We start from the raw sequence: 72063 nt of genomic DNA on the forward strand, positions 1-72063 counted from the left end.
TGAACTTGACATGCTTTAACTGCAGAATTAGAACAAACCGCATTGTGGAGAGAATCATTGTGGATCGTTGTTCACTCTGGATCTGTAAGTACATGTGATGTGTCCCTGGAGTCCTCCCTCCTCTCCTCTCCTGGCTCTGACGCAGCACTATGAGCAAGGCCTTGCTTTCCTCATGTTCTGCCTGCATCCCATCTCAGGGTGCAGGGTTTACTCCATAATGTTATGTTAACTCTGAGTAAGATCCTCTCTATTGGCAACCTGTCCACAGGGCCGGAAGAGAGATGGTCTCATCAGCACTCAGACCATGAGGAGCCGAGAGAGATAATGACAGATGGAGGGGTACAAGGCTAAGGATCAGAGAAGTTTGAGCTTCTAGTCTGGTGCATGTAAGCCCTTCTGAGTGAGACCTGTCCTGCAAAGCACCTGCAGGAGCATGCTTCACTCCACACTCAGTACATCAAGAGAAATCGCACAAAATAATCTATTTTGCCATACAACTAACTCTAATTAGTAGGCAGACATTCTGATACTCATCTTTTTAAAGTAATATCTTAAAATGCAGATAACAAGGTAACCCCCTCTAAGGTCCCACTCTCACCTTTGAGGTGTGTGACTGCCCTCCTCTTGCTCAGTGCCACATAGCAATGCTGAAGTCTAGAGACACACTGAGTGAAATCAACGTGTGTCCTGGCTTTGACTCAGGTGACTCTGCCGCCTTTTACGTCACCTACACACTCAAAAGTTCAATTTCCAGAAACGTGCTCCCCTTCTTTCTTGCGTATTGGACTGAGCTTGTTACAGTCTTGCCAAGTGTAAGGCACAGAGAGCATCAAGGCAAGCAAATTTATTTCATGAAATTAGAATTCCCCCAAATTCAGCAAGGCCTAATTTACAGGAAAGCTTACAGCAATCGAGTGGGGGAGGGAAGAAGGCACTTGTCAGCTTGTTGACATGGCTTGCTAAGCTGAGGATAGACACACACATCCTTTGCCATGCCACCCGGCCCAGCGGCCTCTTAAGCTGTTTGTACTGCAACCTCATTGGCCGGCCAGGCTGCTGCATTTTAGTGTAGACCATAGGAGCAAGTCTCCCAGGAAGCGGTGCATCAGATCAAATTGGATTGTGGACAATCTGATTGCGTGTCCTTTCGTGCCAGGGGATCTCCTGAGCCAACCCTGCAGGTCTGAGGAGGGAGGATGAGACCAGGGAGGGTCACGTTAGACAGTGGGAGTGCTGCTCCATAAAAACACAGAGGTTGGTATTTATTGTCATGAATATCTGGCACAGCCACAAAGTCTTAAAATCAGATTTGAACCCAAACCAAACCACACTGTTAACCCTAATCTTAAATTAAGACCAAAAGTACATTTTTGTTTTCATACATTTTTACAATACAGACAACTTTGACTTAACAGCTGGCCCATCTAGTGGAAATCACTCAGTTCTGCCTCCAGGACAAAATMTATGACAATAAACGTCAACCTGCTAAAAACACAGCCTGCCTGGAAGGACTGCTGCACTGAAACAATTGCATTCATAATGTACCACCACTGTCTGCATTGTCCTTACAGGGCCTTTCTATTGCATTGACGATGTTCAAACAAGTACACTAGAAATGGTTAGTTAGATTGTCAAGTCTTGAGTGTGATGTTCAGACAAAACAGTCTATGTAAAACGTGGCATTAAACATCCCAATCCTTGGACAGGGAGGGGGAGACCAGACCCAGGCATGATCTGAGGAGCAGGGTAGTCAGCCAGACTTTGAGCTTTCATCTATCTACAGTCGCCATGCAATTAGCAGGTTAAAGGCATGCCAGGTTTATTCATCCCAACACGCATGTCATGCAGCCACAACCATCCCTGCCTGCCTGTCTACCACTACAACACATACAGGTTGGGGCCCCCTTCAGGATAGGGGTGGCAATGACTACAGAGGGAGGCCATGCATAAACGGAGAAAGACTGACAGCAAGGGAGGAATAAAGGACTGAACTACAAAACAGAGGCGGCAAGCAAGGATAATCAAGATACTATGGTAGAGATGATCAGGACAACAAACAAGAGAAAACACTGATGTGTCATACTATCTGAAACAGAGGCAATGAGAGGAAAAAAACTAAGCATGGGATGCAGATGCAATAAAGTGGAATACATTTGTGAAGAACACCATCTAGTGGACAAAGTAGGTTTGCAGTTAGGACCCGGTCCAAACTCCTCTCGTGATCAAAAAAGTTCAGGCAGTGATATTGAATCATTTCACTGAGCAGCATTGATTACTATCACATATAGTCCTAGTCAAGTCATGAAATGCATAGGACAAGAGAAACAATGAAATTGCAACCGTTAACATTCCTTAGGCATATTTTGGATCAATACCCTGTGTAATTACTTTGTACCAGGCATGAAAGAACACACCACTTTAATTTCTGTTTTGTCATGTCTTACATACCATATCTAAGATAGGAGTAAGTAAACATGTTCTAAAATTAAGTGCTGTGAAATGACATGAGTGGCAGTGCTCAGTCAGTGGGTTGATGTCACTTCCTGGGAACTCTTTAAATGAAGGCACATGGGAGCACACACACTGCCACATACAAACACATTAAATAGAGCAATTAGTAGGACATGCTATATGTGGAGTTAAACTCTGGCACACAATAAAGACCATGAACACAGAGTACAACAACTGTATTATTCAAGTAGCAAAGAAAATGCAGTACAAGAAAATATTTGCTTTAGAAGTTATCCTGAAAGTGATTTTTTTAATAGCTATTTTTGGATTGGGTTGAGTAGTAAGAGATCATACTACATGTATACTAGATTACATCATTTCTCAAGATCTATACCAGCATTTCTCTTACAGATAGAAATACATTGTACAAGTCATAAAAAAGCATTAGCATTTCTTCTTTCTTTAACCTGCATTTGATAACATGAGTTGTAATGTAATTTGATGATAGGTTTCTAGCATGTATGCTTTTTCAAATAGAAAAATAGAGGAATACAGTWTGAGACTTTCACAAAGATAAATTCTGTCTTTTGATTGGGTGATGGTGAGTCATTCAAATAACAAGCCCAAAGAGGAGCACTGTAAATGGTTAATGTTTTAATCAACATTGGCTCTATACTGTACATTCATGTAACACAAAATCCTTTGGAGGGACCTAAGGTAACATGGAAGACAATATAAATATACCAAGTCTCAGGTGCCCCCTGACCAACACACAGGACAACAGAATATTTCATCCATCACACAAACCCAGATAAAGAAAATGTTCAGACTGAAATGAAATGCTTACGCACCTAAGAACAAGTCACCCTCTAGTTTAGTTTTTTTGGTCCATATCCTATTTCAGTGTAAAACAATCTATAATCTTAAAGGTTCATTTACAGGTTCACTTTCGTAAAAGTGGAGGTAAACTACAACTAGACAGGGTGACAGATTAAGTTTGTGGTCTGATGATAAGAAGCAATTGTAGTCTAAACTGCATTTGCTAAAACAGTATTTTCTAAAGGATAGGACTGATATTGAAAAGTCTTGCCATTTGTACTGAATTGATGTGTTCCACAAAGGCCAACAGAGTGCCATCTTCTCTCTCTAGTATAGCCAGAGAATGCAGTACCAAACCAATTATAATTGGTCCAAAACTCCACCCACAAGGATTATAGCATAGTAGGCCATGGAACACTGCAGAATATAAATATCAGAAACATTTTAGCTGTGTTTAATCAGTTGGGGAGAAAATGGCGGAGAAGAGGGTCGAACACGACAAGAAAATGGTGTTTGAGTAAGATTCCCTGAGCATTGATTATTTTCTTGCTAACTACAGTACGTATATCTACATAGTTTATGGCAATGATTTCCCCAAGATCATAAATCATTCAAACCATTTCAATTTATACACATCTAGCTAAATACATAGCTAAGTGATGCAGATACATACAGTCTAAACCAGCGTGAATATTATCAGGAAGTACTGGTATTCTCAATTTAAAAAAATGATGGTACTCAAAATAAAAAAACTTCTATCAACTCTTATAGGTCTCATTTACAGCAGGATCACATAAAGCCAGTGAATCATTGTGATACAGTCATGAGATTCCTTTCCTAAGCATCTACAAACAAGACAAGAATTAACTATTATCTTCAAATAAAATGTAAATCATTTATTCTCTACATAACAAAAACAAATGATTTTAGTAAAACTGAGCTGCAATGGGGGTGTAGTGTCCTCAGAGGCATGGAAGAGACAGTCACCGGCAAAAACACATGGTAAAATATGAAAATAGCAAGCAGAGTGAAATTCGGGAATAAATCCTCAATTTAAGATCAAACTTCTCTTCTGTTAGCAACAAAGATGTAGAAGCCACAAACAGAAGAAGAAAATTCATAGTGTATCAAATACTGTACTATAAAGTTGTATGAGAAACAGTACATAAATGATTTACTGAGTAAATAGGTGTATGCATGCTAAAGGAGGAAACCCTAGCCACATGGCTACTGTTACACTGATGGTCCCAATTCTGATTCAAACCAGTGCTCTCTTGTTACACTGGAAACAGTATCACCTACATAGGTCATCTCTGGGAAGATACCATAGACCAACAGGAAGAATTAGCCTATCTGGACCTTAAAATTGGACCTCAAGGCAGACTATTTTTGGAGAGATTATAATATCAGATTGAGAATATGGTTGCATTGGGGTAAGAATAAAATATAACAATATTTTGTTCCACACACACAAACTCACATGGGGTCAGAAATMGACTTGAATGGTACCGAGCTATACTGAACAAAAATATATCACGCAACATGTAAAGTGTTGGTCCCATGTTTCATGAGCTGAAATAAAAGATCCCAGACATATTCCACACGTACAAAAAGCTTATTTCTCTAAAATGTTGTACACAAATTTGTTTACATCCCTGTTAGTGAGCATTTTGCKAATATAAGGTGTGGCATATCAAGAAGCTGATTAAACAGCAAGATCATTACACCTTGTGCTGGGGACAATAAAAGGCCACTTTAAAATTTGCAGTTTTGTTAAGCAACACAATGCCACAGCTGTCTCTCAAGTTTTGAGGGAGCGTGTAATTGGCATGCTGACTGCAGGAATGTCCAACAGAGTTGTTGCCAMWGAATGTTCATTTCTCTACCATAAGCATCCACCAATGTTGTTTTAGAGAATTTGGCAGTACGTCCAACCGGCCTCACAACCGCAGACTACGTGTAACCAGGCCAACCCAGGACCTCCACATCCAGCTTCTTCACCTGCAAGATCGTCTGAGGGGATGTGTGGGGAGATGCTGAGGAGTATTTCTGTCTGTAATAAAGCCCTTGTGTGGGGAACAACTCATTCTCCCCAGTGGGTGGGCCTGGGTACTCAGTGGGTGGGCCTATGCCCTCCAAGGCCCASTCATGGCTGCACCCCTGCCCATGTGAAATCCATAGATCTGGGCCTAATTTATTTACTTCAACTGACTGATTTCCTGATATGAACTGTAACTCAGCAAAATCTCTGAAATTGTTGCGTTTATATTTTTGTTCAGTATAAATATGTTCAAATCCATTCATATGCAAGTAAAATGCACTAGACTCCTAAGTCGTATCGGAATTACAACTCCAGCTTTCACTGTATCACCCAGARATTATCAGGAATAATTCAAAATGAGTAATACTTTAAAATAAAATCATAACATTATTAATATTCACCATCAATAACAATATATATATTATATTAAAATGTAATTTAAATCATACAAAAAAGCATCTAACTAGCCAGTTTGTTGATTTCTGAAACAAGAAATCAAAAGACTGCCTTCAAATGCTACTCGGAATTGGGAAATACAATGTTTCGACTGGGAAATAAGCACTTGAACGACCCTCCCAATTTGGAATTCGTAGTGGGAAAGTCGGAGATGGAGATGATACCCAATTTAAGAGTTGTGACGTTTCATCACTGACCGATCACCTTTGATGCCGTCAAACTTATCAATGTGGATAATAGCTAAGCAAGCTAGCTAACTTTATCATTTGCAATATTAGCTAGCTCATTTTGCTAGCTAAAATCTCATTGGTTGAAGAATTGCTCTGACTTCCAAATCAGTCATGTTGGTCTTACGACTTAAAATTTCCCAGTCCTGAAGAGCATCTAAAGACAACAATATTCCATGGGAGTTCGGACGGTCTGGTTCAGGTCCAGAGGTGTAGTGTGAACCATGTTGTTCTTCCATTGTCACAGAAGAAACTATATGAGAAATCTATCAGAGAAATAGGTAAGATAAATGTTAGTTGAGGAAATCCAAAACATACAAATGTACAGTTTAAGGCATGTTTTTTGTGGGTGGTTACTGCTCTCTCACCATGACAACACTTCCTGCTGGGGCATCTCCTCTTCCTGAGGGCCTGGTCTCTTAAGTTGTCTGTCCTTCTCTGTACAGACACATGGTTCATACAAATAAGCATGTGGTCCACATTCATCTCCCCACTTACAATTGGACTAGGCCTAAATGAAACAATCGACCAATCAATGTCTCATAGCATTCAATGAAGTTTCTTCACTGGAATGATATTAAAACATCGATAAACGTACCACTCAGGTGTCCGGCATCTTCGTCATCCAAGAGGTTGGCAGTGGAGGCAGCATTACCCAGTCTGATAGAGAATGTTAAGAGGACTGGCAGTGGTTTAAACATAATACTAAGCCTGCGGGACCAGAGTCAAGGCCATGAGAGGACCTCCTAATTCAGCAAAGCCCTAATAAAGCCAAAATGGATACTAAATGGGACATTCCCTGGAATTCAAACCCACATACATCAGAAACAAAGGCAGATATTACAGCCACTCATCAACATACAGGGATGTCTCTCAGGGATAGTTAATTACATCTTTACAATGCAAGCGCATCTGTTCAGTTCAATTGAAGCTCAAGGTCACTTCTGGCAAGGACAAAAGAACCATTGGACAATGGAGGCCTGTCAGGGAGAGGAGGGAGAGGTGATGGGTGGGGTACGGGACCACTAGTGAAGTGGAAGGATACGAATTGTGTTTCAAGAGGGCTCTCCTTTTTGTTTTTCTTCTTCTGGTCTTTTCAGAGAAAGCTCTAGCGACTTCAAAAAGCTTCTTCCGTGTAGCTGTGGAGGATTACAGGATCAAATAGAAAGTGGAGAGAAAACAGACAATTGGTTAAGTGAATACAAATTTAACAGTTTGGGCTGAGTTTGTTTTAATTAATATGACTGATTGGATTTGAGAAAGCATATGTCCATCAACACATAATTATATATTTCAGAAAACATTTTATTCTTAATATCTTATTTGCAGTTTTAAAGAGCAGGAACGGTGGAGACTTTTACTACTGTATACCTTTCTGGAGCACCAACTTTAAGAGGGTAATGTCCTACAAATGTATGTTGATTTCTAATAATGACCTTGCTGTATATAGACACCATCCCTCATTTCCAGTTCCATGCACTGCTAGAACCATTTCATGCTAACTGGACATTCCCAACGTGGAAAGTTCTGATAACATTTGGAATTTGGGAGCGACACAGAGACACATACATTGAGAAAAATATTTAGTTATACCCCAGAGAGCAAGCCAGAGATTGGGAGTGTTCTTACATTTGCCCATGTGCTTGAGTTTGTCACGGAACAAGGCATCGTCTGTAACATTGGTGCAGGCCTCCCCAGAGCCTGAGGCACAATTATCTCCTAGAACACAAACAAGCAGCGTGAAATAGACCCCACAGAGACGCGCAAGAACAGAGAAAGACACACACATCAAGACATGATAAGACGCACACAGAGACATGTGCTTCTACATCTGCATTGCTTGCTGTTTGGGGTTTTAGGCTGGGTTTCTGTACAGCACCTTAAAACATTGGCTGATGTAAAAATTWAAAAATGGCTGATGTAAAAATWAAAAAAATTATACATTTGATTGAGTGATTGATTGATAAACAACGAGTGAGATGCACACCGAGTCACACTTCCTCTGTGTGCCTTTAAAATAAGGCATTTCACTGCAGGAGCCTACATGAAACCTGGACCTTTTCAGAGCGAGAGTACTAGGATGTAGCTGAATGCTATGGAGTGCAGATGAATGATATCTACCTGGAGTGGACATCCCCATGAAAGCTGTTGAATGATGGGACTTGGATGTCTTTGACTCATACTGCAGCCGATCTAAAACAGAGAGAGCCGATGTCTCAGCATCAATAGGGTTATGGGCATAGAGGCACGTAGCAGGACAACCTGCAAGCCTTCCTTCATGCATTACTAGTACAGAAGTGGTGAAAATTAAGAGAAAAGCACTGCCATGACAGAGACCCTTCTTCTAATGACTCTTCATACCTTGATTGGGATGAAAGCATAGTGATATCATCGCTTAGTACTGTATAAAACATTTGGAAACGTTGCAGAAAATAATCAGTGTGAGGATGTATTACTGAGTGTGTGCTTGGACGTGTGTGTGTACACACCTCTCTCAAGGGCGATGAGGAACTCGCGGTTGCGCTGCAGCTCCCTCATAAACTCCTCGTTCTGCAGGAAGAGGGCGATGCGCTCATCTCCCAAGTACTGCTTCAGCTTCCTCTCCTGCTCAGTCTCCATGCCAACCTGGCCTGCCCTGGCCCCCGTCCCCGGCTGAACTTGCTGCGTCATGGACGACAGGGATGAAGAGGAAGAGGGCTGGGTCAGACTACTCTGCGTTAGGCTGGTGTATGAGCGCTGCAGGGAGGGACCAGAGAGAACACTGTTAGACATGTCAAAGTCCTATGTGGAAATACTTCAGTTTTTTATAAAATTGCACCATGAATTGAAAATAATATCTAGTTTTTTGGGTGGTGTCTTCATTTTTGGAAGACTACCAGGGAACTGATTCTGTATAAATAGCTAAACTGTATTTTCCTTAGCGTGCAGCCCGTTGCAGAGGCTGGTAATTATCCAGCCAGTTGGCCATCAGAGCAGAGTGCCAGGCAGCCAGCAGTCTGTAAGTAATGGCAGTGTGGGTTAATGGTCCATTAGGGGCTGACCCATAAATCTACCTACTGGCAGACTATCCAGCTGCTGAGGCAGGATCCGCAGGAAGTCATCAGGGAGGTTGCCTAGTAACGGTGGGTTCCAGTTCCTGTAACTGCCAACCTGCCATTGACTGGCGGGAGGGGGTGGACAAGGAGGGGGCTGGCAGGGAGGAGTTTGACTGGCATCAAAGCTGGCAGATAGATGGCAAAGGATATTGTTAGTTCCATTGATGCTACGTTCTYTAACCGTAAATATCAATAATGTTGTGTTGGTCATCTTCAAAGGATCCATCTAACATAAACATAAACTGTTTCTCTTTCTTCTGAAAGGTTCTCTCCTTGGCACACATATACAACATTGTGTTCATATAACAAAACTATCACTAGTATTAGGTCTACAGATCTACCCAAGTTAGAGCACAGTTAAGAACATGTACCTCGCATGGATTTCATAGCTGCTGCACTAGCATTCATTAGACAGCAGGTGGAGCATTATGAACCTCTTAGCATTCAAAGCACTCACAGCATGAATCGCTGACCAGTCATATCATGTATTAGATATAGAGAAAGCACCAAAGTAGAATATGTATCTCAACACTCATGTAAAGTATGGTTTCAGAGAAAACGTATTCACTAATTCACATTATCCCAACCATCTATTATTCTCCTTTAAGTGAAATGAGGTCAGAGCCAGCCAGGTGGCCCTGAGACCTCCCCCTTCCCTCCCTCTCTTATCTTATCTTCTCTTCTCTTCACTTCATTTCACTTGCCTGGGAGGTGGTGAGGCTGTGGGCAGGACCTCGTCTGGGTACTTCCTGTCGTAGATGTGCATGTCATAGGAGGGCGGGGAGTAGACCGGCGGGGGCTCCTCGTCAGAGCTGTCTGGCTCCAACGTCCTCTCCCGGATCTACAAGGTCAGAGGTTAGAGGTCAGGGGAGACATTGAGAATGTTCTAAAGGACATGACAGCCCCTTCAGATGGCACATATGAACACTTCAAAGAGCAGATGAAATGAATAATGAATCTGTATTATAACTGCTCATTGGAAATGCAGCTCAGCCTTTATGCCCTTAATAAGAGGCAATGTGAGGGCTTTCATTGGGCTGTTTTACAAACCTCAAGCAGCAGGTTTTCATCCTGTATTTAATCAATGTAAATTAACTTCACTTTCCAAATAACAGCCTAGCATGCGAGGTAGAACACGCTCCACTATAAGTACTAAGATCAGCTCTTCATCATTTATTAAGATAAACATCTGCTCCTCTCCCTCAGGTCATTCAGAGTGATAGGGGGAAATAAACTAAACAAAGTTCAATAATATCCTGTGTGGAGCATGGTGTCATTGGTGGAATASAGCCAGAGTGGACTGAGGCTAATAAAAACACAAAATATGGTTGGAATTGAGAGACCTGCAGTAATTTAATCAAATACAAAGCGAACAGCTTGGKAGTCCAATAAGGCACTTGATACAACCTTGTTACTACTCAGAAAGAGTTGATGCATCAGTACAAAGGGAGGTCATGAATGTCCAAAGGAATGGCTTGTCTTGGCTGTTCACAGCAGTCAACACATATAGAGCATACAGTGTATAGCCTACCTCTGGGTATTGGCAAGCTTTTGAAAACCGCTTTAGACAGCCTATCAAAGCTTTCTGTCCACAATAGCAGTGTATAATCACAGTGACCTCCAGAGAAATGCATGTCATCCATTACAACCGCATATTAAAAGCAACATCAAATACTTTTCCCTCCCCAGGAGCAACCATCTGGTTTGAAGAGGCAAACAAATAAATACAATGAAATAAGGTGTATGAATGAATATGGGGTGAAAAAGTAGCTGACAACTTTGACATGCATTTCATGATAAGCTATAGTCTCAGACGGTCTTAGGTTGTGTTCACTTAGTTTAATCTGGGCTACCCACTAGTTTCTATACAAGTAGCCCCTAGACGTACCTCAGGAGGAAGGCTGTCCTCTGAGTCAGAGCTGTCGTTAGAGCCGTGTCCGTCTAGGCTCATCTGGAGCAGCTGGTCGATGGTGGAGTCCACGGCTCCGTGGTTGGCCCGCAGAACACACTCTATCACCTCCTGTTCCATGCTGGGGAACATGGTCCTGAAGTCCTCCATGGCCTGGTTGAACTCCAGACGCCGCACCGTGCGCCCACCCCCACGACTGTTGTTGAGTTCGCCTGYAACAGGGCTTTCCTCGTGCGGCGCCACGTCACCATGGTTACCACTGCTGTTGCTGTGACGGCGGAAGAGGCTGGTCATCATCCAGAGAGCCTCCAACCTCCGAACGGCGCCCCTCCTCCGCGCCGGCAACACCACCCGAGAAATGGTGGCTCCTGGTCCTTGGACGGTGGGCGCCCACCACCTGCCTCCCCTCCCCTGGCTTAACCCTGGCCTGCTGCTTCAACTGTGCCAGTCCACCTCAGGGCCCTCAGCGCTCGGCCCCGTTATCCCCTCATCATCACAACACCACAGACAGCCGGTCACGGTTCTTCCTCTGTTTTTGAGCCAGCTGCATCCAATGCTGTGAGGATGTGATGGCTGGTCTCCCCAGGCAGGCAGGCAGGCAGTGTGTTGAGGACACAGTGCTGCGTTCTCTCTGAGCAGAGGTGGGCTAGCAGTGCCCTAGGACTTCCAGCCCACGCATCCCTTCAGCACCTGCAGTGTTGGGAACAGGAAGAATGTCAGGAACAGCAGCCATGTTGTGGAGAAGCAGACAGACATCATGACTGAGCATCACAATGAGCAGCGGTGGAAATTAACATGTTCCTCTCGAGAAATAGCCGAGGTGTGTCAAAGGAGGCTATCGAAAGATAAGGCTATACATTTCTGGGACACACACACACACAAAATGCCGTTACAATTCAGCTTGGGGGCCGTCTCAATCAGGGTCGCTGTCTGATAACATTACTTCCCCGACAACGACACCCTGCACCAGCCCAGTCACCCTAGGTGTCCGCATTCCCACAGCAACGCTTGTGTCCCCAGGCACCAGAAAAGCGTCAGCCAGTGCCAGCAGAGGACAGAGCAGGGGCTAGAGGCATCACCCGCTGCCAACTGCACCATGACCCAGAGGGCCACCACATGCACCGCCTAAGCAGGTCACAAGAGCTGAATGAAAACACTCCACACCAGCACAGCCATGCAGAAGTTTTTCACACAGACGCAAAAGCAGTGACGCCCGCGCAGTGTGACTATGAAGTCAGCCTAGCCCAGCAGCACCTCATCACAGTCAGTCAACAGGCATTAGACAGTGTCAAATTTGGGCAAATCTTTAAGCATTCAACAAGGTCCGGAGGGCCGCACTATAAATTGGTTATATTTCCTTGCCTTCAAAATGTGCAAAAGAAAAATGGTCCTCTATCCATTGTTTTTGATGCTCCCGGACTGTGTAGCTATCATTTGGGTGATTATTAGCTAGCTGGACACAGTCAAAATATTGTATGAATGTAGGAGAGGCCATTTGAATGGAGCACACAGGATGAAATGGGGAAGTGTGACGCGAACCTGTGAATCACAGTGCCGCACCAAGGACACAGTGCTCTGCCCTGTCCTATGGTCTGGCTGCTAAGAGTTTCTGCAAAAACATACTTTCTAGATGTCATGGCACACCATATGATCTGACACAAACATACAATGCATTCAGAAAATATTCAGATCCCTTGACTTTTTCCACATTGTTAAGTTACAGCCTTATTCTAAAATGGAGGTTTCGACAACTTTATTGGAGTCCACCTGTGGTAAATTAATTTAATTGGACATGATTTGGAAAAGGCACACACCTGTCTATATAAGGTCCCACAGTTGACATGGCTTTGGTTTTTGCGCTGACATGCACTGAGGTCAAAGGAATTGTCTGTAGAGCTCAGAGACAGGATTGTGTCGAGGTACAGATCTGGGGAATTGTACCAAAATATTTCTGCAGCATTGAAGGTCCCCAAAAACACGGTGGCCTCCATCATTCTTAAATGGAAGAAGTCTGGAACCACCAAGACTCTTCTTAGAGCTGGCCGCCTGGCCAAACGGAGCAATCGGGGGAGAAGGGCCTTGGTCAGGTAGGTGACCAAGAACCCGATTGTCTCTGGTCTGATGAAACCAAGATTGAACTCTTTGACTTGAATGCCAAGCGTCACGTCTGGAGGAAACCTGGCACCATGCCTACAATGAAGCATCCTTTGGCCGCCATTCCTTCCAGTTCTCTGCTGCCAATGACTGGAATGAATTGCAAAAATGACTGAAGCTGGAGACTCATATCTCCCTCACTAACTTTAAGCATCAGCTGTCAGAGCAGCTTCCCGATCACTGTATCTGTACACAGCTCATCTGTAAATAGCACAGCCAACTACCTCATCCCCATACTGTTATTTATTTTTTTGACTGACAAGGCTCTAGAGTTCCTCTGTGGAGATGGGGGAAGCTTACAGGACAGCCCTCCATCAATCAGGTCTTTATGGTAGAGTGGGCAGACGGAAGACACTCCTCAGTAAAAGGCACATGACAGCCCGCTTGGAGTTTGCCAAAGGGCACCTAAAGGACTCTTAGACCATGAGAAACAAGATTCTCTGGTCTGATGAAACCAAGATTTAACTCTTTGGCCTGAATGCCAAGCATCYCGTCTGGAGGAAACCTGGCACCATCCCTACGGTGAAGCACGGTGGTGGAAGCATCATGTTGTGAGGATATTTTTCAGCGGAATGGACTGGAAGACTAGTCAAGATTGAAGGAAAGATGAACGGAGCAGAGAGATCCTTGATAAAAACCTGATCCCGAGCGCTCAGGACCTCAGGCTGGGGCGGAGGTTTACCTTCCAACAGGACAACGACCCTAAGCACAGAGCCAAGACAATGCAGGAGTGGCTTCGGGACTAGTCTCTGAATGTCCTTGAGTGAGCCTGGACCACTCAAAAATAGCTGTGCAGCGATGCTCCCCATCCAACCTGACAGAGCTTGAGAGGATCTGCAGAGAAGAATGGGAGAAACTCCCCAAATAAAGGTGTGCCAAGCTTGAAGCGTCATACCCAAGAAGACTTGAGACTGTAATCGCTGCCAAAAGGTGCTTCAACAAAGTACTGAGTTAAGGGTCTGAATACTTATGTAAATGGAATATCTGTTTTTTTATACATTTGCAAAAAAATATATATATACTTTTTGTTTTTCCATTATGCGGTGTGTAGGATTTCTTTTTTAATCCATTTTAGAATAAAGCTGTTAACGTAGCAAAATTTMGAAAAAGTCAAGGGGTCTGAATACAGATTGGCAGAAGCCATAGACCAAAGAGTCTGAACATACAAAAGACATAGCCTATCTTTACATTAACACTTACTCCTTAGCATAATTGATGCTATGCTAAACTGACTGAGAGGATTGACTTACAGCAACCAATCCACAAAGTAGAATCACTCGTCATGCTCTTCTTCCTGATACCTATCCTATCCTAGAGAGGTCTTATCAAACATCCTGCAGGCAGACACCAATTGAAGCCAGTGAGCTGTCTGGGGGAGAGCCCACGTTGTCATATCAATCATTGCCGAGCTGGCTGAATGATATTCCCCACACACTGATCCCTCACTTTTCACTATTCAACACTAATCTGTACCTAGCGCCCAGCTATATTTAGCACCACAATCCACCACAGCTCTTTGTCCTCATGTAGGCTGCATAGCTGGAGCTGCTTACCGATACGGGAGCCAGGGGAGGACTGCTTTGCCCTTYTGAATTACATAGAGCATAGGGCTTGCTTACGTCACCCATAACTAATGCCTGCTGGTCAGGCCCTGAGCTGATTACAGATACTGGGAGTAGGCAAAGGACAGTTTGATAAATCTCTGTGATGAAAGAGACAATGCACAACATATGGTGCTAGATACACACAAATATTATTATCTTTGGCGAGCTAGGCCTAGATGTTTTGGATTTAGCCAATCAATATGAAAAGAGGGGATCTCTTCCAGGAACCTCAATTCTCCTGACTAGGCTAAGGTATCATTGTAGGCAGCGAGGTTATCATATCATAAGACAATTACTACCTGGTATCACTATGTATGAAGTTATTTGCAGTATGGCATCCACTTCTGCAGTGAAAAGCTCGATAGAAGTATGACACTCCCCCTAACATTCTAATCATTGCCAACACAATTAAAATTCTGTCAGACCCCAGTTCCATGGCAATGGAAACGGAAAACAAACCTCCTGCCTGGTGCCGTAGGCAATGTCAATCTGATTTGTGCAAGTAGCCAGAGACAAATTCAAGACGCAGAACAGCTGTGAACATACTTGATGAAAACAACGGTCTTACCTTCATGCAAAGCAAAAAGGTAAATGCCATATACAGTGCATTCGGAAAGTATTCAGACGCCTTGACTTTTTCCACGCTTTGTTACGTTACAACCATATTCTAAAATTGACTAAATTGTTTTTTCTCTCCTCATCAATCTATACACAATACCCCATAATGACAAAGCAAAAACAGGTTTTTAGCAAATGTATAAAAAAAAATACTGAAAAAATAAATGTACATACAGTACCAGTCAAAAGTTTGGACACACCTACTCATTCCAATGTTGTTCTTTATTTTTACTATTATTCTACAGTGAAGACATCAAACCTATGCAATAACACACTCTCAAGCAGCTTCTTGAGGTAATCACCTTGAATGCATTGCAATTAGAAGGTGTGCCTTGTTAAAAGTTTAACAATCAGTTGTGTTGTGACAAGATAGGGGTGGTATACAGAAGATAGCCTTATTTGGTAAAAGACCAAATCCATATTATGGCAAGAACAGTTCAAATAAACAAAGAGAAATGACAGTCAATCATTACTTTAAGACATGAAGGTCAGTCAATACAGAAAATGTCACAAACTTGAAAGTATCTTCAAGTGCAGTCGCAAAAACCACCAAGCGCTTTAATGAAACTGGCTCTCATGAGGACCGCCACAGGAAAGGAAGACCCAGAGTTACCTCTGCTGCAGAGGATAAGTTCATTAGAGTTACCTGCACCTCAGAAATTGCAGCCCAAATAAATGCTTCACAGAGTTCAAGTAACAGACACATCTCAAAATCAACTGTTCAGAGGAGACTGCGTCAATCAGGCCTTCATGGTCAAATTGCTGCAAAGAAAACACTACTAAAGGACACCAAAAAATAAGAAGAGACTTGGGCCAAGAAACACGAGCAATGGACATTAGACCGGTGGAAATCTGTCCTTTGGTCTGATGAGTCCAAATTTGCGATTTTTGGTTCCAACCGCCATGTTTTTGTGAGACGCAGAGTAGGTGAATGGATGATCTCCGCATGTGTGGTTCCCACCGTGAAGCATGGAGGAGAAGGTGTAATGGAGCTTTGCTGGTGACACTGTCTGTGATTTCTTTAGAATTCAAGGCACACTTAACCAGCATGGCTACCACAGCATTCTGCAGTGATACACCATCCCATCTGGTTTGTGCTTAGTGGGACTATCATTTGTTTTTCAACAGGACAATGACCCAACACACCTTCAGGCTGTGTAAGGGCTATTTGACCAAGGAGAGTGATGGAGTGCTGCATCAGATGACCTGGCCTCTACAATCACACAACCTCAACCCAGTTGAGATGGTTTGGGATGAGTTGGACCACAGAGTGAACGAAAAGCAGCCAACAAGTGCTCAGCATATGTGGGAACAGCTTCAAGACTGTTGGAAAAGCATTCCAGGTGAAGCTGGTTGAGAGAATGCCAAGAGTGTGCAAAGCTGTCATCAAGGCAAAGGGTGGCTACTTTGAAGAATCTAAAATATTAAAAACACTTTTTTTGGTTACTACATGATTCCATGTGTGTTATTTCATTAGTTGTGATGTCTTCACTATAACAAATAAAGAAAACACCTTATATAGACAGGTGTGTGTCTTTCCAAATCATGCCCAATCAATTTAATTTACCACAGGACTCCAATCAAGTTGTCAAAACATCCATTTTAGAATAAGGCTGTAACTTAACAATGTGGAAAAAGTCAAGGGATCTGAATATTTTCCGAATGCATCGGATGATCAATGGAAACAGGCTGCACATGAGCTCAAATTCAAATCTCACAGCAAAGGGTCGGATTACTTACGTAAATAAGGTATTTCTGTTTTAAATGTTTTATACATTTGCCCCCCCAAAAATATGGCATATTGTTCTGAGATTGATGAGGAACAAAATAATTTAATCAATTTTAGAATAAGGCTGTAATGTAACAAAATGTGAAAAAAGTCAAAGGGTCTGAAAACTTTCCAAATGCACCGTATCAGGTATCATGAACTACATTCAGCTGCGGGCCAATTTTTCTTGAGCGGAGGCTTGGGGGGCCGGAACATAAACTACAAATAATTGTAGACCGCAAATTGACCGCAAGAAGCCCAAACAGATCAATTTGACTAAAACATAACAATTTCAAATCCCGCTTACATTTGTATACGATCACATACATCTCTCTATTATGCTTTGGAACAAAACAATTGCATATATTATTATATTATAGTAGAATGGGCCGATACTGTTGATGTTGTTGCCCTAAGCAGGTGCAGATAGTTGATGCTGCTACCCTTGGGATAGCTACTGTAGCATAAGACTTCCTCATTTTACACCCACAACTATGATGAAATAATATTAATCTGCAAAAAAATGTCATGCCCAAAAATTACAAAAGCCAATTATGATGAATTCAATCACTGTCATGAGTTAAAAGCTGATAATTTTATTTTTCAGATTCTCATTTTCCATGCTGACAACTTCCCATCATTCCTCAGAGACTTTTGGAACCTGATTAAGACGGGCCTGGAGAGCAGCGAAATCCCTGTCAGAGAAATACAGTGTGTAAAGCAACAGAATAATGGCCTAATAGCAGTGGATTGCCTAAGCCAAGCTAACATGGGACCAGGCTACTGCCCTCTTCATTCAAAAGTGCTAGCCTGCAGCACCAGAGGCTTCTCATCACTGGCCAAAATCACTGTGGTGTTCAGGTGAAATGGACTGTGTGCTGGAGGAATAAGAATCTCGCCATCCCCTGGAGCATTCTGAAATTAAGCCAATTTGAGCAGCTTCTAGAGCTGCACTGGCCCTTGATATGAGTAGCGGACTAGCGGTCATAAGTTCTCTTAGAATGATTATGTCCGCCTACACAAAGGACTGCATGTCTGTTTTCAGTTAACACAATACTGTAACCCTGAGTGAACACACAGTCTAACACTGAGGTGTAGGCTAGGCTAGAGCTCAGGCCTGGACCAAAATGTGATTACCCTGACATTGAATATGTCCCTGCCTTTTGTCTTTTTCCTCTAACTTAGGCCTAGAGACAGGAAAGAAAGCAACTGAGGCTCCAATAGGACATATTTTCGTAAATTAGCCTAACTCCAAAGACCTTGCACCAGTCTGCGGTGCCAGTGAGTGATAAAAGCACTTCACTTCCAATAAGATCTTATGATGAAAAAGCCCAATATTCATGATAGGTCCATATATTCTGGGCCTTCTGCCAAATGATAGAGAGCAGAAGTTCACTTCTCTCCCTGGAGAGGTTTAAAACACGCACACAGGAAATTCTTAGCTCTCCCATATTCAGGAAAACAATGGGGACAGCATTTTTGCCCTTGTAGTCACACTTTCCACAACAACAATCCTAAAGCTCTCCCCAGAGCACTTCTCAGTCGGGACCCCAGCCTCTCTGGCAGCCAAGCACAGGGAGGAGACTTCCTTCACTCTACAGTCCTACCAGACCCATTAGTGTCCTCTGTAATTATTGGGACAGTGACACATTTTTTGTTGTTCTGGCTTTGTACTCCAGCAATGATACAATGACTATGAGATTAAAGTGCAGATTGTCAACTTTAATTTGAGGGTATTTTCATCCATATCGGGTGAACCATTTAGAAATAACAGCAGTTTATGCACATAGTCCCCCCATTTTAGGGGACCAAAGGTATTGTGACAAATTCACTTGTGTGTATTGAAGTAGTCAAAAGTTTAGTATATCAAAAGTCCTATATTCCTAGCACGCAATGATTACATCAAGCTTGTGACTCTACAAACGTGTTGAATGCATTTGCTGTTTGTTTTGGTTGCATTCTAAATAATTTTTTATCATTTTGGAGTCACTTTTATTGTAGAATAAGAATAGAATATGTTTCTAAACACTTCTACATCAATGTGGATGATACCATGATTACATATACTCCTGAATACATAGTGAATAACGATGAGAGAGAAATGTACAGACGCACAAATATCATACCCCCAAGACATGCTAACCTCTCACCATTACAATAACTGGGGAGGTTATCATTTTTGGCAGGATATGATATTTGTGTGTCTAACTTTCTCACTCATCAATAAAAACATATGTTTTACAGTCAGCAAGCAAGAGCTAGCTGTAGTAGTAAATACAATGCACAAAATACCTGTACAAGCTGGGACTCCAAGAGCAAAAGATGAATTATTAGGAATAATACTGCAGTGAATAGCCTATAGGCCTACACAATGAATTTACACACACACACACACACACACACACACACACACACACACACACACACACACGTTCAAAAGTTTGGGGTCACTTAGAAATGACCTTGATTTTGAAAGAAAAGCACATTTTTTGTCCATTAAAATAACATCAAATTGATCAGAAATACTGTGTAGACATTGTTAATGTTGTAAGTGAAGAGGCGACTCCGGGATGCTGGCCTTCTAGGCAGAGTTGCAAAGAAAAAGCCATATCTCAGACTGGCCAATAAAAATAAAAGATTAAGATGGGCAAAAGAACACAGACATTGGACAAAGGAACACTGCCTAGAAGGCCAGCATCCTGGAGTCGCCTCTTCACTGTAGACGTTGATACTGGCGTTTTGCAGGTACTATTTAATGAAGCTGCCAGTTGAGGACTTGTGAGGCGTCTGTTTCTCAAACTCGACACTCAAATGTACTTGTCCTCTTGCTCAGTTGTGCATTGGGGCCTCCCACTCTTTCTATTCTGGTTAGAGCCAGTTTGCGCTGTTCTGTGAAGGGAGTAGTACACAGCATTGTACGAGATCTTCAGTTTCTTGGCAACTTCTCGCATGGAATAGCCTTCATTTCTCAGAACAAGAATAGACTGACGGGCCTCCCTGGTCTAGGGCACTGCATCGCAGTGCTAGCTGCGCCACCAGAGTCTCTGGGTTCGCGCCCAGGCTCTGTCGCAGCCGGACGCGACCGGGAGGTCCGTGGGGCGACGCACAATTGGCCTAGCGTCGTCCGGGTTAGGGAGGGTTTGGCCGGTAGGGATATCCTTGTCTCATCGCGCTCCAGCGACTCCTGTGGCGGGCTGGGCGCAGTGCGCGCTAACCAAGGGGGCCAGGTACACGGTGTTTCCTCCGACACATTGGTGCGGCTGGCTTCCGGGTTGGAGGCGCGCTGTGTTAAGAAGCAGTGGGGCTTGGTTGGGTTGTGCTTCGGAGGACGCGTGGCTTTCGACCTTCGTCTCTCCCGAGCCCGTACGGGAGTTGTAGCGATGAGACAAGATAGTAATTACTAGCGATTGGATACCACGAAAATTGGGGAGAAAATGGGATAAAACAAAAAGAAAATTAAATGTAAAAATTGAATAGACTGACAAGTTACAGAAAAAAGGTATTTGTTTCTGGCCATTTTCAGCCTGTAATCGAACCCACAAATGCTGATGCTCCAGATACTCAACTAATCTATAGCAGGCCAGTTTTATTGCTTCTGTAAATCAGAACAACAGTTTTCAGCTGTGCTAACATAATTGCAGAAGGGTTTTCTAATGATTTTAGCCTTTTAAAATGATAAACTTGGATTAGCTAACACAACGTGCCATTGGAACACAGGAGTGATGGTTGCTGATAAATGGGCCTCTGTACGCCTACGTAGATATTCTATTAAATTTTTTTATTTTTTAAAATCAGCCATTTCCAGCAACAATAGTCATTTACAACATTATCAATGTCTACAATGTTTTTCTGATCAATTTGATGTTATTTTAAAAAAGGACAAAAAAAGTGCTTTTCTTTCAAAAACAAGGACATTTCTAAGTGACCCCAAACTTTTGAACGTGTGTGTGTGTGTGTGTGTAAATTCATTGTGTAGGCCTATAGGCTATTCACTGCAGTATTATTCCTAATAATTCATCTTTTGCTCTTTGCTCCAAACTTTTGAACGGCAGTGTATATATAAAAAAGATAAATATGAAATGACAGGCAGCCAAGGATAAGCCAAGGATAAACATATTGCTTCAAAAAGGAGAACAACTCGTAGGCATACAGATAGCCGAGCCATCCACATGGACTGTGGTCTTCCCCATTCGGTAGCAACTCCTGCAACAACCGATTTCATCCATTCACTTTGTCCACATTGAAGAACCATCTCCTTTTGACTCCAAAATTCCATTGAACTTTTCTAATCTCTTCAGCGGACAGAGATTGTAAAGAAACCCTTACATTATTGTGAAAAGTTTTTTCATAAGTTAGTCTGTGTAATTCTGCGACGCCATGCTTGTTGGTGGTTTTAAGACAACTGGGAAAAGAGGTCAAGTCATGACTTCAGTGATCTTCAGGTCGGAAAAGTCTGAGCTCTATAAAGATGCCAGAGCTTCTGACTTTGAATTACTAGTTACTGTTCAAAATTATTTTCCCAGTCGGCCCAAATGTTATTCTGAGTTCCTAGTTGTCTTGAACACACTGAAGTCGAAGATTTACGAGTTCCCAGTTGTTTTGAACACTTACTTCATCACTACAAGCACTGTTTGATTCGCAAGATACTTGTTCTGGATACGCCATGCACAAAGACTGATCAAACAGCCAATGGATAGGAAAAGTGAAATGCCCACCCATCCGGGCAGAAGGGTTGTACACCATAGTTAGACATACGTAGACATACGTAAATTCCAAAATGCTAACAAACACTGACATTTAATATTTTACAAATAACATGATCCTCCCCTGGACAATTTTTTTTATACTAAACCCTCCCTCTGACTGAAATTGAAAAAGCCTGAACCTCCCCCATTTTCCTCCGGGTAACAATTGCGAAAATTTCAACCGCTCCCTTACATCAACATTTCAAGAATAAAGTTCTATATGAGTGCTAAAATGGCAGCCGTTCTAAAACCTGGCCTAACTCTCTCTATATACAGTGCATTCGGGAAGTGTTCAGACCCCTCAACTGTTCCCACATTGTTACGTTACAGCCTCATTCTAAAAATGATGAAATTGCTTTCACCCATCAATCTACACACAACACCCACAAAGCAAAAACAGGTTGAGAAATGTTTGCTAATTTATAAAATAAAATAAACTGAAATATCACATTTACATAAGTATTCAGACCCTTTACTAAGTACTTTGCTGAAGCACCTTTGGCAGCAATTACAGCATTGAGTCTTCTTGGGTATGACGCTACAAGCTTGATACACCTATCTTCTCCCAATCTTCTCTGCAGATCCTCTCAAATTCTGTCAGGTTGGATGGGGAGCATTGCTGCACAGCTATTTTCAGGCCTCTCCAGAGATGTTCGAACGGGTTCAAGTCCGGGCTCTGGCTGGGCCACTCAAGGACATTCAGAGACTTGTCCGGAAGCCACTCATGCATCGTCTTGCCTGTGTGCTTAGGGTCATTGTCCTGTTGGAAGGTGAACCCTCGCCCCAGACTGAGGTCCTAAGCGCTCAGGAGCAGGTTCTCTTTACTTTTCTCTGTTCATCTTTCACTCAATCCTGACCAGTCCCAGTCCCTGCCACTGAAAAACATCCCCACAGCATGATGCTGCACCGTAGGGATGGTCCCAGGGTTCCTCCAGCTGTGACGCTTAGCATTCAGGCCAAATAGCTCAATCTTGGTTTCATCAGACCAGAGAATCTTGTTTCTCTTGGTCAGCGTCCTTTAGGTGCATTTTGGCAAACTCCAAGCGGGCTGTAATGTGCCTTTTACTGAGGAGTGGCTTCCGTCTTGCCACTCTACCATAAAGGCCTTATTGCTGGAGTGCATCAGAGATGGTTTTCCTTCTGGAAGGTTCTCCCATCTCCACAGAGGAACTCTAGAGCTCTGGCAGAGTGACCATAGGATTCTTGGTCACCAAGGCCCTTCTCCCCCAATTGCTCAGTTTGACCAGGCGGCCAGCTCTAGGAAGAGTCTTGGTGGTTACAAACTTCTTCCATTTAAGAATGATGGAGGCCACTGTGTTCTTGATGATCTTCAATGCTGCAGAAATGTTTTGGTACCCTTCCCCAGATCTGTACCTCGACACAATCCTGTCTGAATACATTCCCCTATTCTCCACACATATGCCGACACAGTACACTACGTTTAAATTATGCCCTGATCTTGTACACTAACAAGGTACAGCCAGAACCGTACTGTAATATAGCTCCGGAGAAATTATAATTTGTAATCAATTAAATTCTATAATGCACAAAAATGCTTTACGATAATGCAATACAATAATATGGAAAAAAATAAATGACAAAAATCAGCTGACCAGAGATAACATGATAGGTGATGGTATGCACCTGACATTGAAATAGAATTGACCCCAGCGATGGACATCTGAGTCAGGAGACCCTTGGGGCCTGGTGGGCAAGTCAGCAGCACAAGATAAATGGCACTGTGATTGCTCGTGCCCGCGGTGCACCCAGCGGTGTGGCTAGTGAGGCACGCGACACCACTCACCAAAAGGTCGCCAACTTCATCTCTTAACACTCTTCAGGTGACAGTTAGCTGGTTGGTTATCTGCTAGCTAGCTAAGACGAGTTAATAAACAGAAATTGCAAGCAGAAATATGCAAACCTGTAAAAAAATATTCAGGACAGTTAACATGGAATAACTTAAGTATTTAAAACAAAAAACGACATTTGAAATGGTGTATGGTGCGCCATTGAAATGTAGCTAGTGAGCTAGCTTTAGCAAGCTACGTTAGCTTTGCTAGCTAGCATTTTTGATGTGTGAAATGTAAACTCCCAACCCTTACCAGGCAAAGAGCGGACGCCAGCATCTGCAGCTAGAAAAGGAAGTAGCTACCCCATTCCTACTATCGAAATTCAAAAACAATGATTTGTTTACCCAAGGGGCGATGGTAAACGTTGACGGAAAGTGTTTTCTCTGGGCGCAAGATGCAGTTGCGACGGAATACTGTGCTGTCTGACATCCAATGATGCTTTCTCCCACTTCTCCACGACGATCAAGCTATTGCACGGAAATTCAGTCGAGCATGGATAGCCTTGCTTGACAGTGGAGTTGGATAACCTGACCGCAGTCCTTCACTGTAGTTCCGAGTCAAGCGCGGCGCAGACACATGGAGCCAGAGAGCCGCCTAGTGGAGAAATATGGGAATCACAGAGGCCAAGGGGCAACAATGATACTTTCATCAGGTTTTTGTAAATAAGGATGATAAAGGAAAACAGCAATTATGTAGCCGTCATGCTATCATATACTTTTGTATTATTTATAATTCCCAAATGCTTTAATTTTTCATAAGCAAAATTGCAATAGCTGAATAACTGCTGTACTAAAGTTAATACATTTCTGCAAAATAATTGTATTCATTCATGAAAACAAGAGGCAACTCATGTGCAACAGTGGCCTCTGACTTAATCCTCTTTGAGAGGAGGGGGGACAAAAGGCTCCAAACAAAAAACACCTGCTTCTTACTAGCTTGCTTTTCCCTTGGGGTACTTACAATTCAGATCTAAACTGAGCCTCTAAGAATGGTCGTCACGCTTGACTTAAATTGTTTTTTCAGTTGGATCTCATAAATAATGTTGGCAGCAATAAAACACTGATTTCATCCTCTCATTTGGTCAGATGAGATAGCCTAATACTGCAACACTGGATAATGTTGGCCAACATTTAGGTACACTGAATTATTCTAATTAATATATATTTTCTTAATGAAAACACATATCTAATATTCATCTCCTTTATCTCTTCATAGATTTTACCATTTTAAATAGGGTGCATCATCCAGCCACCTTGAACTGTGTGTACACATCAGAAGAGGATCAGTTGAAAAGGAGGGGGAAATTGACATTTGACCTGAATAAACAGCACATCAATTGTCATTTATTCTGCAGCAAGCCATACAGACTGGAAAGGTAATTTCCGTGACATCAGCAAATCAATAGAGCATCTATGGGTTGGTTTCACGGACACGGATTAAGCCTAGTCTTGGAGTAGGTAGCGGTTTCCATGGTGAATCTCTGTTGACAAATATTTTTTTGTCTAGGACTAGGCTTAATCTGTGTCCGGGAAACCGGCCATTGGTGTCTCAATCGCTGAAAAAAAGGAAAGATTGTTTTTTGTGCCTAAAATCCAAAATGGCACAAAGCAATCTGACAAAAGATTAAACACTATTGCTGTCAATTAGGCTAAGTTTGAACATATGTACTACTGTGGGGTGAGACTAAAAGCTCTCTAATGAGTGGAACAGTTAGCGTCCCACTGCAGGCTGACTAATCAGGAAATGGCACACAGCCACCCAACCATCATGTTTTAGTCATTTTATTTAGACATCCCAAATAGAAGGCAAATAAAACATTGCGCATGTTTACGTAATTTGACAAACATACATTTTTAAAAATGTAGGAATGTTTTACCTTTCTGCTAATCAGAAAGTCTTCATATATACAAAATTACCGCTGTTAATGTTCTAATACAAAAGATTATCTTTCACATGTCTAGTATTAACTACCACATCCTCAGAACTAAAATTGTTTTGTACAAAGATATACATTCAACTGCCTTCACAGGTGTCCCAATCATTTCCAAATCATTTACATTTTTTTTGTTGAAAACGCTTAAACGTTCAATTCCAAATATTCACTGAGTTGCATCTCATAATTATATAAAATTTGGCAAGCAGAATAGGCAATTACAGTGCATCTACTCAATGCATAAGAAAACACTTATCATTGGACTTTCTTTGAAAAAACTCAGAGGGAAATACAACTCACATGCATCTTGTGTGTGTGTGTTCTTTCAGGACAGAGTATACTATACCTCACACAGCAAAAAAAACTTGCAACGGTGATATGGCATTCACCAAATAAAACTGTTAGAGAGAACATCCTTAGGTTTAGCTAAGTAAGAAGCCTTATCTAGTAATGGTAATCTATGGGTCTTAACAGCCATAATGTCAGAGATGTGCAGCCCAGGACATGCTGGCCTGACTTGCCTAAATCCTGGCCTTCCTTCGGCTGCAGCAACACTACAACATGATCTAGTAATTCATTATTTTCATACCCTTCTCAGAAATCATTAGTGTTTTGTTCTTCATACATCAGTCACCTCATCCATAAATCACCCTGACACAGGCGGAGACTGAAATGGATAATAAGATTATTAAAATGGACGGCTATGTTAACAAAAATAAGAGTTCTTGGATCCCTAGTCTTTGAAGGACTTATTTTTTCTTTTAACAAACAAAGATATATGGTGAGTTAAATATTACAAAGTAACATGGAAAAGACCAGGATTAAGTTAGACATGTATTCAATTAACCTCAAATAAAGTTGACTGGGCTACTCTCAGCGAGTTTCCTGAGCAAAAGGTCCAAACTTTTGGGGTCCTCAAAAACAAAATTATAAAAGGTTATAAAATATTTCTAACAAAACTAATCTCTCCCCAACATGATAATAATAGTTTAAGAAATAAACATTGGTGAACTTTAGGACCATTCCCTCAATGGTATTTGTAAGCCACTAGATGGCCCTGTTATTATGTAGGCCGGTTACCTAACACTCCAATTTGATCTTTGATAATACTGCTGTTTAGTTACACATGGGATATGCTTTCAGTGCAAGACTCGTTCCTTTCTCAGTTTGTATAAAACAATTGACATCAACTGATGACCAAATAAAAGAAACACACCTCTGCCATCCCTAATAAAGAGAAAAATAACTATCCTAATTTTACATATTTAACAGTCAACAGGGACAATGTCCAGATATCCACTTCAACAAAATACAGAATAAATTGTTGACAGTGATAATACATTAACATGACAACTGTACAAGTTAGTCAATGTACCTCAAGAGCATACATCCAATTTTGAAAAACAAAGTTACACAAATGTGAAAAAAAGAATAACCTTCCGTCCAAATGGAAGTCTTTGTCCCTTTTGTTGAACTCATCTCCTAAAAACATTAAATACGGATTAACAGGCTATAGATAAAACATAAGAAACACATTGTCTTTGCAAGATAACTTGTGGAACAATAAAACCAACAATTCATACTTATTGCATTAGTCCTTTTAAATGTAGAATTTTTTCCCCCCATTGCAAAGGTATGGGTGTTTACGTGAGGCTTGAGAGTCCCTCCCTCTTGTTAATCCTACCGTGACTGGAATGTTGACATCACTGTTTAACATTATCCGACTCACTACATCTAGGTTTGACGTCCTTCAGATAATAGACAAAACCCTATCTAACTTCTACACAACTGTTCTGGTTCTCTCTTCTGTGATGTAACATTGGTTGGGGTGGAGCCATGTGACAGGGTAGTTCTCTCCACTGCATGGCACAAGTAGGCTAAACGTTAATTTCCATGTCTGAGGAAAGGGCACAGGGTCAGGGGCCCGAGGGCTGGGGAAAGATGGTTAATTTTTCTCCTTATCTCGTTTTGTTTTTACCAGGGTGGGGACGAAGGCAGGACCTGGGACAGAAAAGACATACTCTCCATGGATCTCATGGCGATGTTGAGGGGCCCAGACATTGTCATGGACATGGGGGTGCTGATGGCCAGAGGGTGGGCGATATTCATGTGTGCCGTGGTAGGGATGTTGACCGAGGCGATGTTGACGGGCCCAGTGATGGTGACTGGGTGTTGGAGGCTGACGTTAACTGTATTGGTGGAAATGTTCATTTGCGTCGCTATTGTGACAGGGTTGTTGATGGAGTTGCCCCGGTTCATCGTGGTGGTGATGGGGGTGGAGGCTGTTACAGGTGTGGCTGAGGCAGAGTTGTGAATGTCATTACTATCTAGAGAACAGGGGATAGAGGATATAGTATTAAAGATGTTGTCCTTTCCCTCACTGCTAAACCAATCGAACAAATAGCTTTACACTGATAGTTATTGGTTATTCTCCGTCATTAAGCAGAGGGAGGAATGCTCTCCATACACTGCAAAAAAATTATCTCCACACTCAAATGTATGCAAAATAGTCCAGAGATTATTTTTGCAGTATATGCAGTCAGCATTCTTCTTCATCTTTACTGCTAATGCAGCACACTGACTGAACTATAATAACCTTTATATTAATAACCATTAACAATTTTAAATGCGGCAAATGCATGCTCTTCCAAATCAAATACCGAAGCAGGTAATCACGTATAGGCAAAACATTAACTTGGTCATTCTTGCTGTGCAAAGTATAATAAAAATTAGAACAGAAATCTACAAGACAACATTTCCAGGGATGCAATGATGATGCAATGTTTGGAAACGAAGTGGCACACTGGCATAAGTTTACCAACAGCCTAACGTCTTGTATTTATCCTTGCCTTTTACTTGTGTYTGTGATGTGATTGTGTATTCTTGGGAGGGGGTTAGATTCACACGATGCTATGTTATCATTACCTTTTCGTCCCCCTGAGGAGTTCCACTGCCAGTCCCCTATTCAGAAATACAGACACACAGGGGTTATAATGGACTGTCTGCAGGCCAGCCAAGGCTGCTCCGCTAGGACGCCTCTCAGTGCACTCTACAGGCCCCACTTCAGGTGGGTACACACTACCTGGCTTGCTAGTCCCCAGGGGGAGGAGGGAATGGGCCATACGCTTACTGTGGTGACAAACAATATCCTACTTGTAGTGAATGGGCCATACGCTTACTGTGGTGACAAACAATATCCTACTTGTAGTGTTCTCTGTGCTGTATGTGGCAGTGCTCATTCAGGTGGCAGCTAACGCAGAGTGAATACACAACACAGCAGTGAATCTTTCCTTTCAGTGGCCAGGGAAAGACCTTGTTGCATCTTCTGTCTATGTGTAACTGAAAGAGGAAACTTAGAACTGTTGATTAGGTGGCCTGAGCTAGGCTATACTTTGTTATTGACTACACCTCTGAGCAGTGATCCATGTGTAATATGTTATGATGCAGTGTTCTCTGGATGGGAAGAGATGAACAGGGTTGTACATGTTCCACAGGAGAATCACAAAAACACGTTGGCTAACGGCCTGAATCACCACAACTCCAATACAGCACTTTCACAAGTGGAAATTCACAGATGAATAAACAAAACAGGAAATACAGACAGTAATAGCACGAGGGCTGAGGAAGAAGCCAGTTATTGGGCTGAACTTGACCGCCATGTTATGTATTATACATTTATAGTATATTTAAACGGTTACAGTGCCAGTGATTTTTCTGAATTATTTACTGAGCAGTAATACAAAGTAAGAGTCAATACCACCAAATATATATCAATAACACTAATGAGAAAGACTAATGGAAGAGCAATACTCTTTGAAAAACCCTGCCCTCCCTCTTCTAATTATCTTGCAAGCTGCACAAATCAATTGAGTGGAGGAGCTGTAAGTTTGCTGTGGTTGGATCAGATATCATTGTCTATGTTCCACTTCCCTCTGCTCCAACACGAGCCAATTGCTGAAAGCGCTTTAAATTTAGAACATATTTCTGCCACAGGCCATTCACTTCTGTCAACGAGAATGCATGTCATCAGATTACATACCTCAAGCAGAAGACCCACAAAAAACAGCACAGCATATACATCTCCCCACTCAGACAAACATCCAATTCATGTTTAAAAACAGAATGGTACTCAAGGGAATTGGGGCAAAATGTAACCAGCGAAGAAGACATGGTAATGTCCATCATGGACAATGTACAGTGGGACTTTCCATGTCCTGTAGTGCTACTCTAACTACACAGAGAATGAAACCTGCCTAAGGATGAAGTCAGCACCAATCAATCAGATGATATTTTCACTGTCATGTGAGGTTTGCCCAGACACTGGCCTCTGGCACACTGTCTGGGTATGGAGTAAAAGACAACTTCTAGGAAAATGTCAGTTATGGATTGAGGAGTGTGAATGTTCAAAGTGTGTACAAAATAATTAAGTAAAATAACTTTTGAAGCCCTTTTAAGTAGTCATTTTAAAACAGTTTCTCACCTTTTTATTTTATTTATTAGGAATGTAAAACCTGAAAGGATTTTATTTGAGTTGGGAGGAGGGCAGTGGTTGGTGAGATAGGACTGACGTGACATACCTTTGTTACAGGAGTTAAAGTTGGTCTGGCCGTGTGTCTTTAGATGGCTGGTGATGTAGGCTGCGCTCAGCATCTTGCCGCAGATGTTGCAGGTGACCTTCCCTTCATGTCGGATCATGTGGGAGCGCAGTCTGTCTTTGGTGGCGAAGGCAGAAGTACAGGCCTGGGAGAGGACAGGAGGACAGGACAGGGTCAGAAGGTCAGGCCAGAGGCACACTACTATTCATAGGGCCACACAATTTCATGCTCCAGCTCGGTGCAGCCTGGACGGAACATGTCCAACTTTAAAGGCTTATAGATAGTCATAAATCTCTACTGGGGCCACAGGGTATACTGCAGTGTGGTGTTGTGGACAGACTGCCATTACAACACTATGACTAATGGGCTCATTTTAAAGACACTAGTCTAGCATAGGAAACTAACAATTACTGTCCGTGCCGACAGAAAGGAAAGTGCAAAGTGGGACAATTGATGCTAGACGACAGACATGCAGCTCAAGTTGTCAATAATGAACTGCTGACAAGTGGCCCTAATGAGGCCACACAGTACAGTTCTAGCTCTCTCTTACCGTTACTTGGCATTTGAATGGTCTTTCTGAGGAGTGGACATGCTTCACATGGCAGCTCAGGTGGTCTGGCCTGGAGGAGAGAAGATAAGAAAAGTTACAATCTTGCTGTAGAATATTAATGGACACACAACACACTGTACTTTTGACCTTTTCCAGTGAGACTCAAATGTTCACTCAGCCCACTCATCGCAGCACCCAGAAGTACCATTAGTTAGTTTGATTGAAAACCTGGACTACAGCAGACAGGCTGGGAGCTAAATCATTTCATCACCGATGATGGTGTGGAGAACTAACACAGGCAGCTAGGCCAAAGCAAAACACTCACACTGGTAGTGGTTTTGTTACAAAGGAGAGGAGTCAATTAGAATATTTTCAGGAGTGCTGTGAACTGGAATGGCTGTTCTCCTCTTGTTTCACTGTTAACTGAGGAGGACAGCAGCTTCCAGACAGACAGAGTGCCTGCAGAACTGCCAGTGACTCAGAGTTGCGTTATTCTGCCAGCCGGCCTCTCACTTTTCAGTGTCCCGATAAACCTCTGCGTCACTGTGTTGGAACCAAGCCGGACTCTGCCCTTAACTGCCGAGCTCTGAGATTATAGTTTGGACAGAGAGCATAATGTTTACATCAGTATGAGACGCTGGAATATTCACTCACACCAAACTTCTGCTGTTATTTGAACAACTAACAAGCTGTAAGAGCTCTTTGCTTCTTGGGTTTTCAATGGTTATTTGTAATTTTGCCATTACTCATGCCAATGAATTGCACATATGACTAATGATGCATAACTGGAAGTAGTGAGTGGATGTTGCTGTAAATGTTGAAAGAGGCCATCTTACAAGGCCACTGTTGGCTTTGCTTGGAAAGACAGGAATGCTCAGTCATTCCAGGTGGCTCAGACTTAAAACAAACAGGGCCCTGTAAGCAGCAACACTGGAGCAGAGTGGGAAAACTAGGTGCGAGTTAAAAGAAATCCCAGGCTGCTGCCTCCCAGGCCTGTTTTAATGGCATTCCCTGGGGAAGGGGAAGTGGTGACAAGCTGGCGGGAACCACAGCCTCACTCCTCTCCTTTGCCTGTCCTCGCAAGAGGGAACTCTCTGGGACACTGAAGTTGAACTGCTCTCTAAAAGCGCAACTGTTTAAACATGCTGGGGACCACAAAGGCACTGAGTCAAGATTATTCAACGCTCCTATAAATCCGTGAGCCTGAGGGCAGCTGCCAATGGGACATGTAGAATGTCACATTGAACAACAGATGGTCATACACTCCATCTCAGTGCTCGTCTAACACCACATAGAAATTGTAGACTAATAGCCATGTACTAACAGGATCAAAATTGGTTGATGTTTGAGTTCAAATGAGTTTGTAATAAATAGCAAGCACTTTTATTTGAAATATAAAACAGCTAGCCAGGGTTAGTGAAAGTGCATGGCTGGAGCCTACCTGGAGAAGCCTTTCCCACACACGGAGCAGACGTATGGCTTGTGGACTCCACCGTCGTGAGAGCGCACYTGGTAMGTCATGCGGTCCTTCCTCTTGAAGCGCTGRTGGCAGATGGGGCACTSGWAGGGCTTCTCYTCCGAYTGGGACAGCTTGTGACGGTTCAGYTGGTAGACGTCTCGGAAGGCCTTMCCACACATCTCACAYCCYTGGTTCTTCTTCACWGGCTTGGCAGGCTTRTTGGGCTGGCTCTGCTGSGGRARYTTGYTCATAGAGGCTGGAGACATGATYCTGGAGGCTGAYGACACYGAGGMGGTGGCCGTGGTMAGGATGCCTGCGATGGTMGAMATGTAGGAGGGCTGCCCACTYTTCTCCCTGGGCAGGSTYGAGATGAYYGGCACCATGGTGGGGGCRGTCTGYGCRGTCTTCTTGGGCCGSGACACCATCTTGARGCCCGTGTGGCAGGKRTCGTGGCGCCGCAGYTGGTAGCTGTCACGGAAGGCCTTGTTGCAGTAGCCGCAGATGAAGGGTGTCTTGCTCTTGTGCTCCTTCTTCACCACGGGCATGGGTCCCCTGCCGCCACCTGCCCCGCTGGCCACGTTGTCTTTGAGGAGCTCTGCGGCGCTGGCGGGGGGTTTCTGGTCCAGGGGGATGGGCATCACAGGCTTCTGGTCCACTGGCTCATTCACAGAGTTGAGCAGCGGCAGCAGGCTATTCTGGGCCACCTGATGCTGGTGGTGGAGGGCTTCATTGGCCTGCTGTAGAGACACAGCACAGCAAGTTTAAACACTGGTCAACAACATACAGTACATTCGGAAAGTAGTCAGACCCCTTGACTTGTTCCACATTTTGTTACATTACAACCTTACTCTAAAATGTATTATATTGTCCCCCCCTCATCAATCTACACACAATACACGATGACAGAGCAAAAACAGGTTGAGAAATGTTGAAAATGTATTAAAAATAAAACTGAAATATTACATTTACATAAGTACATAAGTACCCTTTACTAAAATACTTTGTTGAAGCACCTTTGGCAGCGATTACAGCATTGAGTCTTCTCGAGTATGACACTACAATCTTGGCACACCTGTATTTGGGGAGTTTATCCCATTCTTCTCTGCAGATCCTCTCAAGCTCTGTCAGGTTGGATGGGGAGCGTCGCAGCACAGCTATTTTCAGGTCTCTCCAGAGATGTTAGATCGAGTTCAAGTCCGGGCTCTGGCTGCGCCACTCAAGGACATTCAGAGACTTGTCCCGAAGCCACTCCTGCGCTGTATTGACTGTGTGCTTTGGGCTGTTGGAAGGGGAACCTTCGCCCCACTCCGAGGTCCTTAGCACTCCGAAGCAGGTTTTCGTCAAGGATCTCTTTGTACTTTGCTCCATTAATCTTTCCCTCAATCCTGACTAGTCTCCCAGTCCCTGCCGCTGAAGAACTTCCCCAAAGCATGATGCTGCCACCAGGTTTACTCCAGACGTGACGCTTGGCTTTCAGGCCAAAGAGTTCAATCTTGGTTTCATCAAACCAGAGAATCTTGTTTGTCATGGTCTAAGAGTCCTTTAGGTGCCTTTTGTCAAACTCCAAGCGGGCTGTCATGTGCCTTTTACTGAGTGGCTTACGTCTGGCCACTACCATAAAGGCCTGATTGATGGAGTGCTGCAGAGATGGTTGTCCTTCTGGAAGGTTCTTCCATCTCCACAGAGGAACTCTCAGAGCGACCATCAGCTTCTTGGTTACCTCCCTGACCAAGGCCCTTCTCCTCCGATTGCTCAGTTTGGCCGGGCGGCCAGCTCTAGGAAGAGTCTTGGTGGTTCCAAACATCTTCCATTTAAGAATGATGGAGGACACTGTGTTCTTGGCTGCAGGCTACAGACATTTTTTGGTACCTTTCCCCAGATCGATGTTTCGACACAATCTTTTCTCTGCGCTCTTCAGACAATTCCCTTGATTGGGCTGGGTTTTTGCTCTGACATGCACTGTCAACTGTGCGACAGGTAGCCTAGTGGTTGGAGCGCTGGGCCAGTAAACCGAAAGCTTGCTAGATCAAATCCCCGAGCTGACAAGGTAAAAATCTGTCGTTCTGCCCCTGAACAAGGCAGTTAACCCACTGTTCCTAGGCCGTCATTTTAAGAGTAGAACTACAGGTTGAAACTACCATGAGCCTTCCTCGCTCTGCCTGCTACAGGCTTGTTATAAGAGAGCGCACTGAAAGGTCAGGTTTTGTTTGTGTTACTCAACACAGCCAAATGTACCTCACATCCTTGTAGCTCTGCCTTTCTCCTTTATGTAACCCGGCACTTTTTGGAGATTAGCCTATGTCTTGACATTCCTCCTTTATATAACCGCTCTTGCAGTGAGAAAATAGTTTGGGAGGAAATTAATTTAGCATTAGGCTCTTTGTGTTGTTTTACTGGCTCAAACAGCCTACTGGGAATAGCCTAATCTGGGAGCCATTCACATGCAACAACTAGGCCTATTGAGAACAGCTTAATCTCACTGCCATTCACAGGCCACATTTTAAAATGCTCCGGTGCTGCTAGGAAGGCTTTGCTTTGATGACTTGTCTGCCTCAGCCTTAAGCATGAAACACACAGAGAATCTCACTGCCGATAGACTGCCGATGGTTACTTATCACAGTGGGAGGCCGTTCCTTCTCTTGACAAAACAAATGTGATATCTACTGCGTGCCGATCAGGTAGCGACGAACCTACCGATTCTACTTGCAGAATCGCAATGCTAATCAGTGCACGTCCGTACATCCACAAATGAGCCAGTCACACTTCATATGCAATGTAGGCTATGGGATGGTAGCTAGCTAAGTGCACAACATCAAATACTTCCTCCAAGATAGCTAACCACTGTAGCTAGCTAGTACTGACATTATAATTAAATCACAATGGATTAGCTAGTTTCCATGAAGCTGCTGCCTGTGTTAGTGCAGTGTCCTTAGCTAGCTAACTCGGAAGCTATGTTGTGCTAGTTAGCGAAGATGCTAAAGTTAGATAGCTAGCTAAACCATTGGTTTTGGGCGGGCACAGGCAGTATGGGATTATGGAGAGTGAATTAAATAGTTTCTTAATTTTGCTAGGTAGTTATCTAGTTGTGACCTTCCGGCTAGTATCAACAAGGGCTTTCGACAAAATAGCAACATCAGCGCAAATAGCTTGGAATCTAGACCATAAGCAATGCGCAGGGATATGCATTGCCAAACAACGCTACTACCACTTTCTGGTTTGGAATATTTTAACAAGGCTGACAAGTTCCAAGGTCTTTGCGGTATGAACATCAAATGTGAAATAAAAACATTTAAAAAACTGTCGACACTGTTCAGATGTGCTAAGTACTATACTGGCAGGCAAACGTTCGACAATCGTAGCGTTGTGTCTGAGCTTTTAGCCTAGTTACATGTGTTTACACAACACATGGAGATTTAACACTGGCTCTGTGCGGTGCCCTTTCTTAAGTGATTTCACAGCTCTTCCACTGAATTGACGCTGCAAAGAGTTGGAGTGAAAGCATGGCTGCATGCCGGTGTGATTGCGAGGCGAAAGCCACTGCGTCTGAAGCCACACCGAAATAGACAGTGAGTCATTCTGGGCGCATGCGTGGCAGAGTAGACCACGGGGGCCAGAACAGAGCAGTGAGCAGACTGAAAGTATATCAGCGGGGGTTCTAGTCAGCACTTCCGCCCCTCTGCTGAATGACTAATGACATGCGAGAGAGACAGCCGAACAACACAACAAAGACAACCGGAGGAAATGTACTGGAAGATCTGAAAACATTCAGCCAGATAATCATCACAATAAACCTTTAGTCTGAAACCACACTGACTGGGAAAATCACTTGCTAAAACCCCACTGCAAGAAGTTGCTAGGCTCTATTGACTTCCAAGTCCCATATAAAGATTCATCTTTGTGCCGAGCCACAAGTATTGACGTTTGGGGCATCTATTTGACGAATCACGCAAAAAATGCAGGGTCAATGACTGTGGGTGTTTTACAGGGACAAAAATAGGCCCTGGCTGTGTCATTAGTGAGGAGGCACACAAACAGCCTGCTGCTGCTGAGGAATCTAAATCTGCCATATATGAAAAATGATCCCGTCATGGTGGTGCTCATTCGTCATGTGTGCAAAAGTAGTCTGCCAAAATAGAGACAGGCTGGGAAGAATCCAGCTTAGTGCCCCCAGCAGCAGCCTGTGCATGAGCTTAGCTAAACTAAACACGGTGCTCCCCTGGTTAGCTAGTAACACAACATTACAATGGACTTCATTCCAAATGTGTCACTAAAACATGAACAAAAAAACATGAACAAAAAAAACGAAAGAATTAACAGAAATGCAGTGGTGTAAAGTACTTAAGTAAAAATACTTTAAACTACTACTTATGTCGTTTTTTGCAGTATCTGTACTTCACTATTTCACTTTACTACATTCCTAAAGAAAATTATGCACTTTTTACTCCATTCATTTTCCCTGACACCCAAAAGTACTCATTACATTTTGAATGCTTAGTAAGACAATAAAATGATCTAATTCACACACTGTTCAAAAGAACATCCCTGGTCATCCCCTCAGCCTCTTATCTGGTGGACTCACTAAACACATGCTTTGTTTGTAAATTAAGTCTGAGTTTTGGAGCGTGCCCATGGCTATCCATAAATGTTTTTAAAAAGTACCAAAAATTTGCCATCTGGTTTGCTTAATATTAAAAGGATTTATACTTTTTACTTTTGATACTTAAGTATATTTGAGCAATTACATTTACTTTTGATACTTAAGTATATTTAAAACCAAATACTTTTTGACTTTTACTCAAGTAGTATTTAACTAGGGTACTTTCACTTGAGCAATTTACTATTTTTAGGTTGAGTATACTTTTCCCCCACCACTGCAGAAATGTGTGCATTAGATACAGTCCACCCACTCTCTTCCTCAGCAGTGTGACTGCGTGGGCTCTGGGGCTGTGCAGGTTAAGCCCCGTCTCCGTAGCCACACGTCAGGAAACAGAGGAGAGCCACAGGATGCCTCCATGTCTAACCGCAGTGGTGAATCTCTGCCATATTACACTGAATACACTAAGTGAAACTTGCCATCCACATAAAGAACCAGATTCAGCCACCACCCAAAGCAGCCCAATTAGAGGAGCTGGCAGAGAGGGGAGAGGCCTTAATGTGCTGTTGCTAAATCAGTCAGTTTCAGTTTAAAGAGTACATGGTTGTGCTGCACAGCAGACAGAGCAGAGTTCCCCCGCTGTGGGAGAAGGTTAGTGACGTCAAAGCGGGAAGCTACCCGACTGACATTAATAAATAAATCACGCAGCGCTGGAATATGTTGTCTGCTTGTCTGCTCCTTGGCTTCAGCGCAGACTAAACAGTCCTCTAGATCAGGGATTAGCACTACACTTCAGGGAAGCACAGACACCACACCAGACAGACAGGGATGTATTTAGGAAAAGGATGTGACTGGGGATCCTCCGAATGTGGCAGCACTGTGTCTGCTTACAGACCCACAATGTCCTGGAAAAAATGTATAACGTTTATCATAATTTAACATGTTTATCTAGCTAAATATACTAGGTTATTATGAGAAATATGACACTCAGGTGATCTATCATTAAATTATGCAGAACGTAGGTCAATGTATTCTCATCTAGCGTAGTTCAAACAGTCATGTGATGGTAGCCAGTGTGACGTCTGCAGAGCTGATAGGCCTGGCTGGGTGGATTTAACATCCCGCTCTAGAACATAAATCGGCAGAATGGCACTAGGGCTGATGTGCACAAAGAGAGCCAAGCATGCCTGTTAAGGGTCATTATTGCTGTTCATTGGAGCTTCTTAAATTGGGGAGGAGGACCCCACAAATAGTGACCGTTATATTTAGTAGGTCTGGGAATTGCCAGGGACCTCGCGATACGATATTGTCACAATACTTAGGTGCCAATATGATTATGTATAGCGATTCTCGCTATCACAATTCAATTACTGACATTTAATTGCAATTTGATGTTCCAAACATATTGCTTATGCTATGTCTGCTGCAGAGAGAAGAGAAAGCATGAGAATATGAGTTGATCAGTCAATTAAATAAGTGCTGAAAACATGTTGGCTCACTATTTAAAAAGAAGATAGAGAATAAGCTTTGGGATGAAATATAACGTATTTTGGTGCCAACTTTTGTATTTATGAATTATTTTGCAAAAAAAATCAATCAACCCCCCCATCACTAACATGTAGGCTAGCCGACAACTTGATTGTCATTCATCAGCTTCAGAGCCCAGCTTGGGGGCTACTCAAATATCTTGACATCCGGAGAGAAAAAAACTGTATCCAGTAAAAACTGCTGCAAGGTCCTACAAAAATGTACATTCATATTGGTCAGGTCACACTGACCATTTCCATCTGAGACCAAAGGCAGGCATAATAGAGTAGGATGGAGAGGCAAAGTCTTCTCATCTGGGTCTTTCTGATGTGAACACTTTATTGAGTTAATAGAAACATGGCCATTTCATCAGATGAAAAATAACTGGAAACAAACACACACACATCCTCACATTGACCAACTGAAATGAAGAGGGACGCTGCAATTAAGACAACTGCGTTCTCTTCCGCAAGTACGAAAGGGAAAGGTCAAATACCTGACCCTTCCCTTTCACGTTCAGCCATCCATCGATCCACCCACCAGGGCTAGCCGAGAGGGAGGTTGGAAGAGGGGGAGGAGAAAATAAAAATAAATCCCACATTCTCCTCCTTATTTCATCTGCCCCATTGTGGAAGACAAATCCAGCCAGTGATGCACTCAGTGCTCAACAAGAGGTCTTTGTAAGCACATCTTCACCCATTTGGCGCCTCTATTCATGGGCCAGGGTCTGCATTTCTACACACACACACACACCTCAGCCCAGACGCGCTCTCAGACCCAGGAACTCAGGGAGAACGCCACCGCACCCTCCCACCCCTATTGTCTGCGCACCTGCTCACACTCACAACCATCCGGGATTAGTCATCAATATCATGATTTTCTATCCCTCTCTCGGTCTGTCTGAACAGGACCTACTGGCCGGGGGGGGGCTGTACACTGCAGACAGCAGCAGACACAGCCACTGCTGCTGCAGACAACCTGGCCCCAAGAAAGACGTGCAGGGCCTGCAGCGCATTCACGCTGCTCTGACCATTTTGATACAAATGTGCTCTGAAGGCTGGGGTCACTCCAACGCAAATAACATCAAAATGGAAGGCAGGGAGAATAAGCAACTCTGAAAAGACACTAACAACACTACTGATCGGTGACTGGCTTAGACTTTATTATGTAGCAAACAGTGATTCCTTTAATGGTTTATTGACTATTTGCTGTAAGAACAATTACATGTGAAATAGGAAATAACATTTTGAAAGTCTTTGTAGCATGGTTGTTCATTTCCTATGCAGCTTTTAGAAAAATAAACAATTTGTAGCCATCTGAAGAACATTGATGAATAACCTTAAATTGACTGCAAATGTATTGCCTTGCCACTGTTTTCAATGTCAGATTAGCTAACAAGTCTGTCCTAAAAACAGAAATGAACATCTTTATTTTTGGAACATTACATCCCTGCCTGGAGTTTTTCCCAGTAAGCTATCGCTGCTCAGGCAGTTCCAACATTCTACTGTGGGATAAGCTATAGGCATAACTGGAGGTATTTTACAGCTCTGGTACTTGCAGGACGTAGGTGGAGCAATAAAAAGACCCTAGACGTAGGCTAAACTAGACGAAATGAATACTTGTGGTAGCCTATTCAAGCATACTCCAGGGACAGATTGAGTCATATAGGAGAGGTTGTTGTGGCCATTCTCATTATCATGCTACCCTGCTGCCAACATCCTTGGGATCAATGAGTGAGTTAGGGCTCCAGAGGAGAGAGGCGTTTAGCGTGAGTCATACGGACGCAGAAGCCAGCGTCACACAGCCTTTCTGTCAGGAACAAGGCATCCAGTGACAGACGCACCTCTTATTATGCGCTGTTGCAGATGAGTAATGAAGGATTATGTGTACTTTAGCTCTCTCAGAGAGCACAATAGCCTTTGTCAAGCACCAATTTTTTTCATAAAAGGGGAATCAAAGTGAAAGTATTTTCCCCCCCTCTGCTCTTGAGTAGTGACAAGTGGTTGATCCCTCTGGCCCTGAGCTTCAACCGTTTGATTAAACAGTGGTTCATAGTCTGATGAGATGGGCTAAAAGAAATCTACACTGAGACAACAAAATAGTTCTCCTCCATAGGGGTGAAAGAATCTGATAGGATCAAGGATCAACGAATCATCAAGACAACTAAGATAATAATAATGTTAGGCTAAATAGACAGTATTTTGGTTTCCTGCACTGTCCGCAAGATGAGGGAAAAAATCCTTTAAAATCTCACTGAAGGTGAAAATGAGTCACATGAAATGACACAATGATTCATGGCAACTAGCAGTTGCATGGGAGAATTCTGCAAGAGGGCTGCATTTAACATCAACTTTCACCCCATTTGCCACTTCCTAACATCTACCGATCAATGAGGGACTGTTCACATTAGCATCATCACATCACACAACACCATACTACCCTCAGTAAAATTGCTGCACCGTGCTCAGTATTTGGAGACTGACTGCCACTTAGCCTCAACTTGGCCCTGCACACAAGCTCTAGGCCCACTCCAATTAGCCAGCAACAGCTGCACATTTCCAATACTTTTGGAAATAGAACAGAGTTAGCTGCACCAGGGACAATTACAGCAATCACTTCAAAGCAGAAAGCAAGACTAAAAAGGGCTTGCCCGTAGAATAAGAATTTTAAACACTCAAACAATCTGAGCTCCCATTCAAAAAAGAAATAATCTATTTTTCAAGATGGAGCCATGTACCACTGGGGGGGGGGCTGCTCCGATTTCAGACTGTTAAACTGATCCAGTCCTGCTGGGGGCCTAGGCATACTTTTACGAGTGAGGTCAACTCCATGGAATGTTTATAATATAATGTATAAAACGTGTGTAATACTAATATTATGACGAGGACTATTTCAATTCAGGTGTGAACCAGGTTGCCCAATTGAACACAACCATCATTATTTGAATTGCAACATTGTAGGCCCAGCTCTGAGTAGGCCAAACGGATTGAATCGTTTTGTGGTTGTGGAACTTGACACAAAAAGGACTAGCTATGATGACAATTTATTCCAACAGTCCCCAAGGATCCAAATCAGATAAAATACAAGAACCCAGCTAACGGATAAAATATCTTAGCTGCATGAGGTTACCTTGGCCTTAATTTGTTGAAAAACAAACACAATAATCATTCCACTACAACTGTAGGCTAGACCTTTGTTTACCTGCTTGAAAAAACGATTTAACGCTATTATTAATGGCCGGCCCAATAGGCTAGCATAAATGTGTCCAATTTTATAAACCAAATATGATACGTTGGTGCAGTGATGCTGTAACGCAAATCTGGAAAGAAACTTAGATTGAATGCAACCCAAAGACAAAAATAGTAACGTTAACTTAGCTATAACCAGCTGGCCATGTTGCATAATATAATGGTTAGTTAGCTAAAACTGAGATAGTTAAATGGATTGAAATATCCCTTTCGCAAACTGAAATAAATCACTGTTTATATTTTGTGTGCAAATTGAATTCCTTCTTTACTCGCGGTCATATAATATTAGCTAGTAGGTCTAACTTAGCTGGCTATTTTGAATCATTGAGTGGGAAGGAAAAACTTAAACGCTGACTGGCGAAAAAGCAACGAAGTAAACGTCAATCGGGAAAGTATTTCTCGCTTTCTAGTGAACCGAGATCCGATTATTTTAGGAAACTAGCTAACTGGCTAGCCATTGTTTATAAAGTAAAGTTATACCGTCAGACAGTAAAAAAAAAKCGGATCAACGGTTCCGGGCAACAACAAAAAAAAACAAGGCTGGCTGTGGCGTTCTTGGAGCTTGCGAATGATCGATCTATGAATAACGTTTGCTGGCTTTGATCTAACAAGCTAACCTACATAACATAAACAAAGCTTTACGTTAGTTAGATAACTAAGCCAACTAATTTGTGTTTTTTTCCATCACCATAGTAACACAGAAAAAGAGAGAAAATGAAATGTTTCCAAACGTCATGCCCAACCTCTCAGCTGGAAGCCTGGATTGATGTACCATTGTTTTGCTTGGATAGCTTTACTTAAAATTATACCTTTGAAAAACGTCAGACTGTGAATGTCTTTAGTTTCCTACAGTTATTCCATCAATGACCTTACTTTTCGGGTATCAAAGTTCACTTACCTGAAATAGAAATGTACTCCAGCTCGGTTCCATTGCAACACCTAAAAAAATCTGCAGGAAACCTACAAGAAACCTACAACAAAGCAGCCAAACATGGCAGCTGCTACAACTTCCTGTAACCCTTGGACTGTTCCACTTTGAAAGCATTTTAGGGCGGCAATAATTGAGTTTTCATAAGAAAGTATATCACTTATTTTCAGCACAACAAAGGTTTCAAATATCATTAATTTACATAACCTAAATATCCAACTTATATTAAGTAGAATATGAAATTGGGTGTTAATATTTCTGGTGTAGGCTACTAAATGTATCAAACACCCCTATGTCTGTGTTTCCCTGATTCTGCAGGGGGCATTCAATAAACAGCAGAGGTAATCAATGGCTCCGCAGATGGTATCATGTAGGAATACTTGGGAGCTGTTCTTCATAAATGTTGACTGATCGCTGAGGAACATTTTGACCTCTGAATCGCATTACCTTACACATAATACAAGCACCATGGTAATACTTTTTGCTTAAACTCGTAATCTCCGTGGAAAAACTACAATAGATAGCCCCAAGGTTCGCCAAAGTACGTCGTATGGTCTAACACAATACGTAATGGGAGAACTACGCCCTCTAGGGGTCTCGGCGCTTGAAGTACTAGTTTATCTCTAGGCTATTTAAAGAGTTTCGTTTCCTAATTAGGACAATCTTGTTCTCATTTGTTAGCGGATAGTCTACAGTTATACAACAGTCTGTATAGGCACTTAAATATTTTGTCTTTCCCATTCACCCACTGAATGGCACACATACAATTCATGTCTAAATTGTCTCCAGGCTTAAACATCCTTAATTAATATTTCAACAAGTGTATACACTGCTCAATAAAATAAAGGGAACACTTAAACAACACAATGTAACTCCAAGTCAATCACACTTCTGTGAAATCAAACTGTCCACTTAGGAAGCAACACTGATTGACAATAAATTTCACATGCTGTTGTGCAAATAAAATAGACAAAAGGTGGAAATTATAGGCAATTAACAAGACACCCCCAATAAAGGAGTGATTCTGCAGGTGGTGACCACAGACCACTTCTCAGTTCCTATGCTTCCTGGCTGATGTTTTGGTCACTTTACTCCATACATTGTATGTATGGAGTATGGTCCTTGATTATCTTCTTGGCCTTACTGTGACACCGGGTACTGTAGATGTCCTGGAGGGAAGGCAGTGTGCCCCCGCTGATGCGTTGAGCTTACCGAACCACCCTCTGGAGAGCCCTGCGGTTGTGGACAGTGCAGTTGCCGTACCAGGCGGTGATATAGCCCGACAGGATGCTCTCAATGGTGCATCTGTAGACGTTTGTGAGGATATTAGGGGCCAAGCCAAATTTATTCAGCCTCCTGAGGTTGAAGAGGTGCTGTTGAACCTTTTTCACCACAATGTCTGTGTGGATTTCAGGTTGTCATGCCGAGGAACTTTAAGCTTTTCACGTTCTCCACTGCGGCCCCCAATGATGTGGATGGGGGGGTGCTCCCTCTGCTGTCTCTTGAAGTCCACGATCAGCTCCTTTGCTGTTTTGAAGTTGAGGGAGAGGTTATTTTTCCGGCACCACTGCACCGGGGCATTCACCTCCTTCCTGTAGTCTGTCTCTTCGTTGTTGGTAATCATTCCTACCAATATTGTGTTGTCTGCAAACTTGATGATTGAGTTGGTGGGTGAACAGGGAGTACAGGAGGGGGCTGAGCATGCACCTGTGTTTGTGGGGCCCCCGTTTTAAGCATCAGCGTAGCGGAGGTGTTGTTGCCTACCTTCACCACCTGGGGTCGGCCCGTCAGGAAGTCCAGGACCCAGTTGGACAGGGAGGGGTTCAGACCCAGGGCCCTGAGCTTAGTGATGAGCTTGGAGGGCGCTATGGTGTTGAAAGCTGAGCTGTAGTCAATTAACAGCATTCTTACATAGGTATTCCTCTTGTCCAGATGGGATAGGGCAGTGCGATAGGAATTGCGTCGTCCGTGGATTTGTTGAGGCGGTATGCAAATTGTAGTGGGTTTAGGGTGTCCGGTAAGGTGGAGGTGATATGATCCTTAACTAGCCTCTCAAAGTACTTCAAGTTGACAGAATCGAGTGCTATGGGGCGATAGTCGATAGTCACATGCTCTGAGGACGCAGCTACGGATGCTGTCTTGGCCGGCAGCCTTGTGAGGGTCAACATGCTTAAATGTCTTATTCACACTGGCCACTGAGAACAAAATCTCACAGTCCCTGTGAGCGGCACTGTGTTTTCCTCGAAGCGGGCAAAGAAGGTGTTTAGCTTGTCTGGGAGCAAGGCGTCGGTGTCCACGACGTGGCTGGTCTCCCCTTTATAATCTATGATAGTCTGGAGTCCCTGCCACATACAGTTAATTCGGAAAGTATTCAGACCTCTTGACTTCTTCCACATTTTGTTACGTGATAGCCTTATTCTAAAATGGATTAAATAAAAAAATCTTCAGCAATCAACACACAATACCCCATAATGACAAAGCGAAAACAGGTTTTTAGAATTGTTTACAAATGTATTTAACATTTAAAACAGAAATACCTTATTTACGTAAGTATTCAGACCCTTTGCTATGAGACTAGAAATTGAGCTCAGGTGCATCCTGTTTCCATTGATCATCCTTGAGATGTTTCTACAACTTGATTGGAGTCCACCTGTGGAAAATTAAATTTGTTGGGCATGATTTGGAAAGGAACACACCTGTCTATATAAGGTCTCACAGTTGACAGTGCATGTCAGAGCAAAATCCAAGCCATGGGGTCGAAGGAATTTTCCCTAGAGCTCCGAGATATGATTGTATCGAGGCACAGATCTGGGGAAGGGTACCAAAAAACTTCTGCAACATTGAAGGTCACCAAGAACACAGTGGCTTCCATCATTCTTAAATGGAAGAAGTTTGGAACCCCCAAGACTCTTCTTAGAGCTGGCCACCTGGTCAAACTGAGCAATTGGGGGAGAAGGCCTTGGTCAGGGAGGTGACCAAGAATTCGATTGTCTCTGGTCTGATGAAACCAAGATTGAACTCTTTGACTTGAATGCCAAGCGTCACGTCTGGAGGAAACCTGGCACCATCCCTACGGTGAAGCATCCTTTGGCCGCTTTTCCTTCCAGTTCTCTGCTGCCCATGACTGGAACGAATTGCAAAAATTACTGAAGCTGGAGACTCATATCTCCCTCACTAACTTTAAGCATCAGCTGTCAGAGCAGCTTCCCGATCACCGTACCTGTACACAGCCCATCTGTAAATAGCCCACCCAACTACCTCATCCCCATAATGTTATTTATTTTTTTGCTCTTTTGCACCCAAGTATCTCTACTTGCACATCATCATCTGCACATCTATCACTGCAGTGTTCATGCTAAATTGTAATTATTTCGCCACTATGGCCTATTTATTGCCTTACCTCCCTAATCTGACTACATTTGAACACACTGTACATAGATTTTTTCTATTGTGTTGTTGACTGTACATTTGTTTATCCCATGTGTAACTCTGTGTTGTTGTTTTTGTCGCACTGCTTTGCTTTATCTTGGCCATGTCGCAGTTGTAAATGAGAACTTGTTCTCAACTGGCCTACCTGGTTAAATAAAGGTGAAATAAAAAWAAATAAAAAAATGGTGGCGGCAGAATCAAGCTGTGGGGATGTTTTTCCGCTGCAGGGACTGGGAGACTAGTCAGGATTGAGGCAAAGATGAACACAGCAAAGTACAGAGATCCTTGATGAAAACCTGTTCCAAAGCTCTCAGGACCTCAGACTGGGATGAAGGTTCAACTTCCAACAGGACATCGCAGGAGTGGCTTCGGGACAAGTCTCTGAATGTCCTTGAGTGGCCCAGCCAGAGCCCGGACTTGAACCTGATCTAACATCTCTGGAGAGACTTTAAAATAGCTGTGCAGCGACGCTCCCCATCAACCTGACAGAGCTTGAGAGGATCTGTAGAGAAGAATGTGAGAAACTCCCAAAATAAAGGTGTGCCAACCTTGTAGCGTCATACCCAAGAAGGCTCGAGGCTGTAATCGCTGCCAAAGGTGCCTCAAAAAAGTACTGCGTAAAGGGTCTGAATACTTATGTAAATGTAATATTTTAGTTATTTTTAATAAATTAGCAAACATTTCTAAAAGACAGTTTTTGCTTTGTCATTATGGGGTATTGTGTGTAGAGTTGAGGGAAAAAACTATTTAATCCGTTTTAGAATAAGGCTGTAATGTAACAAAATGTGGAAAAAGTGAAGGGGTCTGAATACTTTCCGAATGCACTGTACGTCTCATGTATGAGCCGTTGAATTGCAACTCCACTTTGTCTCTGGACTGACATTTTGCCCGTTTGATTGTCTTACAGAGGGCATATCTGGACTGTTTGTACTCATCCATGTTCCCAGTCACCTTGCCTTGGTTAAATGCTGTGGTTCGCGCTTTCATTTAACATAACAAACCTTTGATTTTCAGATGTAAGAATGTTTTTTAAACCTTCTCACCTTAGTTACATTGAAATTTATTGGTTGTAGTGCCTTTCGGCTTTCTAAATCCACCCTGAATCCACCCTTACAGTGAGATCAAGATAATCCAAATTTTCGGCATCAAAACTATACTAATCACTACCTTTGAGTTTTGAATAACGCAAAAATGACGTTTAATTCTGATTAAAGGTCAGATTGAATTACGAAATCCCTATCCGGAAGATCAGAATCAATTTTTTTAGTTTTGAAAAACCCAATTCAAATTTTTAATCTTATCTGATAAAGCCAAAATCCGATAAAGTGACTTTTGAAAAACTGGGCCCTTGTGACCAAGGTGAGAAGAGAGAGCATGCAGTTCTTACCATCAGTAGAAGGTGAATGGAATGCACCTCTCTTCAAGTTGTACAGTAATTATATATGCACAGTAGCTGTATGTCGTTTATATTTTATATGAGAAATAAATGGAAATATCACCTGAGAAAATATCTGTATGTCTGGAAAGCCAATTCTATGTGGAAGTATCATTAACTGTTCTCAACCTGTGCCAATGGCGAGAATCGTTGGCCTACACACTCAAATGGAGAATCTTTGTAATGAATCTAAATAAATAATTTGAGGATTAGAAGTGTTAAGGATACTGTAGTAATAGGAGTTGGGTTTGCTGTGTTTGTAAGGTGTTTTTCAATGGATGGAAGTTTAGATGGAAATTGATAGGACAACATATGGTGATTTCACTTTCCTAAATCATGTATATTATAGAAAATAGTTATATGCTTCAATACAAAATATCTAAATGAAATAGAGAAACACATATTGCCAGTGTATTTTGTAAGGGATTGTACACCTATTGTTTTGACCTTGTGTCCTGAGTGTTCCTAACTACTAACTAATGATCTATACTAAATTAGGCCTGACCAAGCCACAATACTAACAAGATGGAAAATGAGAACATTTGCAGATTAGGCTGTTTATTTTTATTTAGATATGACTGATAACTCAGTTGGTATAAGGTTTCAGGGCATTGGGATAAATTAATCTGTAAAAACAAGGACTGATTCAACAAGTGGATCTGTGGATAACTATACATCCAACAATAGGCCTACTAGTACTGCCACCTGGAGTTGTCATTGTAAATTTAGCTGGTTATGTTGAAATAAAGAGATTGTTATGAAGATGCTTTAGAATTATATTATCCCAAAGGTTGACCATTACCTTATTTTATTGCAATCTTCCAGCAAATTGTAAATAGATAGGTATGGGTGTCTCACATGATTGATTTGTATCCCATTTCCTCAGCTCTACCTTTTAAAAGCAGGCAGATATCCATTTACAAATCAGTATTGTTGCAATTTTTTCCAGAACGTTCTTTGAACTCTGTGCTTGACTGTGAACGGCTGTTCAGAAAAGGTGCCCCCCATTGTACATTTAAGTCTTTGTCCCACTGTATGTTGAAAGCCTTTGTTCACATACAGTACAATGAGTGTTTCAGAGTTTGGTAATATGTGTGGTCAGCCCATTCTCTCCTCATCCAGCTCAGTAGACTCCATAACGTCCAGCAACCAGCTCCCACATCAAATATAGTTATGCAGATTGCTTGCTTTGGCATTTTTCCAAATTTGGATAGGAAAGAAAGACATTTTCCTAAGGTAAGTTCCTCCAGAAATCCTTTATTAGGATCTGTATGTGCTATGTGGACATTTTCAGCTGTTTTTGCATTTTGGCAATGACAGTCTGTAGTCAGTGTTTTCCTTTTCACCATGGACTGTTGTTGAATAGGTTGAGTAGAGGGGTAGGGTACATTTACAAAGTGTACATTTATTAAATTAGTGAGGTATTATTATTAGTTATGTAGTTTGTGTCTGTCGGTACTATGGAGAGTGTAACCTATTTTTCATTTTTCTCTTTCTACTTCATAATCATATAAATTAAGCATTTTTTTCCATAGTATTTAGAATAACCAAGATCACTAATTTAAACAACACATACAGTTGAAGTCAGAAGTTTACATACACTTAGGTTGGAGTCAATAAAACTCATTTTTCAACCACTCCACAAATTTCTTGTTAACAAACTATAGTTTTGGCAAGTCGGTTAGGACATCTACTTTGTGCTGAGCACAAGTAATTTTTCCAACAATTGTTACAGACAGATTATTTCACTTATAATTCACTGTACCAATTCCAGTGGGTCAGAAGTTTACATACACTAAGTTCACAGTGCCTTTAAAACAGTTGGAAAATTCTTGAAAATGATGTCATGGCTTTAGAAGCTTCTGATAGGCTAATTGACTAATTTGAGGCAATGGTGGTGTACATGTGGATGTATTTCAAGGCCTACCTTCAAATCCAGTGCCTCTTTTGCTTGACATCATGGGAAAATCAAAAGAAATCAGCCAAGACCTCAGAATTTTTTTTAGACCTCCACAAGACTGGTTCATCCTTGGGACCAATTTCCAAACACCTGAAGGTACCACGTTAATCTGTACAAACAATAGTACGCAAGTATAAACACCATGGGACACCGCAGCCGCCATAACGCTCAGGAAGGAGACGCGTTCTGTCTCCTAGAGATGAACGTACTTTGGTGCGAAAAGTGCAAATCAATCCCAGAACAACAGCAAAGGACCTTGTGAAGATGCTGGAGGAAACAAAAAGTATCTATATCCACAGTAAAACGAGTCCCCATATCGACCCAACCTGAAAGCGCCTCAGCAAGGCACTGCTCCAAAAAAAAAAGCCCTACTACGGTTTGCAACTGCACATGGGGACAAAGATCGGACTTTTTGGAGAAAATCCTCTGGTCTGGTGAAACTGTTTGGCCATAATGACCATCGTTATGTTTGGAGGAAAAAGGGGGACGCTTGCAAGCCGAAGAACACCATCCCAACCGGTGAAGCACGGGGGTGGCAGCATCATGTTGTGGAGGTGCTTTGCTGCAGGAGGGACTGGTGCACTTCACAAAATAGATGTCACGGTATTGGAGTGGCCATCACAAAGCCCTGACCTCAATCCTATAGAACATTTGTGGGCAGAACTGAAAAAAAGCGTGTGTGATTAAGGAGGCCTACAAACCTGATTCAGTTACACCAGCTCTGTCAGGAGGAATGAGCCAAATTTCACCCAATTTATTGTGGGAAGTTTGTGGAAGGCTACCTGAAACGTTTGACCCAAGTTAAACAATTTAAAGGCAATGCTACCAAATACTAATTGAGTGTATGCAAACCTCTGACCCACTGGGAATGTGAGGAAAGAAATAAAAACTGAAATTAATCATCCTCTCTACTATTATTCTGACATTTCACATTCTTAAAATAAAGTGGTGATCCTAACTGACCTTAGACAGGGAATGTTTACTAGGATTAAATGTCAGGAACTGTGAAACTGAGTTTATATGTATTTGGCTAAGCTGTATGTAAACTTACGACTACAACTGTATATAAAACCAAAAACATCGACATAACACATAGAGAAAGGTTCAAACATAGTTTGTAAACACAGTGTACTGTAGGCTGTCTTTTTATTTGTAAATAAATTCTGTGTTCACATAAAGACACTAATCTGTATCAAAGGGAAAGTACAAAAAGCCTATATGAAAAGACAATTCAGCTAAGTATTTTGAGGCTCCTCTTATGGATGTTAGACAACAGTGTGTGTTGATGTGTTTTATGGCTTCATGGTTCTGTTGACTGAGCATGAGCCCATCCTGCAATAGACACTACATTTTCAGTAGTGAGACTAACATGTATTGATGGCTCACCTATTAAAAGATCTTGATAAAGTACAAGGAAATAAGACAGTGGTGCAGATGAGCAGGCTCCATCGTCTCACTCCTTCAGAAGATTCATGATGTATCATTCATTTTGATTTGTCTGCGGGGCATAATGCTGTCGTGTGGTGGGTTCAACACACCATAGGCCTCTGATGTTTATTCTTCATCTGTGTTCCCCCAGGTTAACAAATGGGAGACTGGTCCATTCTTGGCCGCTTCCTAACGGAGGTGCAGAACCACTCCACGGTGATCGGCAAAATCTGGCTGACCATGCTGCTTATATTCCGCATCCTGCTGGTGACCCTGGTGGGGGACGCGGTGTACAGCGATGAGCAGTCCAAGTTCACCTGCAACACCCTGCAGCCTGGTTGCAACAACGTCTGCTATGACACCTTCGCCCCTGTCTCACACCTGCGCTTCTGGGTCTTCCAGATCGTGCTCGTCTCCACACCGTCCATCTTCTACATTGTCTACGTGTTGCACAAGATCGCCAAGGATGAGAAGTTAGAGATTGAGAAGATCCAGGTGGTCGCCAAGCACCCTCCTGCACGTGAAAGGCTCAAACATGTAGGGGTGGAGGGTGGGGAAGCCGTGGGGGCCAGCAGCCCCTCCTTCATCCCCCGTTATGAGGAGGAGTGGGGCACCCGGGAAGGGGAGTGTGTGGAGCAAAGCCTGCTGGAGGAGGACTTGAGGGAGGTGGGGAAGGACCCCACCGAGCTGTCCAGCCAGGTACTACTGACCTACATCATCCACGTGGTGCTGCGCTCCGTCATGGAGATAGCCTTCCTAGTGGGCCAGTACTATTTGTTTGGATTTGAAGTGCCTCAACTGTTCCGCTGTGAGACCTACCCCTGTCCCAACCGGACTGACTGCTTCGTGTCTCGTGCCACGGAGAAGACCATCTTCCTCAACTTCATGTTCAGCATCAGCCTGGGCTGCTTCATCTTGAACATTGTGGAACTGCACTACCTGGGATGGGTCTATATTTTCCATGTGTTGTGCTCGGCCTGCTCCACATGTTGCGAGCCAGAGAGGGACCCTGTGGAACGCATGGACCTGTATCACAACCACAACCCTCTGCTGCTGCAGCTCAAACACTCCCTACGAGGCAGAGTGGTCCTGCAGACCCCCCCTCCCATGTCCCAGGAGAAGAGCAGTGGCATCTTGTCAACCCACACCCCTGCCTTCTCCTTTGAGACTGACTACACAGTAGAGTGCACCTCCAAGAGGAGCCCAGATGAGAAAGAACGCACTAAAGCCAAACTGGCCAACATGTCCAAAACAGGCAGAGGCAAGAAGTCCTGGCTGTGAACTATCAATCTGTCCTTTCCTTTAAATATTCTTCCTTTGCTTCCTCCTCTGATTGCATTTGTTCATCTGACGATTGATTACTTTTGTTTACAGTAAGACAGAGTACAAAAGCAACAGTCATTTGAGTCTTTTGCAGTTAATCTTAAGAAATTCCCATAGCACACAAGAGGAGAACCCATAGTATGCAAAAGCATACAGACTAAGTGCTCACATTTCTGTGTACAGGGCCGGACCCAAGCCTTTTGGGGGCCCTTAGCGAGATTTTATTAAAATGTTTTTCCCGAGAAGTGGGGTGGCCCACTAACCAAATCCTGCTTAGGGTTACCAAAAGGCTAGGGCCGGCCTTGTACAAACAGAAATATGAGCACATACAGTCTGTATGCTTTTGCATACTATGGGTTCTCCTCCTTTGCGTGCTATGGGAAAAATGTATGTTTAAAAGTTAATTTCCTGCAATTCTACACATTTTACCTTAGGCAGTAGGGAAAATTTTACAGTTTTAAAGCAAGCTTTCTGCAATTCTACACATTTTGTCAATACTTGACATGTTAATAATATCTGAATGAGAGTGACTAACAAAATCAATGAGGGCCCCCTGGAGGTCCCGGTCCCTGGGCACATGCTCTGCATGCCCGGTCAGTATTTGGCCATGATTATTACATGTTTAGATAACTGGCTAGAATAACTTACTAATCAAAAAATTGTTAGCTGACATGGCTAATTGAGTGACTTTCAGTGACTGACATAACAAGAGAAAAACTCCTGGTGCACAGCCAAATTTCAAAATTGCACCTTGTGTATTCTACTACTCTAACTAAAAGAAAGTGCTGCTTATTCCTGGAGTGTACACGGGTACAAATGCAACCACCTTGGTAACTATTCATATAACATCTATAATATAACAAATTATATGGTTTCAAAAGGAAATAACACTTGCAATATTTCAACATATACAGTTCATTACGGAAAGTATTCAGACCCCTCGACTTTTTCCACATTTTATTACGTTACTGCTTTATCCTAAAGTGATCCTTATCCTATTTTTTTCATCAATCTACACACAATACCCAATAATGACAAAGCAAAAACAGGTTAAGAAATTCTTGCAAATGTACAAAAAAAGCTAAAACTGAAATATCACATTTACATAAGTGTTCAGACCATTTACTCAGTACTTTGTTGTAGCAGCTTTGGCAGCGATAACAGCCTCAAGTCTTCTTGGGTATGACGCTACAAGCTTGGTAAACCTGTATTTGCGGAGTTTCTCACATTCTTCTCTGCAGATCCTCTCAAGCTCTGTCAGGTTGGATGGGGAGTACAGCTATTTTGCACAGCTATTTTCAGGTCTCTCCAGAGATGTTCGATCGGGTTGAGTGGCTGGGCCACTCAAGCACATTCAGAGACTTGTCCCAAAGCCACTTCTGCATTGTCTTGACTGTGTGCTTAGGGTCGTCATCCTATTGGAAGGTGAACCTTTGCCCCAGTCCAAGGTCCTGAGTGCTCTGTAGCAGGTTTTCATCAAGGTTCTTTCCCTCAATCCTGACTAGTCTCCCTGCCGCTGAAAACATCCCCACTGCATGTTGCTGCCACCACCATGCTTCACCGTAGGGATGGTGCCAGGTTTCCTCCAGATGTGACGCTTGGCTTTCAGGCCAAAGAGTTTAATCTTGATTTCATCAGACCAGATTATCTTGTTTCTCATGGTCTGAGTCCTTTAGGTTCCTTTCGGCAAACTCCAAGTGGGCTGTCATGTGTCTTTTACTGAGGAGTGGCTTCCTTCTGGCCACTCTACAATAAAGGCCTGATTGGTGGAGTGCTGCAGAGAGGATTGTCCTTCCACAGAGGAACTATGGAGCTCTGTCAGAGTGACCATCGGGTTCTTGGTCACCCCCCTGACCAAGGCCTTTCTCCGCCGATTGATAAGTTTGGCCGGGCGGCCTAAGAATAGTCTTGGTGGTTCCAAACTTCTTCCATTTAAGAATGATCAAGGCCACTGTGTTCTTGGGAACCTTTAATGCTGCAGAAATGTTTTGTTACCCTTCCCCAGATCTGTGCCTCGACACAATCCTGTCTCTGAGCTCTACGGACAATTCCTTCGACCTCATAGCTTGGTTTTTGCTCTGACATGCACTGTCAACTGTGGGACCTTATATAGACAGGTGTGTGCCTTTCCAAATCATGTCCAATCAATTGAATTTACCACAGGTGGACTCCAATCAAGTTGTAGAAACATTTCAAGGATGATCAATGGAAACAGGATGCACCTGAGCTCATTTTTGAGTCTCATAGCAAAGGGTCTGAATACTTATATAAATAATGTATTTCTGTATAAAAAAAAACAGTTTTTCGCTTTGTCTTTATGGGGTATTGTGTGTAGATTGATGAGGAAAACATTTCATTTAATCCATTTGAGAATAAGGCTGTAACAAAACAAAATGTGGAAGAAGTCAAGGGGTCTGAATACTTTCCCGAATGCACTGTACAATTATCAAGCTATTATTATAAACGTTTTTTGGGGTCATTTTGTCATAAAATGATTTTCTCAGTACAATACCAGTTTTACCTCATGTTAGAATCTAGTGATTCTAAGAGAAAAGTGCCCTTTTCCTCTTGATTAGAAGATGACTTGAGTAACTTTAACGAGGTATCTTTTGAGCAACCGAGTACTGTTATTTGATGAGAATGTGCTCACTCGGACTGTGTTCATATGAAAAACAATAACAAGAAAAAATTTCACCCAAAATTCCATTAGGGAAGGAGAGCATCTGTAGTGAACTAGTTGTGAACTTCGTATCAAAGAATGTATCAAGAATGCCCTGTTGAGCAGTGAGCCCATTTCAGAACCAAGCACTAACTTTAGTTGCCTTGGTTTGGTAAATTGGATCTCCAGGAAAACAATGTCATACATTTTTGTAGATCACTGAATAAAATGATTCCAGGATTAACAGTGGATACTATTGTGTTTTGTTCCATGTAGCCTATGAAAAGAAACATATCATCGAAACAGGCAAAGAATAAAGGAGATATGCTACACCTACATCTGGACTCTAACCAAGAAAAGTAGGACAGCTGTTAAAGGGATAGTTCACCCAAATTATAAATGATCACATTGGTTTCCTTACACTGTAAACAGATAATAGACAAGGTATTTCAGCAATCCATGCGTTGGTTTTATTTCCCTTGCATGGTTTCTAAATGCTAACGTTTTAACATTTGTAACACAAATCCCATTCAAGTCATGGGACCGATATTAGCATTTTCCGTGCATCATTTCCAAATCATCCAGAAGTATCTAAAATTGATTGTGAAGCTCAACAAAGTCACTTATAGATGATTTGAACATGATGTGTGACAAATGCTAATATTGGTCCCATGACTTGAATGGGATTTGTGCCACAGATGCATTTGGAAACAGTGCCAAGGAAACTAAACCGAAGCCTGGATTGCTGTCATACCTTGTTCATAGACTGCTTACAGCTCCTGTCAAACTCATTCCACGGAGGGTCGAGTGTCTGCAAGTTTTGCTCCACCCTTGTATTGGATTGTTGAATTAAGGTCACTAATGAGTAAGGAACTCCCCTCACCTGGTTGTCTAGGTCTTAATTGAAAGAAAAAAACACAACACACAGACACTCAGTCCTCTGTGGAATGAGTTTGACACCCCTGGCTTAGAGGCTAAGGAAACTGAAGTGTTATTTTGTCATTTGTGTTAACTATCCCTTTAAATGATGAACAGTTAGGGACTATGCTTTTCTGAAATGCCTTTATCATGGTCCTTTGTATATGATGAACCACATGCCATTCAACTTTAGTCCACATGATGATTGTATTTTTTTTTAAACACACTTGATTTGTTTTCCTAGATGGTCATGTAAGATATAAACTCAGCAAAACAAGAAATGTCCCTTTTTCAGGACCCTGTCTTTCAAATATAATTCGTAAAAATCCAAATAACTTCACAGATCTTCATTGTAAAGGATTTAAACACTGTTTCCCATGCTTGTTCAATGAACCATAAACAATTAATAAACATTAATTGAGTGACTTTCAGTGACTGATATAACAAGAGAAAAACTCATGGTGCACAGCCAAATTTCGAAATTGCACCTAGAATGGTCATTAAGACACTACCAGCTTACAGATGGTAGGCAATTAAGGTCACAGTTTTGAAAGCTTAAGACACTAAAGATGCCTTTCTACTGACTCTGAAAAACACCAAAAGAAAGATGCCCAGGGTCCCTGCTCATCTGCATGAACCCCCCTTTGTTCAGGGACACATTTTCCAATTCTGTTAGTCACATGTCTGTGGAACTTGTTCAGTTTATGTTAATACAAATATTTACACATGTTAAGTTTGCTGAAAATAAACACAGTTGACAGTGAGAGGATGTTTCTTTTTTTGCTGAGTTTAACTTTACAAACTTTTGTTTAATTGTTAAAGATCCTACATAATATTTCCTATCAAAAATGAGCCTGTTCAATTGGAAAAGAATTGACAAAGTTATGAAGTATGGCTAAAATAGCCTAGGCCAGGCTACTTTTGACATTATTACTTTAATGAAATTACGGACAATAGCCTGTATCAGTAGCCTACAGTAGGGACCTATAACCTGTCAATGCTTCTACCAACATAATATTTTTTGTTGTTGCACACAATCATTCGATGCAGGGCTCTCTAACCCTATTCCTGGAGAGATACAATACTGTAGGTTTTCACTCCTGGTTAATTACAACTGGGTTTGGAGCAAAAACCTACATGAGGGTAGCTCTCCAGGAACAGGGTAGAGGAGCCCTGTTCTATAGTACGCTAAATGCACAGGTTAGTCAACAGACTACTACCACATTGTATCCCAATCAGTCTATGATCCCGCCTATCTTTTTTTCTCTGGGCTGAGGCTGGGTCCCTATATGTCCTCAAATCAGCCAGGAGGTGTCACTGCGAACCGGCTGACGGTCACTATTGCGTTAAAAGACTGGACTTCTCGACCGCCCTGCATCGACACTACAGTAAACTGGTGAAAAGCTACTGACAATCTCTCTCAACCCTTCATCGGACAGTTCACCAACTCTAAACCTGCATATCACTGAGTGGTGAGTAACCTACAAGTCCCCTGATAAAATACATAAATAGACCCGGGTCTGTACATCTTTTCTCTCTCGATGAAACTGTTTGTCATCTGAAGCCACCGGTGTGATAATGAAGGCAAAGTAGCTTAATGTGAGCGCATTATGACCAAACTGTTACTAGCCGCGACAATAACCTATCCACAGCAGTGGATACACGAGTAGACAGTGACAATGTATCAATTATGTTAGGGATATGTTTCAGGTGTAACCAAACTGGTTACATTGATTTACGTTAATGTTATTATTTCTCACTGTGGATAGTTATAGGGCAAGTGGCTCGCATACGCTATCGTATTGCAGACATTATAGGCTACTGTGATATTGCCGGTTTGTATTTAGTCCTTTAGTTTTTAGATTGTCTACTCAGTGTTTGCATGCATGTACTTCTCAATGCAGTGCCATGCGGCACGAAACGCATGGGGAGGATCAGTAGCTTAATTGATGTGTAACAGTGGGGCTGGAGTGAGGTGGTCAGGAAGTGAATGAATCAGCAACCTGATTGGAAGATGATGATTCATACACAGATTTATAAATAGTTTCGCTGTGAAAACTAGCCATATTCTTTGGCTCCTCAGGACTGGGACTATACTGGTGTAAAGGGGGTCTACTTCAGAAACACAGAACTCCTACTGGTCTATTTTCTTCGAACACATTCGTTTTTAATGAAGGGTCCACAGGGACACACTCTCTTTGCATTATTAAGTGCCATATCCTTCCCACCGACAACCTGCAAATAATAGTATTTGTGTCACATCAATTAAATATTACCGAAGACATCAGCATACCAACTTCTTTAGGAAACCACATAATAATCTGCTTTAGAAAAGTGTCCTCGTAAAATCACGTGTCAGTGCAGTGGTTTTGAAAAGTTTCACCGAGAGAAGAAGCAACATTGTTATTTAATGAAAGGCAGCCTCTATTACATGTGATACCCTCGCTACAACGACAGTGTCTGGTTTCTTCTACCTAGCCCTTGGTGATTTTAAGTTAATTGACACATTGAAATGCATTGCTGTGTAAAGCTGACTCATACCCGTATGTTCTGGATAAACATGCATGACATAAATTATATTTCACAGGTTTCTTGCATGTCATGAGTCTGTCTTTAGCCATGAGCATGACACATGATATCTCATTGCCATTGTATTGGATGATTGTTGGATTATTGCCTAGCCTAAGACTTACTTTATAGTCTCCTCTCTCCTCAGGGCCCCTCTGTTGATGACATTCCTAACTGTCACCCAGATGCTTCCATGACCAGGGTTGAAAGCCTGAACTGAAACTTCACTTGTGTATGGAACCCCCCTGGTTTAAACCTACACAAACCAACCTTGAGGGGGTTGCTATTTGGAGCCAAATATGTTTCATCTGACCAAGAAAGACAAGGACAAGGATAAGGATGAGAGGAAGAAGGACAAAAAGGACAAAAAGGAGAGGATGTCCCAGGCAGAGCTGAATAGTCTGGAGGAAATGAGCCAGAGGCGGGGCTTCTTCAACCTCCACCGAGGAGGCTCTAAGCGGGACAACAAAGGCAAGCTGGAGATCTCCAGCCCCATCCCTATCAAGGTAGCCAGCAACACAGAGCTCAGCTTTACTGATCTAGATGCTGATCGCTTCAGCAACCGTGGCAGCATGGTCCTGGACTTGGGCCAGATGAGTGCCGCCAGCTCCAGTGATGACATCAAGGGGGAGTGGGGACAGGATCCCCGTCGCACCTCTGTTAAGGAGCGAGCGGCCAAGTTCGGCAGCCTGGCAAAGCAGCACTCCCAGGTGGGCCAGGTCATGAAGCGCTTTTCCTCCCAGAAAAACAAAGAAGGGAGTGTCTCTGAGGCCTCCACACCAAGCTCAACACAACCATCTCCCCAGATAGAGAACAAGGTGTTTGACCACCACAGACATGACTCCCATCTGCATCGCCAGGGCCACGGCAGGGCTGGGAAGAGGGTTCATATCCCAGAGGTGGTGGAGAAGACCTTCCCGGCAGACCTGCAGCTGCCTGGCGTCTTGGCGCCGCCCATGCCTGAGCTCAGGGAACTGGAGCTACAGCGCCGCAACACAGGAGACTTTGGCTTCTCCTTGCGCCGCACAACCATGTTGGACCAGCAGCCTGATGGTGGGGTCTACCGCCGCGTGGTTCACTTCGCTGAGCCTGGTGCCGGGACCAAGGACCTGGCGCTGGGTCTGGTGCCTGGAGACAGGTTGGTTGAGATCAACGGGCACAACGTGGAGAATAAGAGCCGGGACGAGATCGTGGAGAAGATCCGTCAGTCTGGGGACTTTGTGAGGCTGAAGGTGCAGCCCATTGTGGAGCTGAGTGAGCTGAGCCGCTGRTGGCTGAGGAACAGCAGAGAGGCCTACGATGTAAGTACCTAATTTAGCATGATTGTTCAACAATGTTATAGTAGTCCATTTGAAGAACCAGCCTGAGTGAGCTGCTGTTTCTCTGTGAGATTCATGTTGCTGAGATATTGCCAGTAATAGATTCCACATATCAGTGGTGTCTTTGCTGATGATGATGTCATCGAGAGAATTTGTGAAGGTTCTGTTGGGAAAGGCTGGTTCCTTCTGAATGATTGTGGGTATTTAATTATCTTACAGATTGACTACTGCATATGTTACATGCTTTTATCATCTAAACACGTTATTTTGTTTGGCATTCTTTAGCAGGGATGCTTGCCTCTGTTATGTAACCACACATCCACATGGTTCCACAGTCATGTCACAGAGAGGGTGAATGTCGGGTGTGAGGAGCTGCCTCCTTTGGAGAGGCTTGATGACCCTGTTCTGTGTGTACTGTACAGTGTATGTAATCCCCCCCCCCCCCCCACCCCCTTGACACCAAACAAAGGAGAGTTGGAGAGGAGTTTTTTAGGACAATAGCACAATGACTACAACAGCCCCATGGCCATATGCTCTTGAAATGACAAGTCAAGGTCCAGTTTGAAGTTTTCTGTAACATCTCATGACTTAAGTTTTTGGTTCCAAGTTGCACTGCAGTAGTTAAAAGAGAAGCATATTGTTATGGTTTTCATAATGATTTTATGGACTTTTGGTCATTACTATATGTCTGTTTTATAGTGTGTTAGTTTGGCAATTGGAAGTGTGGATACAAGCTCTGTCCTGAACCTCCCACTTCTAACCTTTCAACCCCACGCACACTCCCATGTTCCTGTGTAGCAGGTCTTTCTACTGTTATCTCTCTGGCAGGACTCGTCTGTCACTCCTGCTCATCTCCAACACTTACTTACAAGATTCTGCAGCAAAATATCAATATTCTCTTTTCATTTCTCCTTATTAGGGCCTATTCTCAAAGATCATTCTAAAATAAAGCAGTGGCTATTGCATGCCCATTTGTTCTGTAGAGATTTAGGGACACAAACTCACTTCCAAGTAAGGACCTTGCACATTCTTTGCTGCTTTGTTCCAATTAACAAACACAGAGATGGCAGGGCTTCAGCAGGAGTTTGAGTAAAGGGTAAAGGCCTGTGAAAGCTGGTCATCACTCAAGTCTCCAGACAAGATGAAAAGGAGGAGGGTCTCCAAGCCTTTGCCACTCCCTAGACTAAGTATAAGTCTGTATCCTGGTTCATTGCTGCTAGGGTGATTCTGAGGTTCTACCCATATGTGTACCCAGATCTCAAGTGGCTGAATGTATCTCACAGGAGAAAGCATCTGAGCAAGTGAAACTGTGCCTCTTTGTACGTGTAGGCCATCCTATCTGATGCTGTCTGGTCCAAACCAGTATGACATTGTTGCTGCCCGTAGCATTGAAGGCAAGGGAAGCCAGCGAGGATCTTGCCTCCCTTGACAAAAAAAGTATTAAAAAATTTGCCAATCAGCATTGAGCTAAACTGTGAATGGTCCTGGCGCACCAAAAAAAGAAACTGTCACGGGAAGCCAGTTTGTATTTTGGCATCACTCATATCAAATCCCATTGAGAGCATATGTCATTGACAGAAACACTTGAATTGTTGCATCTCATTGTGTTGTCCTCTGGTGGCTATCTAGCTAAAATTTGGCCCGTTCCTAAATTAGCCATGGATGGAGATGGGGATTTAGACTTGTGGTTTTCCTTAATTCTAGGATAACAAAAAATAAAAGCGTGTACCGTATGACCGAGTGATATACCGTTTCGTCAACATGAAAGAGAGGATGGCATTGGTGTTTCTCTACAAGTAGGGTGAGTCAACATGTTTTTCTACTTGCACGAACACACACACACACAAATCAGAACAATGGACAGCCACATCATATTTAGCTTACATTGATTGGACTAAATTGTTTTTGTTAGCACTTAGACTAAGCAGAGGTGATTTGATGATGTTGAAAAGGTGCTGGAATAGTGGAGGCAGCTCCTGTTTCCTTTGCGACTTGCGGTAACTCCCTGTGGTTCTAAAGCAATCGTTATTTAGTCGTCCGACAATATCGGAAACATTAACTTGCTAATGTTACTGTACATGCAATATGCTTTGTGGTCTTCACTGGACAGAGGTTCCTATCCAGTTCTGTGATAAAACAAAGCTGTGGTTGAATTTATTCTGCCACCAGCTTTTTGGCATATGTATCACAGTTGCAAGGCATATGAATTGGCTTGGCTTCCCCAGTGATTTTACCCACGCACCGTTACTGGCATATCCATTTTTTTATATTTGTATTGTGGACATTCTCCACTGTACCTCTTTGGCCAGCTTTGGGTTTGTATTGAGCTGTCATGGGAATGTGTATTTTTCCAGATGGTTAAAGCATCTGGAGGGGGAATTTAACTATGTGTTTATCAGAGTTTAGAATGGATTGGGTAGATGGATCTCCGAGTTCTAAAGAGAGGATCTTCTCGCTGGTTCCTGTTCTAGCTGGTGAACTTTAATCATCTGTAGCCATCAAGTTGAGTGATTAATTTACTTCATAATGTACAAGCCAACCAACTGAATATTACCTGTTGCAATAGATATATAATTTGAGAGTATTTATAGTATCAAAGTCCATTTCCTTATTTTTTGGCAAGGTGTGTGGAATGTTGGATTTCTGCCTGCATTGCCCAGGAATGTGGGCATTGCTCAGTACTACAGTCTACCTAAAGTCTAAATTAAAATAGAACTGCACAGAACACGACACTATCCATTTGACATCCCAATTCCTCAAAAGTAGTCAAACTATTTAAAAAAATATATATCCTTGGAGAAAGATTTGGTGTGGTCGATTTGAAAACTAGTGCCCTTCTCTTACAAGTATGTAGATAAACATTTTTATTTATTATGGATCCACATTTGCTGCTGGCAGCAGCTACTCTTCCTGCGGTCTGGCAAAATTAAGGCAGTTATACAATTTTAAATCATTACAATACATTCACAACAGATTTCACAACACATGAAGCGTGTGCCCTCAGGCCCCTACTGTACTCCACTACCATATATTTACAACACAAAATCCATGTGTGTGTATGTTATCGTGTGTTGTATGCATTTGTCTGCTCCTATGTTTGTGTTGCTTCACAGTCCCTGCTGTACCATAAGGTCTATTTTATAATTGTTTTTATATATATATATATATATATATATATTTAAAAAAAACAATTATAAAATAGACCTTTATATATAAATAAATAAATAAAATCTGATTCTAATGTTTGCATCAGTTACCTGATGTGGAATAGAGTTCCATGTACTCATGGCTCTATGTAGTACTGTGAGCATCCCATAGTCTGTTCTGGACTTAGGGACTGTGAAGAGACCTCTGGTGGCATGTCTTGTGGGGTATGCATGGGTGTCTGAGCTGTGTGCTAGTCATTTAAACAGACAGCTTGGTGCTTTCAACATGTCAATACTTCTCACAAATACAGGTAGTGATGAAGTCAATCTCTCCTCCACTTTGAACCAGGAGAGATTGACAGGCATATTATTCTTGTTTGCTCTCTGCGTACATCCAATGGCCAGCCGTGCTGCCCTGTTCTGAACCAATTGCTGAACCAACTGAACCAAGTCCCTCTGTGGCACCTGACTACACGACTAAACAGTAGTCCAGGTGCCACAACTAGAGCCTGTAGGACCTGCCTTGTTGATAGTGTTGTTAAGAAGGCAGAGCAGCGCTTTATTATGGACAGACTTCTCCACATTTTAGCTACTGTTGTATCAATATGTTTTGACCATGACAGTTTACAATCCAGGGTTACTCCAAGCAGTTTAGTCACCTCAACGTGCTCAATTTCCACATGATTTATTACAATATTTAGTTTAGGTTTTAGTGAATGATTTGTCCCACTTACAATGCTTTTGGTTTTTGAAATATTTAGGACTGTTGCATTTACTTATTCCTTGTCACCCATTCTGAACAAACTGCAGCTTTCTAAGTGTTGCAGTCATTTCAGTTGCTGTAGTTGCTGATGTGTATAATGTTGAGTCATGCGCATACATAGACACTCTGGCTTTACTCAAAGCCAGTGGCTTGTCGTTAGTAAAGATTGGAAGAATGTGTTAATATTGCCAGTGTGAGCAGGTCACCTCTAGTTAAAGCTAGAATCTGTAGTTGCTACATCTATTTTTGGACTTATAAATGAATTATATATATACCCATTGATTCTTAAAGAATATAACTTATAAATGCAACATGAGTTTAGTTCAACTGTCGTACCCCATCAGAACCCAAAATATACGCTTGTTTAACTACAATGTTTGTAAATAATGTAAACACTGTATAGCCTCAACATGGTTAAAACTATAATTTTGATAATGGATGGTCAGCCCCTTGCATCCATAGCTCTGTCTATGAATTTGAGTGGTTACATTTCTACCAGGTCCATCCCCCAGCTTTTTACCGCTTTGTTATGGTTTCAATGAAGGACACTAGCTTTAAATGCATGGGGGTGGGTGGGAATGTTGTACTTTGTGTGACACTGGACTGCACATAAACAAGCAGTGTGAATGGTGAAGGGGTTGTGTTTCCCGTTACTCTCCCATAGCCACCACCAGTTTCAGTCTTGACAGGCAGGATCCACACACCTGGCAACCAGATGCTCAGAGGCTTACACGTAAGGGAACTGTGAACATTACAATATACTCATCACATGTGCTGTCTCACCACAGTCTTGTTTTAATATTTTTTTTAATTACCCATTCTATTATTTTATCTAAACCAAAGAAATTAGGATTTTATAAAAAATGATCTGATGTGAACGTAACTAGAGTTGTTTCATGCCAAAGCCCACACAACTACCAACGATTCATTTTCATTGTCCATTTCTCCTATGTGTTTTTCTACCCTGAGGTATCCTCTTTGATATAGTGGAACAGAATTCTGGGATTTCAATCTGCTGTTCATTCTATCCCACTCTGTTTTTCCTGTGGGGAGGAAATGTCAAGTATTTCTTGAAGTCTGGTGTGTGCGGGTGTCAAGGAGAGGTACCTTGAGTTCTTACTTTTCTGCTATTACTCTGACTGGGTAATTTATTCTTTAATGAGCCATCCCTGACCTGCAGGGAACTTGTCAGGATAGATACAGCCAGACTCATTTCTCCACTCAGATCTGTGAAGATATGTGTATGTCTGTTTTAACCTCTGACAGTGGAGTTGTTAACTGGCTTGAATTCAGCTGGCTGCCTTTCAGGTTTCACCACTTCATTCAATTCAGAGGTGTCCTCTGGGAGGGAGAGCTCTTTGACTGTTTCATAAAAACATGCGTCTCCATTCTAAACATCTGTTAGCTCCTCCATAGACTTTGGTCTGAACCAACACAACCCATCAGAGCGCCTTCATTAGGATTTGTAACTCTGCATCACATTGTTTCTCTGCAATTTCAATCCATAGTTGATGGGGTACAAAGATGTTGAAATGCAAAAGTGTTTGACATCTGGAGTGTGATTTCCCTTTGTCACAGGAACAGGACTGTTAGAAACTGTTTTATTGGATGCACCATGAAACAGGTGTGTATACATCACATGGTCCAGTTTTAGTGAGTGTTCAAACTGCCCATCTCACCACACACCTAAACAACCAGAGATCTTTAGGAGCCTATTGATGCCTAAAATTAATTGGTCTATGGTGTGTCCTCTTTTACTAGTATTCCTGTCCCTGGTACTGTGTCCCAGATACCACTGATCATGACCAAACAGTAAGAAATGATTGCATGAGAGTGTGACCTAGAACCAACCAGCAGCTCTGTTAATAGGTTATAATAAGATCTAGGTCAAGTCAGTGGTGCAGTTTGTAGGACTCTATTTTGTTGATTTATGGGGTGGCTATTTGTGCAAGAATGATCAGGCTTTAATTGCCCTCGAACAATAAAAAGATGATCCATTGGCATGGATACTGTGTATGTAATTTGATAAAGAGGAAATGAGTTGCAGTACACTAGTAAGGCTGACCCCATTTCGTCCACTGGTCGATTGTTTGGTCAATAGGCTGTTGGTCAACAGATTTATTTTGTCGAGCAGTAGCAAAAAAATATATCATGTAGAGGTCGACCGATTATGATTTTTCAATACCGATACCGATTATTGGAGGACAAAAAAAGCCGATACCAATTAATCGGCCGATTTACTTAAATTATTATTTGAAAAAAAWATATATATATATCATACACACACACATTTTTGTAATAATGACAATTGCAACAATACTGAATGAACAATGAACACTTTTATTTTAACTTAATATAATACATAAATACACACACGCACACAGCTCTGAAGTGACAATGATACTGAAGAGTCTGCTTAGGAGACAAATACTCAACTGTATGAATAAAAATAGAGTTTAAGTTACCTGTGATGAATGTTGAAAACAAAAACTTTAATTTCTATATGCAGGAAATCCTATTTTAATAATGGGCATGGTAAGAATTGACAACCAAAGTGTGAGTCATAATTCCCATGACACCTAGCAGAATCTGAAAAGCGGTTCCTTCATTTATTCCATAGGATATTTTTAGATTCACTTAATAAGGTCTGTGTTTCGTGTAGGCTTACATCACCGTGCCAATTTTATAACTGTGTAGATATTCATAGGACAAGGTAACTCTGATCAATATTGGCTAAATATAAGCGAAGATAAAAAAAAATAATTGTAGAGTGGATTTATGAAAATATGATGACAAACGTTACCTTATCCTAGTGAGATTTACACGGGTATCAAAACGTCGAGGCGGTTTAAGCCTGCACGAAACACAGACCTTATTTGAAGTAGATCAAGACATTCTCTATGGAAGACATGAACGGTAAAATAACGAAGGAACCCCTTTCAAATTCAGCCGCAAGTTATTACAGGAATTATAACGCGTCGACTATTTCTCTCTAAACCATATACTTTTGACTAATCCGGAAACTATCACCTCGAAAACAAAACGTTTATTCCGTTCCGTATTTTATCTAACGGGTGGCATCCATGAGTCTAAATATTCCTGTTACATTGCACAACCTTCAATGTTGTCATAATTACGTAAAGTTCTGGCAAATTAGTTCGCAAAGAGCCAGGCGACCCAAACTGTTGCATATACCCTGACTCTGCGTGCAATGAACGCAAGAAAATGACACAATTTCACCTGGTTAATATTGCCTGCTAACCTGGATTTCTTTTAGCTAAATATGCAGTTTAAAAATACACTGCTCAAAAAATAAAGGGAACACTTAAACAACACAATGTAACTCCAAGTCAATCACACTTCTGTGAAATCAAACTATCCACTTAGGAAGCAACACTGATTGACAATAAATTTCACATGCTGTTGTGCAAATGGAATAGACAAAAGGTGGAAATTATAGGCAATTAGCAAGACACCCCCAATAAAGGAGTGGTTCTGCAGGTGGTGACCACAGACCACTTCTCAGTTCCTATGCTTCCTGGCTGATGTTTTGGTCACTTTTGAATGCTGGCGGTGCTTTCACTCTAGTGGTAGCATGAGACGGAGTCTACAACCCACACAAGTGGCTCAGGTAGTGCAGTTCATCCAGGATGGCACATCAATGCGAGCTGTGGCAAGAAGGTTTGCTGTGTCTGTCAGCGTAGTGTCCAGAGCATGGAGGCGCTACCAGGAGACAGGCCAGTACATCAGGAGATGGAGGAGGCCGTAGGAGGGCAACAACCCAGCAGCAGGACCGCTACCTCCGCCTTTTTTCAAGGAGGAGCACTGTCAGAGCCCTGCAAAATGACCTCCAGCAGCCTGGGCGCAAACCCAGAGACTCTGGTGGCGCAGCTAGCACTGCGATGCAGTGCCCTAGACCACTGCGCCACCGGAGGCCTGTGTATTGATTTTAAGAAAGGCATTGATGTTTATGGTTAAGTACACATTGGAGCAATGACAGTCATTGATTGATTGTTTTTTATAAGATAAGTTTAATGCTAGCTAGCAACTTACCTTAGCTTACTGCATTCGCTTACAGGCAGGCTCCTCGTGGAGTGCAAGTAATCAATCAATGAATGATCCCCCGAGCTCAAGGTTAAAAACTGTATCTGCCCCTAAACGAGGCAGAACGTTCCTAGGCCGTCATTGAAAATAAGAATGTTTTCTTAACTGACTTGCCTAGTTAAATAAAGATTAAATAAAGTTGTAAAAAAAAAAAGAATCGGCAAATCGGTGCCCAAAAATACCGATTTCCGATTGTTATGAAAACTTGAAATCGGTTTAATCGGCCATTCCGATTTAATCGGTCGACCTCTAATATCATGGTGTACAATACAGTTGTCTGAGTGGACTGATCCATTGTGGAGGCTGTGCGGATGGCACAGTCCATCAGACTAAGACATGTGCTAATGAAATGATATATGGTTATATTATGTAAGAACAATGGTTCAACACAATTAAAATAATATTATTTTATAACAATTGCGTTTCTCCCGCTTTTGATAGTGGTCGCTGTCCGCGGTCCTGAAACACATCATCGCGCTGTTGAATTGGCACCTTTTCCTAGTCCGTGTTGCTGTGTGCATAATAGCAAAGTTAACCAGCATATTGGTGTTGAGAAACATGTGGTGGAGGCAGCATCGGATTTAGGAGACGAGAAAACAGCCCTTGCCTTAATTGTCTAAGAAAAGTAAGGAGAGGGGAAAACCCCAACTTAATTAGGTCTATAATCAATATCCTAAGTATTAAATGTGCTTGGCTTTATAAGTCATCCTTATATCTACGGCCATAAGACCGATCCAGGTTCTGTTGCCTGTTTTGAGTGTTTGTTTAATAGCCCTCTGATTCCGTGAGCACCTGATTCCGTGAGCACCAAGCCTCACGCAACCACATGTCTGATAAACAATTTCACAAATTCGGCTGTTTTCATCTTTGCAATGCTTAATAAATGATTTATCCTTTTTTTCCTTTAGACCAGCCTCTCTGGTATTATAATTTATTTGCTTTTGTTTACACTCTTCCAAATTGTCTGAAATTATATTTAAAATAATAACCTCCTTTTCCCTTGATCTCCTTATCATTGTTATTATTATTATCATTATTATAATAATACGTAATGTCATTACCATTAGTAGGCTTAGTATAGCAGCCTTGTATAACCACCATTGATCTACAGTCGTGGCCAAAAGTTTTTAGAATAACACAAATATTAATTTTCACAGTCTGCTGCCTCAGTTTGTATGCTGGAAATGTGCAAATACTTCAGAATGTTATGAAGAGTGATCAGATGAATTGCAATTAATTGCAAAGTCCCTTTTGCCATGCAAATGAACTGAATCCCACCCAAAAACATTTCCACTGCATTTCAGCCCTGCCACAAAAGGACCAACTGACATCATGTCTGTGATTCTCTCTTTAACACCGGTGTGAGTGTTGACGAGGACAAGGCTGGAGATCACTCTGTCGTGCTGATTGAGTTCGAATAACAGACTGGAAGCTTCAAAAGGAGAGTGGTGCTTGGAATCATTGTTCTTCCTCTGTCAACCATGGTTACCCGGAAGGAGACACGTGCTGTCATCATTGCTTTGCAGAAAAAAAGGCTTCACAGGCAAGGATATTGCTGCCAGTAAGATTGTACCTAAATCACTCATTTATCGGATCATCAAGAACTTCAAGGAGAGCGGTTCAATTGTTGTGAAGAAGGCTTCAGGGCGCCCAAGAAAGTCCAGCAAGGGCCAGGACCGTCTCCTAAAGTTGATTCAGCTGCGGGATCGGGGCCCCACCAGTAACGCACAGTGAGGCAATGACTTTTGGAGGATGGCCTTGTTTCAAGAAGGGCTGCGAAGAAGCCACTTCTCTCCAGGAAAAACATTAGGGACAGACTGCTATTCTGCAAAAGGTACAGGGATTGGACTGCTGAAGACTGGGGTAAAGTCATTTTCTCTGAATCCCTTTCCGATTGTTGGGGCATCTGGAAAAAAGCTTGTCCGGAGAAGACAAGGTGAGCACTACCATCAGTCCTGTGTCATGCCAACAGTAAAGCATCCCGAGACCATTCATGTGTGGGGCTGCTTCTCAGCCAAGGGAGTGGGCTCACTCACAGTTTTACAAAAAGAACACAGCCATGAAAAATAATGATACCAAACATCAGGAACAGTTTGGTGACGAACAATGCCTTTTCCAGCATGATGGAGCCCCTTGCCATAATGCAAAAGTGATAACTAAGTGGCTTGGGGAACAAAACATCGATATGTTTGGGTCCATGGCCAGGAAAATCCCAGACCTTAATCCCATTGAGAACTTGTGGTCAATCATCAAGAGGTGGACAAACAAAAACCCACAAAATCTGACAAACTCCAAGCATTGATTATGCAAGAATGGGCTGCCATCAGTCAGGATGTGGCCCAGAAGTTAATTGACAGCATGCCAGGGCAGATTGCAGAGGTCTTGAAAAAGAAGGGTCAACACTGCAAATATTGACTCTTTGCATCAACTTCATGCAATTGTCAATAAAAGCCTTTGACACTTGAAATGCTTGTAATTGTACTTCAGTATTCCATAGTAACATCTGACAAAATATCTATAAAGACACTGAAGCAGCAAACTTTGGAAATTAAGATTTGTGTCATTCTCAAAACCTTTGGCCATGTCTGTATAGGCCAAAGAGTGCATCCTGTTTAGTCTTAGTAGCTTATCTAACTAGACTATATTTCATGTACTTATAAAGGCTACTGTATCAATCAATCATTTATTTGTTCATGTCATCCACACACATAGGAGTCATTCATGATTTCAAATGCAATCAAGCATTTTGTTTTAAAAGAACAAAGCGACCATTGAATAATTAGCGTAAACAATAAGTAGCCTAAACCGCTCCTTTTTTGGAAATTGCATTCATGAATAAAATGTGACCGTTTTTATTCTTTGCTGTAGTAAAGGCTTAGCAAAAAAACTTTACAATAGACTTTCTGGTGCACTCATTTAGTGTTTACTTTGTTCCAAATGGTCAGAAATGTTTGTAATCTTGTTTGGCACACATAATATGCACGCTCCTCTGCTCCTTACATTATTTTTCTTGATCTCCAGTATTTTCCACAACTAGTCAAATTTATTGACTTCCCCTTTACCTCCTGAGCAACCAGTAAACGTTCCCCTGTTTCGAGTTATTTGTCATGTCCTCTGAACACCGGAACACATGTGACATCAAAATGCATGCAGAGTTTGTTATAACAAATGTATTAATTTGATATTGATATACTATAGGTCAGGCCATATTGGTCAGCCAACTACATGAGGTAGTCACCTGGAATGCATTTAATTAACAGGTGTACCTTGTTAATTTGTGGAATTTAATGTGTTTGAGCCAATCAGTTGTCAAGGTAGGGTGGTATACAGAAGAGAGCCCTATTGGTAAAAGACCAAGTTCATATTATGGAAAGAACAGCTCAAATAAGCAAAGAGAAACGACAGTCCATTACTTTAAGACATGAAGGTCAGTCAATCCGGAAAATGTCAAGAACTTTGAACGTTTCTTCAAGTGCAGTTGTAAAAACCATCAAGCGCTAATGATGAAACTGGCTCTCATGAGGATCCGCCACAGGAAAGGAGGACCCAGACTTACATTTGCTGCAGAGGATTAGTTCATTAGAGTTACCAACCTCAGAAATGCAGCCCAAATAAATGCCTCATAGAGTAAAAGAAAACAGACACATCTCAACATCAACTGTTCAGAGGAGAATGCGGTGATCAGGCCTTCATGGTCGAATTGTTGTTAAGAAACCACTACTAAAGGACACCAATAATAAGAAAGAGACTTGCTTGGGCCAAGAAACAAGAGCAATGCATATTAGACCAGTGGAATCTATCCTTTGGTCTATGAGTCAAAATTTGCGCAATCGGGGGAGAAGGTCCTTGGACAGAGAGGTGACCAGGAACCCAATATAACTCTGACAGAGCTCAAGAGTTCCTCTGTGGAGATGGAAGAACCTTCCAGAAGGACAAACATCTCTCGCAGCACTCCACCAATCAGGCCTTTATGGTAGAGTGGCCAGACAGCCACTCCTCAGTAAAATGCACGACAGCCCGCTTTGAGTTTGGCCAAAATGCACCTGAAGAGGACTCAGACCAGGAGAAACTAAGATTGAACTCTTTGGCCTAAATGCCAAGCGTCACGTCTGGAGGAAATCAAATCAAATTTATTTTATATAGCCCTTCGTACATCAGCTAATATCTCGAAGTGCTGTACAGAAACCCAGCCTAAAACAGCAAGCAATGCAGGTGTAGAAGCACGGTGCTAGGAAAAACTCCCTAGAAAGGCCAAAACTTAGGAAGAAACCTAGAGGAACCAGGCTATGAGGGTGGCCAGTCCTCTTCTGGCTGGGCCGGTGGAGATTATAACGGAACATGGCCAAGATGTTCATAAATGACCAGCATGGTCAAATAATAATAATCACAGAATTATCGATGGTTGTAGCAAGTTCAGCACCTCAGGAGTAAATTGTTTCA

At 42.4% G+C, this 72063-nt stretch overlaps 4 protein-coding genes across 6 annotated transcripts in view; 2 read left to right on the plus strand and 2 right to left on the minus strand.

The window, feature by feature from the left end:
- Positions 1-3085: 3085 nt before the first annotated feature.
- On the minus strand, positions 3086-24295 carry LOC111981804 (CUE domain-containing protein 1). Of its 2 annotated transcripts, none has more exons than XM_070449474.1 (11): positions 24082-24295; positions 10978-11688; positions 9794-9930; positions 9052-9214; positions 8484-8730; positions 8116-8187; positions 7624-7713; positions 7040-7133; positions 6593-6654; positions 6363-6432; positions 3086-6260 (listed from the first exon to the last, which is right to left on the minus strand). In XM_070449474.1, coding segments are annotated over exons 2-11 (1254 nt in total). In that variant the 5' UTR covers positions 11296-11688; positions 24082-24295; the 3' UTR covers positions 3086-6259. The 2 variants fall into 2 exon arrangements, with proteins under 2 accessions (XP_070305575.1, XP_023869019.1); XM_024013251.2 differs by having other exon boundaries at positions 23990-24295.
- Positions 24296-25502: 1207 nt separating this feature from the next.
- LOC111980979 (vascular endothelial zinc finger 1) lies at positions 25503-42612 on the minus strand. Of its 2 annotated transcripts, XM_024012078.1 has the most exons (6): positions 42542-42612; positions 32257-33011; positions 30816-30885; positions 30248-30410; positions 28596-28631; positions 25503-27997 (listed from the first exon to the last, which is right to left on the minus strand). In XM_024012078.1, exons 1-6 carry the CDS (start codon positions 42572-42574, stop codon positions 27645-27647), a joined length of 1410 nt encoding a protein of 469 aa, XP_023867846.1. In that variant the 5' UTR covers positions 42575-42612; the 3' UTR covers positions 25503-27644. The 2 variants fall into 2 exon arrangements, with proteins under 2 accessions (XP_023867846.1, XP_023867847.1); XM_024012079.1 differs by lacking the exon at positions 28596-28631.
- Positions 42613-48580: 5968 nt separating this feature from the next.
- Positions 48581-56391, plus strand: LOC111980352 (gap junction delta-2 protein). The gene is made up of 2 exons (XM_024011076.2): positions 48581-48671; positions 50975-56391. Exon 2 carries the CDS (start codon positions 50983-50985, stop codon positions 52102-52104), a length of 1122 nt encoding a protein of 373 aa, XP_023866844.1. The 5' UTR covers positions 48581-48671; positions 50975-50982; the 3' UTR covers positions 52105-56391.
- Positions 56392-57062: 671 nt separating this feature from the next.
- LOC111981787 (unconventional myosin-XVIIIa-like) overlaps positions 57063-72063 on the plus strand; it is a 101622-nt gene continuing 86621 nt past the window's right edge. Inside the window, exons 1-2 of the mRNA XM_024013222.3 lie at positions 57063-57195; positions 58440-59592. Coding sequence (XP_023868990.1) covers positions 58591-59592 — 1002 coding nt within the window. The 5' untranslated portion in view covers positions 57063-57195; positions 58440-58590. The remainder of the gene's footprint in view (positions 57196-58439; positions 59593-72063) is intronic.

The sequence above is a fragment of the Salvelinus sp. IW2-2015 genome, linkage group LG20 (genome assembly GCF_002910315.2).
Source record: "Salvelinus sp. IW2-2015 linkage group LG20, ASM291031v2, whole genome shotgun sequence".
NCBI classification, from domain to species: domain Eukaryota; kingdom Metazoa; phylum Chordata; class Actinopteri; order Salmoniformes; family Salmonidae; genus Salvelinus; species Salvelinus sp. IW2-2015.

Excerpts from the sequence above, each read along its gene's own strand:
- LOC111980352 (XM_024011076.2), top strand. The coding sequence starts at position 50,983 with ATGGGAGACTGGTCCATTCTTGGCCGCTTCCTAACGGAGGTGCAGAAC.